Here is a 72,089-nt window from a genome sequence, read left to right on the forward strand (position 1 = left end):
CATAAATAACATATAATTATAAATGTAACTAATCCTTCTCTAAGAAAGGCATGTTATTGACATTATTGCCTCTTTTCCGCGATGATTGGTTATTGGTCGTCAATAGTAATTTGCTGAGCGACTTGCTTCATTCGTGTCGTTTGACAGTTTGACAGTTTGACTGTTAAACCGTAATTTTTTTATATTTATTTTTCCTGAATGTTCGCAGTTTGATTTTTTAAGAATTTCTATTCGAGATGATGTCTTTGGTTGTGCTTCATGAATACAAGATATTTCATTAAAACGACGGTATATTTGTGATAATACCATTTATTACCATTACGCAATAATTTCTTTATTTTTCCTAATGCATTTTCGAACGGAAATGATATAATGAAATGGAAATGATATAACGGAAATGATATAATCTGATAGGGAACACTGCATAAATGATACATCATCAGCAATGTGTAGCAAATTATCAATGTTGCCGATTAAAAATTCATTTCCATAAAAGTTTGATACGAGCTGTACAAATTTTTTTAATAAATTTCGTGCATACGTACAGTATTTTAACGCTGTATCTTTTCCTGACAAAATTTGAATAGCTGTATGAAGAAGAATAAAATGTTTGTAAATCTTCCGGCAAAACTTTTTTAAAATAATTGGTCCAATATACAAAAGTGATATTCAGTAGCTTTAAATTTCTTAAATTCAGAAAGAGATCGTATTGTTCTTTAGAATTCTTCAGGGATGTTCTGCTGAATTTTGATCAGCAAAGCTGATAATTGTGCTTTTGAATTATATGATAATTTTTTAATATATTGTTTGTCCTCCGTACCTTCGAGCCAACACTCTAACAACTTCTTCATTACTCCTAAATATAGGAGATGCATTGCATCAAGTGGAAAATTATTAATCATATCAATTAGTGGATTAATATGAATTAAAGGAGATATTCCTCTATGATGTTCGTGATTTGTTTGCTCTCTGAAGGAACGATCCATTTTTAATTCATAATTACCATCTCGGTAAATGGTTCGATTTTTATAGCGTTCACCACGTATTAAACAATGCTCACATGCCCAAAATCCATTATGATTTTTTATACATTTTACCAAAGGACGAGCTGGCCTATCACAAATAAAAGCTTTAACAGAAACTTGAAAAAATTTATTATTTACATTTAATCCCTCAGTTTGTAGCAGCTTGATTTCCTCAATAAATTTTTCAAAATATTTCTCAACATTTCCTGATTTTTAAATCCACAATATATTGCAACTGGAAATGGTTTATAAATATCAGGTTGATGAAAAATTTTGCATAAAATTGGTCAAAAACTCGTTGAATTCAACTTGAATAGTGGTAAACCATTTATATTTATAATCAACTCTGTAGTATTTAAATGTAAATCGGGATTAAGATACTTTATAAGATATGAACTTAAACCAAAATATACAAATAGACCATTATCATGTTCATCAAGTTTTTCAATTTTATAATTTTCACATGTAGTTTGTAAAAATGTTTTTGAACTCTTTGGCAATTGAGATAAAATGGGTCGTGATATATTTAATAAACTATCTAAACGAGAATGAGGAAGTGGCGGAAATTGAAATGCCCATTCTCGAAGATCATTTATAATATTACTTGATATTTCTTCATGTCTTGTCCATTCATCTGACGAATGTAGTGAAATTGAGGAAGAACTTGCAAGTTCATCTTCTGACACATCCAAAGGATCATCTTCTCTACTATCATTATTTAATGTATCTGTTTCGTTTTCCAAGTGAAAATTGTTTTCTATATCGGTCGACTGTATGTCATTATTAAAATAATTTTGTTCTTGAAAATTATCAATTTCAGACAATTCCAATTCTTCAGGTGACGTATAATTCGATGACACTGTTATATTATTATTTTCTGGAGAATTTTTGTTCCGATTTCTTTTTCGAAATACGCGATATTTTTGCACTCTTAAACGTATTGATATACGTTTTGATATTTTTGCACTCTTAAACGTATTGATATACGTTTGATATTTTTGCACTCTTAAACGTATTGATATACGTTTTCTTGCCAATCTTCTATCAAATAGATCCATGTTGTAAATTTAACAATATTTAACAATTTGACAGTATTAACTATTAACTCAATATTATATAACATTTAAAACAATAACTATTTTAGTTGAAAAATAAGAAATACAAATTTGAAAATCTCAGAGATAAATAATTATAAATATTAATAGATACACCACCATAAATGTAACCTTAACTGTCAAAATTCTTTGAACAAATTAGCACGCTGTGTGAAGTTCAGCATTATGTAATAAAATACACATTAATAATAGACTAGATGAGAATGAGCTGGATGCTAAATCGAAACTCCTCTAAATCAAAAAATAATTGAGAAAAATTAAAACTAATGCAGATTGCTGAAAGCCAAAAAGCATTATTATCTAAAACACTATAATAAAGTATTTTTTCATCAAGCACTTTCCAAGTTATGAAATTTGAAATAATTTCTTGCATAACTTTACAAAAAAAACTTGTAAAATATTTATTTTTCAATGACTTTACTTCAATACTTTTATACATAAAATAATAAGAGATATCAATTGGTATAAAAAAACACTTAAATGTTTAAAAAATATATAATTTGCTGCTAGCAGCTACATATATTTTTTAACAATTATTTTCTTTACACCAATTTATTTCTTTTATTATTTTGTGCATAAAAATATTAAGATAAGGTCATCGAGAAATAAATATTTTACGAGATATTTCATATATATTCATGTAAAATTAAGAAATCATTTCAAGTCTCGGAAAGGACTTAATGAAAAAATATATATTCATTATAATGTTTTGAAAAGCTCTTTAAGTAAGCCGTAAAAATATCCAATAAAAAATATTATTCCATTAAAAAATTTTATTTATTAGGTTCTCGTTAAATTACCCATTCATAATCTTATACTTTTCTTATAAGGATCTAGTATATTTTTCTAAAAACTTGATTATACTCTATAGAAGCCTTATAAAGAAAAACAGTATTACATGCTTACTCGGGTTCCGATATCATAATAATATCAAATTCAGACAACCAAATGAAGCAAACGTTATATGGCCCTTATTTGGATCCTACTTTAATTTCAAATCGGGAAATGTTGCACATTTTTTATTTTCATACATTTTTATCCTCATCAAGGTCTAATTATATAACCTCATCAAATGTCTGATAAAATAAGACTACATGTCCTGATCAAGACCTGCTTATGTAACCCTATTAAATTCTGCGTTTGTAATTACTATTTTTCGATAAGGCATGTATACAGAATCCTTATCATGACTTGATCAAATTATTTGATTAAACTTTCCTTTTGACCGTGCTATGGTTATTCGATAATAATAAGGACCTAATCAGGTGATGCCTTAGTAAGGCATGCCTTAAGAATACCTGGCCAGGTCCTTATAACATCAGGTCAATTTCTAGTCGGATATATTTGTAAATAATAAAGTATAAGTGAAATAATATAGAAATTTCATGTCACAAAAATATTCGAACACTAAACAAATTACATTAATTTCATACGAAATATGTTTATTTAAAAAATATTATAGTGACTATTAATACTTTGTTGGCAAACCATTTTGTTTAATAATTTCGTGTAATCGCTTATTAGAAATAATTTTTTCTTTAATATTCCTGCGTAATACAGTTCCACTCTTCTATTAAATATTGTTTTAAAGAAAAAATTATTTCTAATATGCCAAAGCGATTACACGAAGTTATTAAACAAAATGGTTTTCCAACCGAGTATTAATATTCACTATAATATTTTTTAAATAAGCATATTTCATACGAAATTAATGTAATTTGTTTAGTATCCGAATATTTTTGCGACATGAAATTCGTATATTATTTCACTTATACTTTGATATTTATAAACATACACCAAGGAAAAAATTATCTTGAAATAAAAAAATGTTAGTTAACTCAAGAAAGTTATTTATTCGGTGGGTACTAATCACGTATTTATTTGTATTCAAAACGTCTATTTGCTTAAGTTAAGTATTTATTTACATATATTTAAAAAAATATATGTTTAAAAAAATATAATTTTTAATTAAATATTTTTATTTTAATTTTACAAAATATTTATTAAAATGCATTTTTTATTCCCAAAAATTTTAAATTTTTTTATTTAAAAAAATAATATATTTAATTTAATAAATTATATTATATATTTTACGAAAATAGTATTTAAATATAAAAAATATATAAATGAAAATAATGTACTTAATGTAACATGCATATTTAATTAAAATTAAATACTTTTGCTTAAATGAAATAAACAATTCCTTGCATTTAAAGCAAAAGTTTCAAGAAAACAAATTTATTTGATTTAAAAAATTTTTCCCTCAGTATATGTATATTAAATAAATAAAATTTGTTTTTCTCAACTACAATGTTCACTTTAATACATGATACCACAATTACCTCGTTAACATTATTGTAAGCAAATATAACAGCAATAATATCTCGTACATCATATTGTTCAAATATTAATGCGAGTCACTGTATATATATATATATATATATATATATATATATATATATATAATGAAATTTTATCTCGAAATCACTAGCAATGTTTAACCAATTATCTTCATTTCAACAACAGGAAAGTATTTTTTTTCATAGACAATTCCAAATAATTACAAGTTTCTTCGATAATATTACTTATAGTTATTAATCCAACAAAATATTGATATGAAATAGATGTCACCGAATCATTAGAAACTAGAAATCTAATTAGTATAAATTTGAGTTTGATATTTATGGAAAAAATTCAATTCTATAAATTAACCTTAATGTTAGACATAATTGTTTTGCTGCGAATATAGGCTCTCGAATCACTGTTTCATAATAAAATGGTGCTATAAATGATACTATAATGATACTTTAAATTTAATAATTCTTCAAATTGTGTAGGTATCATACGAAAATAATTTCTAAATCGTACTTCTTCCAAAATGACAGGAAAGATTGCGTGATAAAATCCATAATTGCACCGTTCTCTAAATATTGAATTTACCCAATAACGTTTCCTACGATAATTTCTTTTTTTCTGTTTTTGTAATTCATTAATTAGAAGTATTGCTAAAAGTTTTTTTATGTTGCTGATTACGTTCTGCTAATTTTTTTCACTTTTCTCTTAACCACGTGTAATATTTTTTAAAAATAATATAATTCATACATACGATATGAAATAGTACAATATTGATGTTAGAAACGATAATCTAAGGTATCTGAGCTATATCTCTGGCTTGAAACACCATATCTTTTAATATAAAAAATTTCTTACTAAGCACTCAAGTCGACCGACGCCGTCACTAATTCGCATTGAACTGATGGCTCACTGATTTCTGAAAAGTCCAGGCAGGGTCAGAGAAGATTTCAAGCTTTGTTGTATAGAAATATATACAATAGAAAAGACTGGAAGGGATCAAAAACCGTTGCCTAATGTGTGCGAGATCAGGTATATGAATATTACGGTCGAAGCGATTGACCAAAGTTGAATTTAAAAATAATGTACCAAATATTTTAAATTATTAAATTATAACTATATTTAAAGTTTTTATTTATTTATATGCGTATGTGCATGCGTGCGTGTGTGTGTGTGTGTGGGGGGAGAGAGAGAGAGAGAGAGAGAGAGAGAGAGAGAGAGAGAGAGAGATCACAAAACTCATTTATATTAAAAATTTATTTGACGTACATAAAACATCTTATTATAAAGCACTGATGTTAGCAACATTTTATGCACATAGCACGGAATAGAAGCAGAAAATATTGGGAGTGTTGCGATCGTTTATCTGTTTCTTGTCATTTAAATTTTCTATTCTTTGAATTTTATTTTGTAAGAAAAATATATTCAAGAAATCTACATATTATATGGACGAAAATAACTGGTATTTTTACAATGTAATATGATTAACGATAATAAGTCTTCCAGTTGCTGTAAATATACATAATATTTACAGCATATTTATAAATTTTTATAAATTTTTATTACTTATAGTATTTATAAATTTTTAAAACATATTTTACAAATTTTCAAACATATTTATTTTTTTATTAAACTTGTATATATTGATTGAATATCTAAAAATTTTTGTATCAGTATTTGTATCAGTTTGAATTATGTCTCTTGAAACAAATATCAATATAAAAATATTTTTAGATATTCAATCAACATATACAACTTTAATAGAAAAATGAATACGTTTGAAAATTTATAAAGTATGTTCTAAAAATTTTAAAATTTAAAAATTATATATATTTACAGTAATTGGAAAATTTATTACCGTTAACAGTCATATCACGTTGTAAAGCATCAGTTCTCGTCTATGTACTATTGGCGCTATCTTTTTTTTGTTAATATAAATATGATCAATATTGATATAATTTTTTATTCTAATCCTTTTACTAAATTATTTTTTTATAATATGATTACTATTGAATCAATAGATTTAGAGTCAATATGTTTCGCCAAAAATGATAATAAATAACTGCAGTTATAGCAGAAAGAAGCGCTTATAATAAGTGATTAATAAGTGCAATGCGACAGTTGGGAATATATGACAAAATTTAACTTTATATTTTGAATTGTCGGCGGTCATATATTTTATACATATTATACATATTACATTATACATATTATATATTATACATATTATACGAATACCATTATTCCACAGAAAATCATAAACTGTTCTGATGAACGTTGTCGTTCTTTTTTTGAAAATAAAATCAAGATCATTTCGTTTGTGTTCTCTCTTATATTATATTTTATATTGTATCTCTCTAAGCGAAAGAACATATTAAATTTAGGCTAAGTTCCGTAAAGCGCATATACGCGCACGTACTTATAGTATCCGTCACGTATACTGTAGCTAAATGCGCGCATATGCGCTTTATGGAATTTGACCAGTGTTACGCTGGGTTGTGTTCCTTTAAGGCATAAAAAGTGAGAAAGTAATAAAACTCTAACAACACATATGTTCAAAAGATGTCCAGGTCTTCGAGGCCGGCACTGCAAATTCTATAGTGCACGTTACGTATATTATATATTTTTTCAGTGCTGGCAGTAATAAAACTCTAACAACACGTGTTCAAAAGATGTCCAGATCTTCGAAGCCGGTACTGCAAATTCTATAGTGCACGTTACGTATATTATATATTTTTAGTGCTGGCAATAAACTGGCAGCAATTTCGGAACACGGGGCGAGAGAACATCCGTTCTCTTGATATTTTATGGATGGTCTTTTGGATGTGTGTTGTTAAGGAAGTTACTAATTGTAAGTTTAAGATATCCATTTTATCTACATTTGTTTAGAATGTTTATTTTAAGGGGAAAGATGGGACGAGGAAAAGAGAGAAAAAATAACTGTCAATCTATCTCAATGGTGGGATTTATTTGCAACTTTCGACCAGATTTCTTAGCTCATGCCTACTGCTCCCCTCTTACCGCTCATGCATTAACAACCGCACCGCCAGACGCTCGTAACTAAAGGCTATAGCACACACTTTCCATAAGACATGACAGTAAGGTTTCGACCAATCGCGTTGCTCAATTTGGCCGTCCGTAACCAAATTGAGCAACGTGATTGGTCGAAACCTTATTGTTATGTCTTATGGAAAGTGTGTGCTATAGCCTTAAGAGCGCGGCACTCAGGTACGTGCGCATGAAGGCTATAGGCAGCACACACTTTTGCATAAGCACATAACCATAAGCATAAGGAAATTGATTGGTCCCCAAGTATATGCATAAGAAAATGAACCAATCAATTTTCTTATGCTTATGATTATGCGCTTATGCAAAAGTGTGTGCTGCGGCCTTATAGCACACACTTTCCATAAGACATAACAGTAAGGTTTCGACCAATCACGTTGCTCAATTTGGTTACGGACGGCCAAATTGAGCAACGCGATTGGTCGAAATCTTACTGTTATGTCTTACGGAAAGTGTGTGCTATAGCCTTAAAAATATAATGTGGCAATATCGTAGCAAAAATTTTCTTTATTATTTATTAATAATAAAAATATTAATTTTAAAAAGGGAGCAATTGAGGAACATTCGTTTGTGCTCTTATTTATTAAAAAATATGAACTTCCAGCACTAACTTATTTTTGGTAATAATTAAAACATGTCGGAACGTTATGACATTACTAACTATCGATATATTTATTGCCTGCATGTGTAATTGTCAATTATAAAGGGCTGCGTAACGTGATCGACAATTCATTGTTAAAATTTTGCTCACAAAACCGGGAATCGATTGTAGAAAAGAGATGAAAAGAAATTGACGGGAATTTCTTGCGATTCCGCGGAATAATTGGCGGCAAGCATATACAGGGTGAGGAAAAAGTATGAAAACCCCTAAATTTTTCGAAAACTATGCATTTTAGAAATAAATGTTTCAGACAAAAGTTGTAAGGTTTCAAGTAATGCATTACGTAGCAATATCAGTATAACCTTGAATAGCACCGTCAAGGTCACATAAAAATCACTTTGAATTTTTTAAATGAAACGCCCTACTTTTTATTATATATTCTTGTAGCTTGTTTTAAGAGCTTGTTTTAAGAGCTTTCCACACTATAATAAAGTATTTTTTCAGTGAGTATTTTTCAAGTTATAAGGCTCGAAATAATTTCTTTAATTTTTTACATAAACCATAAACAATAAAATATTTTTTCTTCAAAACTATTTTTTCTTTACACCAATTGATTCTTCACATTATCTTATGCATAAAAGTATAAAGGTGAGATAATAAAGAAATGAATATTTTATTAAATATTTTATGGTTTATGTAAAATTGAGAAATGATTTCAAGCCTCATAACTCGAAAAGTACTCAATGAAAAAACACTTTAATATAGTGTTTTGGAAAGCTCTTGAAACAAGCTATAAGAATGTGTAATAAAAAATAGGGGGTTCCATTTAAAAAATTCGAACTGATTTTTATGTGACCTTGACGGTGCTGTTCAAGATCATACTGATATTGCTACATAACGCGTTATTTGAAACCCTACAACTTTTGTCTGAAACATTTGTTTCTAAAATGCATAATTTTAAAAAAATTTATAGGTTTCCATACTTTTTTCTCACCCTGTATATGTATTATATACGCATACGTGTATTATATACGCATATGTGTATTATACGAAAATATCAAATATGCGATCATGTATGAAATTAGCGAGTCAGACAGGACGTGAACACGCGCGCGAGAAGGAATGTCGGACATTTGAACGAACTGTCATTGTGATTTTAGACATCGCGTAATCTCGCAATTACGTCCGCGATCGTGAGGGACGGGAGGGGACACGCGTCTCAAGAGCTAGAGATATGTAAGGTTATTCGATTTTCTCGAACTAATCGCGTTCCTGAACAGACGGAATCCAGAGGGGGAAAAAAATGTCGTTGCCGCGTCGAAATGTTATTCGAAATCGGCGCGAGCTCTGAACCATCGGCAGCACGTCCTTTGACGATGCCGAGCGAAAGAAACGAAAAGTGAAGATGTCACCGTTTCGCAGGAAAAAGTCGGGAAGGTCCTTCCCCGTGAAGGTCTGCACCCTGGACGCGGAGCTCGAATTCAATCTGGAGGTAGCGATGTTTGTCACTTCGCAAATTTGTTCTCGCAAATCTGTTGACGCAATTTTTCTGTGCTGCAGTGGAGATCGACTGGCAGGGACCTGTTCGACCTGGTGTGCCGTACGATAGGATTGAGGGAAACGTGGTACTTCGGGCTCCAGTACGAAGACTCGAAGGGTTTTATCTCTTGGCTAAAATTAGATAAGAAAGGTGTTTGTAAACGATTGTTATTTTTGTTCGACACGCTCGGTTTTAGATGACGTCTTGAGGGTGTTTGTTATAATGACACTGAGCTGGTTACAGTACAGGATCAGGGCATTTCCCAGCAACCAACAACACCGTTCATGTTCCTGGCGAAATTTTATCCTGAGGACGTGGCCGAAGAACTCGTGCAAGAGGTCACTCAACATTTGTTCTTCTTACAAGTGAAGCAGGCTATACTATCTATGGACATTTATTGCCCACCCGAAGCTTCCGTGTTGCTTGCTTCCTATGCTGTCCAAGCAAAGGTATCTTATTATTATCTAAACGATCAACCGTCTAACAATTTGTAAGTAAAACTGTTCATCTGTAATTTATAAATTTCCAGTTTAGGACAGAAACGTTTGCGTTAATTTCTAAATATAATTTAACAGTGCACTTTTTTATATGCGTATCTCTACATATTAAATAAATTTAATTTTTTAAACAGTTAATCTTTAACAACAATGATGATTGTAATATTTGCTCCTTAAGCTCGCTTCTTTATTGTTTATTTATAAATATATTTTATAAATATATTTTATTTGAAATATAATAGGATATAAATGTATACTTTAAATCATAAACTTGTGTTCTAGAATTTTATATACAGGAGATATTCAAGATAAGATAAAGAACATGAATTATAATCTAATATTTGTATGTATGATATTTTTTTCAGTATACTTAAAATATACTGCAAAAATCTAAATCTATTTTGAGAGTATACTTGTTAGGTTGTATGCATTTTGGATCAAAATCAATTTCTTCGAGATTATCAGTTGCTTAGAGATGGATCAAATCCAAAACTTGTAGCGTACCTATATTAAGTAGGATTCTATTTATAAAACAGACATTACAGTTAAAGACCCACTTTATTGCTGGATTTTGTAAATATTGTGCATTAATTATGTTATTAGTAAAATTTGAATATATTAGAAAAATTAATTTTATAAAATGAATAATTAAAACAAATTGTCATAAGTTATGTGTGTGATAAAAAGATTTTGATGGCTAATTTTTATTTTAATTTTCAGTATGGAGATTACGATGAAGTTTTATATCGTCCTGGAATGCTTGCCAGCGAAGATTTGCTTCCGCAGAGAGTCATAGATCAATATCAAATGACACCAGAAATGTGGGAAGATAGGATAAAGATTTGGTATGCCGATCATCGTGGCATGTCTCGAGACGAAGCAGAAATGGAATATCTTAAGATTACTCAAGATCTCGATATGTATGGTGTAAACTATTTTCCTATTAGTGTAAGTGCCAAGACATCAGTTAATAAATTTTGCATAGATTATTTTTACCTCAGGTTCCAAATTTACATTACTTACATTATTATTAGAAAAGTTTGATCCATTTTCAACATAAGCCTTTTGCCTTGTAGAATAAGAAGGAAACGGATCTTTGGCTTGGAGTAACAGCACTGGGACTCAATATCTATGAAAAGGAAAATAAACTAGCTCCGAAGACTACGTTCCAATGGTCGGAAATCCGTCACATTAGCTTCGACGACAAGAAGTTTGTAATCAAAACCGTGGAGAAAACATCACCAAACTTCGTGTTCTTCTCGCAGAAAGTTCGCATGAATAAATTGGTAAAGAAACAGTCAGATGTTGCCAGCTGGGTGAAGAATTTGATAGCTTTAGGGTTGGATGAACATAATAGTGACAAAGCTGCTCACATATTATTTGTTAAGATCCTGGACCTGTGTATTGGCAACCACGATTTGTACATGAGGAGGCGCAAACCGGACTCCATGGAGGTTCAACAGATGAAGGCACAGGCCAAGGAAGAAAAATCCAGGCAAGTAAATATATGTTTTTTTATAAAAATAGTTTGTTTTGTTGTGAGAAATATTTTTCGTGTCTATTTCTGAAATGTTTGTTAATTTATAATCTCTATTATTCAAGTTTTTTAATTAATGTGAAATTTAACAAATGTCATCTGATTACATGCTTTATAAAATAATGATAAAACTCCTGTATTTTCCATAGGTGGATATTTTAATTGCTTAATAGAAAAATTAAATTATTTTTATCTTTAAAATTAGAATTATAAATAATAATAATCATAAATAATGGATATAAGAAAAGTAGAAAAATAAATCTAATTTATTTATTTATTTTTTGTTATCTAATTTATTTATTCATTTATAGTGATATGTGGTAGCAATTTCTTTGATAATTACCAAAACTTTGCTTTGAGTAAATGCTATGTGCAAATTTTAATATGCTGTGCAAATTAAAATAGTTTAATAAGTGTCTGAACGTATTATATAAATATAGATTGAATAATTATTATTCTCGTTTCTAGCTCGGGAAAAGAATTTATTAAAATGCAGCTTTTGTAATCTTGCTCATGCTCAGCTATTACTATATTTCTAACAAAATATGCACTTCTTTTTTTTTTGGTCACTTTTATAGGAAGCAATATTTAGGCATGTGTGTTTTCAACATGTATTTTTATATATGTATATATTAAGGTTAGTAAATAATTATTTATACAATACTCACACATACACATATACATATTTTAATATAACATAATCTAAAAATTTCACACAATAGAACTCTTTTGCTTTCTTTGCCGAATCTTTAGATATAAATAATATGTATTTTACACATGTACGTAAAGAGAGAGAGAGAGAGAGTATATAAATACATATATACATTTACTTAAAATTTCTTTATAAATGATTATGATATTATATAGGAGACAAATTGAGAGAAATAAATTAGCACGAGAAAAACAATTGAGAGAAGCAGCAGAGAGGGAAAAGGCTGCAATGGAGCATCGACTTTTACAGTACCAGGAGGAAATACGACTTGCAAATGAAGCTCTTGTAAGATATGATTTTAGATATATACATATACAGGGTGTCTCAAAAGTCCCGGACCGGTCGAATATTTCATAAACTATGCACTTTAGAAAGAAATGTTTCAAACAAAAGTTGTATAGCTTGAAGGGGGTCATCAAATAGTGGCAATGATTTGACATGGAAGAGTCATTTGAAAGTCACATGAAGATCACCGTCAATTTCTTAAATGGAATTCCTTATTTTTTATTACATATTCGTGTAGCTTATCTCGAGAGCTTTCCAAAACACTATAATAAAGTATTTCTTCATTGAGTACTTTTTGAGTTATGAGGCTTGAAATCATTTCTTAATTTTACATGAACCATAAAATATCTAGTAAATATTCATTTTTCGATTATCTTACTTTAATAATTTTATGTACAAAATAATGAGAGGAATCAATTAGTGTAAAGAAAACACATAGTTGTTTTAAAAAAAATATGTAATTGTTAATTGCAAATTACATATTTTTTTCTTAAAAACAACTATGTTTTTTCTTTACACCAATTGATTCCTCTCATTATTTATGAAATATTCGACCGGTCCGGGACTTTTGGGACACCCTGTATAAGACATAATAAAGACTAACAATTATAAACATTAAATAAAAATATAAACTATATCTTATAAATAAAGTTGATATTGTGTTTTTTTTGTAGAGAAGATCGGAAGAGACAGCAGATCTTTTAGCTGAGAAAAGTCGCGTAGCTGAAGAAGAAGCGATGCTTTTAAGTCAAAAAGCATTGGAAGCCGAACAAGAGATTACGCGCATACGGCTAAATAATATGAAGACTGAAGAAGAGAAGGTTCACTTAGAACGAAAGACTAGAGAAGCTGAATTATTAACGGAAAGATTAGTCCAGGAATCGGAACGCAGAGCTGCTGAGGCAGAAAGGTTAAAGGATGAGCTGTTACGCGCAAGAGTCGCCGAGAAAGAAGCTAAAGAAAAGCTGTTAGAGTTTCTCAGTAGAAATGCCTATATACCCACTACCATAACTGTAAGTATAGCTTCAATATTTATTTAAAAACAAAATGATATATAGAAAGAATATATTTGATCATTTATACACTTAGTTATATATGTTACATAAGTTTGATTTATGAATCATTTAACTTGTCGATAGCCTGTGCCAAATCTATTTCCCTCGACGCAAGTACTTCCATCAGATCTACAGGCGGATCTTCAAACTCTGCAATTGGATGCAGAACCTCTGCCACCTGATTTAACATCTTATGATCTTATTGGTGATGGAGATGTCGATCAACTTTCGTTAGAAATTGAAAAAGAAAGGACTGAATATTGGGAGAAAAGTAAAAACTTACAGGAACAGCTGCGAGACTTACGTACTGAAATTGAAGTTTTAAAGGTCGGTGAGAAGCAGTGTGAATTAGATCAATTGCACGAGGAGCAAGTTCGACTTGGTGAAAATAAGTACAGTACGCTAAAAAAGGTGAAATCCGGATCCACTAAAGCTAGAGTCGCTTTTTTTGAAGAATTATAGTTTTTAAAAAACAGATGTTGATAGACATCCATTGAATGTATGATGCTAGTAATTGAATTTTTTTTAAATGATCATATATAATATTCAAAAATATGCTATATCACAAAGTGTTTCATCATCATTGCATTGAATTATACTACCACATTTTTCAATGAATTTAAAATGTTTAACAAATATTTAGCGAAAATTTTTTATTAATACAAAAATTGTAAATATTGAACTTACATTATAAATAATTCACACAATACAAAACATTCCAATAAACATATGAATGAAAAAAAATATTGAACGCGAATAGAAATCCAAACCAGCTATTGTTTTTTCCCACCAAACCATTTGTGCATTAATTCTTGATTGTTCTAGTCATTTATATGTATCCATAATGACGTTGTATTTTGGTTTTGTTCATTTTAAGTGTTACAACAGTAAATTTTATTTAAAACTATTTCAGTTTAGTATAAAAATGGAACACTCTGTATATATAACATATGTACATTTTATATTATTATGATGACAAAATATTAGATAAAGCATCCCACACTTAATAGAAAATTGCTTTGCGTCGAATTGACTAAATTTTTTATATGTTCTAAGACATTCTGATCAAAACTCTCAATGAGCATAACTCTTGAAAATGAAAAATTTTGGCGTTATTGACCTTAGAACATATGCAAATTTACATATATTACATATATACATGTAAACATTTCATATACTTTGTAAGTGTAAGAAAACCTTTCCTGTATCATTATATGTATTGCATATGTATGAAAATAATGTCAATAATGTTGAAAAAGCCCATTGAGACTTTCTTGATAAGAATGTCTTAAACTAAAATATATCAAAAATTCAGCCAATTTGACGGAAAGCCATTTCCATTAAATTAGTGCAGGATTCTTTACATGTATATAAATATTCAGTTGATTTGCATATATGAATGTACTGCATGTTAACAAACGAATCAAAATAAATTTGCTATTTTCATATTTCATATTAAAAACAAATTCATATATACACATATATATTTTATTATGTATTATAGATTCCAATAGATGTGAATGTTTTGATATCTCTATGCTTACATATATTAGGCCTAGTTATTAACATTGATTACCAGATAATCATAAGTGTCTGACACACAAATTTCCATTTATGGTTTATCAGTCATGTATGACTGACAAGTTAGTTCATTTTTGGTGTCTCATTTCCTATATTATTAATAATCTCTCTATTTATATGAGCTTTTGCATTCAAATTGCTCTAGTTATATGACAAAATTAGATAAATATATATAGTTAAGTATCTTTTTGCAAGACTAAACATGTTAAATTTATAACTTACATTTGACAAGACACACAACTATATAAAATATCAAATATAGAGTAATAGAAATGACTATTTATTTTTTATGAAAGTATAGCTTTTATTTTCAAATTATTATAAGTTTATCTATAAGGATTAAGTCAATTAGAAAAGCTCGACAAAAACTGTCATAATTATATGTTTACATATTTAACTTGTAAAAGCAATATAACCATAATTAGATACATTTATTTTATCTTTAAATGAGTATAATTACGAGTAATAATATACAGACTGTACATGAAATGAACAATTTTTTTTTTATAATATTCTAATTATAAATAAAAAATTAAAAATATATGTGTATATATATATATATATATATATATATATATATATATATACACACACACTTGTATGTGCATATATAAGAAATTCTTTTATAGAATATTTTCTTTGTCTTATTACATCCAAGTCAAACCCATATATATGAATCACATTTTATTTGTGATTCATATATATTATTATATATATTAGTGTTATGTTAACTTAAACATTGATATACTCTACTTCCAAAACATTTGCAAAAAATGTCATGTATAATTAAAATTTAAACAAATGTACACTTTAACTGCCCGAGTTAATCAAGTTGTGCCTTGAATCTATCGAGTCATGTATGCAAATCAATAGTTTGAGTATTGTACTATTATTGCATATACACATATTGGATGCAATCAAAAACAATGTGGACCAGTGAAAGAGAATCCAGCTGGATTGTGCATGACATAAGAGAATAAATCGCGCGATATATATATATATATAAAATGTGACATACATTGTTACATCAATTATTGATACCAGTGTATCTATCAGATGGTGGATATTCCTACTATATTTTCGGATATAATATTTATATTAATATTTAAATAAATTTTAAATTGAAACTTATAAAGATATGAGGAGATATTGTCATTTCACTGCACATAAAAACAAAATTATTCAAAGCTACTAGAAGCTATTATGTATTTTTAAGAAAAAAATGTGCCTTACTATGTATTATCTTAGATATTTCAATTTTTTAGATAATGTGATTTGTATAGTCATTCTAAGCATTCTTAATCTTATATTAAATGCTCGATTTTAAAAAGACGCACATTTAAATTATGTATAAATTTTTTGGAATGTTATTCATTATTCTTTGATCCATCATGTTTTATTGTGTCGTTATTTTATTGTAACTGTGCAATAATGATCTAATTTTTTGAAAATGTAAACTATATTACTTTATCGATAATTAAGCTTGTAAAAATTATAGGTACATATATATATATATATATATATATATATATATATATATATATATTTATATGTATATATAATCGAGAGAAATACCTTGCCATTTAATATGTTGCAGTGTCATAGAAAAATAAAATCTATTTTGAGAAAAAAATTAACTCTTCCTTCTATTAATATATGATATAAATATATGATAATTTAATATCACACAAATAATTTTCTAAAATGTTATATTAATTATACATTAGTTATATAATTATAGCCAATTCGTATTTATTTTTCATCTTTATATAATATATTATAATTTTATATATTACAAATAATATAAATTATATATTTTATATATACATACATACATACATACATACATACATACATACATACATACATATATATATATATATATATATATATTATATATATATATATATATATATTATATCTATATATATATATATAATTTATATTTATATATTTTATTCTATATACAGACGTATTAAATCATCTTCTTTGGCAGGATAATGCGTCACCGGACATCTCTTGTTTTTCCGTATTTCCGATAAAATACATTGATAGCAAAAAACATAACTAAAAAATTAAATCAACCTAATTTTTTTTGTTTAAATAAGATAATAAAGATGCATTAGATATTATCCACTTACCCAGATACCATAAGCACTGTATGTATACGATGAGGTTTACGACAAAGCGGGCAAATTCCTTTGTATTGCTGTGCAACATTTGGCACCTATTAGAACAATATATTATTTACGGTAACTTTACAGAAATTATTTATTTGATTTTATATAATGTGATTAATTAACTGATTTATTTATTCCATTTATTTTTACTTTTGGAGGTGGCGGAGCTGGAAGACTCATAATATCCATATTATAATTTTCCTGGGTCCACCATGAGAGGAATTGTAGGAAAAAAGCTCCCAATTCGAGGGATCCAGTGACAATTCTTTGAACTATGTTCCATCCATCACCAATAGTAAATGAATTGTATTTTATCTTTCTTAACAATTCTGTGATAGTAAGAGCAGTGTGTGGATCGGCGTATGTCAATGTAACAGACAGTAATCTTAGCAAAGGTGATGGATATACTGATTTTTCCGATATGTAAAGTATATAATTATATAGTACGAGCGATTCGTATGTTATAAAAAGAATCGAATGTCCTTTAATAATGTATTTACGGAAGAATGTCCGTCCTCTCTATCAAAATATAATATTTAATATTATCAACAAGTATAATATTTAATATTATCACACATATTATTGCATATTTAAAGAGATGATTTTAAAATTTGTGCTTTGTATATTTTAAACTTGCCTCTCTTGATACTTGACCATCTACTTCTTCAAGTTTATATCTCGAACTGATTTGTGCAAGTTTACTTTTTAGATATGGAAATATTACAATTAATATCAATGATAGTGTTTGTTGCTTATGTGATAAATTTCCTTTAAGTTTAGAATCGACTACTGCAACGCGCTTCAAACCATAAAATGTTTCAGAAAATGTTGCAGCTGAAAACAATTATGTAATGAAAAAAAATTTTGTTTTTATAAAAGAGATTATATAAATTGAAGCATAATATTACTAACACTTATTAATATTATTAAATTATTAAATTATTAATAATTGTGTTAATGATAATATATTATTATAAAAATACTTACAATATCTCTTTAGATAATATCGTTGAAGAAATGCATTGAAAATTAAATAGGCCTCATCTGCCCACTCAAGAACATGTCCATATCTCTCAGGATTAAAAGAAACGAGAAACTATAAAATAAAAATTTTATAAAAAATTTATACATACTTCAAGTAGAGCATGAATATAATTCACATGAACAAGATTAAACGATATTTTAACAAGGAATATAAATAACATTATGGCTAATCATCAATAAAAAGCTACATGTGGAATATATATTCGCAGAATATATATATGCTCTATTATATTTCTGAATATTTTTTTAAGGAGATATATATTTGCTATGTATAAAAAATAGATAATTCTGTAACAGATGATAGGTTTATTCTTTTTAACTTAGAACTTTTTGCATTTCTTGTTTTTCCTTTCCAACTTTTATATCTATCTCATTCTACTCCATTCTAGTTCAACTAAGAACAAACCTACTGACTAAAAGAAGCAATTGCGTAAACACAATATACCGAAAGGATCTTTTTAAAGGATGGTTCGAGGATAGACGCGAGCGATTCCTGCGCGACAATTTCAAAGATAGAAGGCCTGATGTATGCGGTTCCAGTCAAATGAGCACCCTTTTCTGCCATCTCTCAAGTTTACATGGGCATGCACGCCGAGACCTGTTCTTAGAATCAACTAGTATTAATCTCGCGCCGTCTAAAATATATTATCTATTGACGATTTCACCATATTTTTCGGAATAAATTATTCTTGAGGTTAATGCGATATTTCCATTCAACATATTCGTCATGCTTTCGTAAAGGTTACAAAGTCCACACATCCGTTCTCTTTACAGCAGATATTTAAAATAAATAAGAATAAGTGTAATGGTAATGCCGTGGCTCTCGACAAAAATCTGTCAATGCACGTTCTTTTCGTTGTGTAATAAGAAAAATTGAATACTTGGTATCGTAAAGAGAACAATATATTGTTAAAAACGGCATTTTTAAGGTTAGGAAGCTATCTCGTATCAATGGGTCTGTTTTTTATTCCTGCACTGCTGCACTAGTGCAATAAGTTAGAAAGAGACAAACATACTTTCTTTCACTCTAACTAATTGCACTAGTGCAGCAGTGCAGGAATAAAAAACAAACCTATCGGGTCTGTTCTTTTCAGCTACACTGCTACACTAGTGCAATAAGTTAGAAAGAGACAAACATACTTTTTTTCACTCTAACTAATTGCACTAGTGCAAGAGTGCAGCTGAAAAGAACAGACCCAATGGGTCTGTTCTTTTCAGCTGCACTGCTGCACTAGTGCAATAAGTTAGAAAGAGACAAACATACTTTCTTTCACTCTAAAGGTGCAATTTCATTGACGCTAAAAAGTAGCATCAACCATTGGTTAAACAATGAAACAACTACTTACATCTTTGTTCAACCAATGGTTGACGCTACTTTTTAGCGTCAATGAAAAGGCTGCTTAATTGCACTAGTGCAGCAGTGCAGCTGAAAAGAACAGACCTATTAAGGTACCTTTTCATGTGTCGCTCATCGCTCGTTTTGAGCGATAAAAAAGTCACGTGACTAGATTGTCGCTAGCGACTAACTATTGAGCATGAAAAGAGCTCCAGCACCGATTTAGACCGGTATTCATAGTCCGATCTTATATTTAAGATTGTCTTAAGTCTGGTCCGAGGTTGACTTAAGATCTCATTCAACCAATCAAACAGCTGCGTAGCATTTCAAGCTCGAACTTAAGACGATCTCAAATATAAGATCGGACTATGAATACCGGCCTTAGAAAGAAAAGTTGCATTAAGACACGCATAGGCCGGTATTCATAGTCCGATCTTATATTTGAGATCGTCTTCAGTTCGAGCTTGAAATGCTACGCAGCTATTTGATTGGTTGATTGAGGTCTCAAGTCAACCTCGGACCAGACTTAAGACGATCTTAAATATAAGATCGGACTATGAATACTGGCCATAGTATAAAATAAATATAAACAATGTTACAAGCAAGAAAATATTATAATTAGATGATTGAGTGCACAAAAATTATAAATGAAAATAATATAAAGCAGAACAATATAAAGAAAAGATTAGCAGTAGCGGCAGTTCTTTATTATTTAGAAGAAAAAAAGAAACAACGATACAAAAAAAAAGTTTTTGGGTTAATCCATTGTTTCAAATAAGAGATAAAAGTGGATTTTATAATGCATTTTTTTTTATATAAAATTTATAAATACAAATATTCTATCTAATACAGGATAAAAATATTTACATTATTATTAAATTATACATTATTATTTAACTATAAAATATTATTATTATAAATATTTAATATTTATTACAAAATTATATACTTACTCTTTGATTCATGATTGATCGATTTGAGTCTTAAAATTTCAAAATTATTGCTCGTGAATGTCGTTTGTAATTGGAAAAATCCAACTACAGAATCCCGTCGCTGGCGACTATGTAACGTCATCATGTCGCTAAAATCTAGCGATAGAGCGATGTATGAAATGGCACCTTTAAGCTAACGCCAGACTATGCGTGATTCATAATTCGCGATTCGTAATTCATGGTTCATAGAGATTCGCTGGACATTCAGGGAGATTCGTTATTCGTCAGTGTAAACTTTCCACACTATTCGTGATTCGCTGTATATCATTCGTAATTCGTAATTCGTCGTTTCTTAGAATCCGTTCTTTTTAGCTGCACTACTGCACTAGTGCAATAAGTTGGAAAGAGACAAACATACTTCCTTTCACTCTAACTAATACTACTAGTACACCCTTAGTTCGCGTTATTTCGATCAGTTCTTTTTATAATATTTATCTTTTGGATTTCATAAACATCTATGTCTCTTATGTCTTCTACAAGTTCAAGCACGCGATTATTTGTCCACCTCTCCATTGTCTCCCTCTTCATTATAATTGATGCAAAACCTATCAAAGAAAAACACGAACTAATTACGCGTAGTGTAGCGCAACACGAATGGATTGATTCGTAACGATTTGTCTCCTTTAAATTTCGTCAAAAAACCGCTTGGTTAGCGAATCAGTACAAATGATGAATCGCGCATGACGAATCGACAAATTTTCCCTCCACATTATTTGCGAAATATACGAATTACTCCTTCTTCTTCTTCTTCTTCTTCCGTTATTGGCACTGGGCAACTCAAGCTTCGCCCATGCTGCTAGATTACTTCATTGAGTTCAGAAGTTCAATAAATAAAGAATATAGTTTAGCTAGCCAATTATTGCATAGACAAATTATATGAGCACTTCAGTCTTTCGAAGGAAGGTCAAGATAGGATTAATCATTTCCCTAACAGCACATGTAGATTCTGAGAATGTTTGAAGAATATCGCAAAAGTAAAATGCATATATTCTCAGAACATTCGAGATACATACTATGATATATTAAGTATATACTAAGAATGCTCTAATGTTCGCTTATTTTAGTTAATAGTAAATACTGAGAATATCTTGTAGTATAATTCATATATGTAATATAAATACTTTTGATAAATGCCGCAATGCACACACTATTTCTCATTTTAATTTCAAATAATCTTTTTAATATTCTGAATCCCAACCAGGAATCCAGAACAACTAAACTACTAAACAAATTTTAAATTAAGTCAGTTTATTATAAATTAAACTGACTAAAAAGAAAAAAAAGGAAACTTTGGAATTCATGTTAGTACCAGTCCTTTATGTTCATTTCACCAAAAATTAAGTACGAGTTTGATAGCACGTATAGCGGCAAAATGAGGAAACACATGCAATATTATAGAATATCCTGAAAATATATGAAAAAGAATATACTAATACTGTGACGACGTCTTTGCGTCGCCACTATAATTATATTCATTTATATTGTTTATATCATTTATATCATTTATCTTGTTTATATTGTTGTATTATATTGTTCATTTATTACAATCCAGTATTGATTTCATAAAATAAAGACTTTAAACGTAACGGTTCCCTGCGTGTAAATTCCTGATCCCGCAACTCGACGCCTCTGGTACCCACCGGCGATTCCGCCTATGAGCTCCCCCACCTAGTCTCACTCCCTCCTCGACGCACGCGAGCGTGGGGACTCTCGAGCCGTATATAAGCCGGCTCGCGCGACAGACCGCTACCTATTCCTCTCCAGTTTCCGACCTGTTCTGAGCCTCTGGGAGTAACCGAGGTACTCTGAATCCTGACCGTTCTCGCCGACGGAGACGGGTGTAATCTCTCCGCCGCCTGGGTTTGCCCGGCATTCGGCTTCCTGACCGTTCTCGCCGACGGAGACGGGTGTGACCTCTCCACCGTCCGGGTTTGCCCGGCATTCGGCTTCCTGACCGTTCTCGCCGACGGAGACGGGTGTAATCTCTCCGCCGCCTGGGTTTGCCCGGCATTCGGCTTCCTGACCGTTCTCGCTGACGGAGACGGGTGTGACCTCTCCGCCGCCTGGGTTTGCCCGGCATTCGGCTTCCTGACCGTTCTCGCCGACGGAGACGGGTGTAATCTCTCCGCCGCCTGGGTTTGCCCGGCATTCGGCTTCCTGACCGTTCTCGCCGACGGAGACGGGTGTGACCTCTCCGCGGCTTGGGTTTGCCCGGCATTCGGCTTCCTGACCGTTCTCGACGACGGAGACGGGTGTGACCTCTCCACCGTCCGGGTTTGCCCGGCATTCGATTTCCGCGCACTACCGCACGGTGAAATCCGCGATCGCGACGCGCTCGCCGTCTGAACCCGCGACCGACCGTCTAGGTGTAATCTTTCGTAGGCTAAGTTAGTTGTACTCTCTCGTAGGATAAGCCGTTTGTAGGATAAGCTATCTGTACACTCCCGTAGACTAAGCTAGTTGTAATGTCTCGTAGGATAAGCCGTTTGTAATCTTTCATAGGCTAAGTTCGTTGTGCTCTCGCGTAGGATAAGATTTAGGATAAACGATTTACAAATAAAAGCTTGTTTGAAATAAAAGAGGACTCGCGAACTTGACTCTCCTACCTACTCCCGAATCTTGGGAATCAGCGAGCCAGTCCGTGGCGATCGGTATAGGCCGTACCGTTACATGGCGCCCGAACCGGGACCGTTTAAGGAAAGTCCAGCTAGCGAAAACTCTCATAACCGCGTGGATTAATACCCTTTCTAAAGAGCAGCTCGAATATCTCCATCGGTACGAAGTGGACACCACGGGCCAGGTGAACCTGCTGAGACGCCGACTGCGCCTATACTTCGCCGCACACCCGACCGACAACCGAGGGACAGCAGCGGTGATATATCAGGGGAGACCGCGACCATGCCGACCTTGAATCCGACGGAACGCATCGAGATCATCAACCAGATCCGGAAATGGGGCCTCCGCTTCGAGGAGGTGGATCCACTTTCATTCCTGGAAAAAGTTGAGAAGCTACGAATCAGTTATGGCCTCGAAGAAGACCACCTACTCTTGGGCCTACCGGAACTGCTAAAGGGGGATACCCTCTTATGGTATCGAAACCATCGCGATACCTGGGAAACTTGGGCCAGTTTCTGCGAGCATTTCCGCAACTACTACCTACCGCCGGGATATCTGAGGCGACTAAAGCGAGAGATCAGCGGGCGCTCCCAAAAACCAGAAGAATCGTTCCGCGAATACTCCAATGCGCTCCTCACCATGATGCGCCGAGCTGGATACTCCGAACGGGAACAACTGGAACAAGTCTATGAGAACATGGATCCAGAACACCAGCTCTATGTCCCGCTCACCAATCAGCTCACCATGAGCGAACTGCTGACCCGGATATTCAAGATTGAGGAAATTAACCATCGCCGACGGGATCGAATTCCAACGGCCGCCAAACCAACAATCGCCACCGTTACCTACAACCGGGAGGAATGCTGCTGGAGATGTAAGCAGCAAGGCCACACGCGGATGGGTTGTAAGCGACCACCAAGAAAATTTTGCTCGCGATGCGGCAAGGACGGTGTCCTGACTCGCGACTGCCACCCGCCGGCGGGAAACGCCCAACGGGCCGGGGACATAGCGGCCGCCTCCCAGCCCAGCCTCGAATAGAATACAGTCCGCGCCCGCACCTCCAAGTACATATCCGGCGCCATCAGTTCGCCGCTCTTATGGATCCCGGGTCCGAAGTCTCGTGCATACAGGAAGAGACAGCACGACTATTCCCCGGAATACCACTAGCTCGAAATCGAGGGGACTACGTCCTCCTAGCTGATAGCACACGGGTAGAGATCATTGGGGTATTGCGCTTGCCCCTCCGATGGCATGGGAGGACCTACTGGCACGATTTCTGCATACTCCCGGGTCTAGCCAGCGCTGTGCTAATTGGTACCGACCTGTGGGCTAAGATGGGATTCGCCTTGCCGCCACCACCGCTGAACCAAACAGGGGCGGTTTCCTGAACCAACACGATCACCGCCCCAGCAATGAAACAGATAAAAAATCGCAGCTCCGGACATTTTTAGCAACCGAATTACCGCTCTTTGAAGCGATTACGGGACGAACCGACCGGGCCGAACATCGCATACGACTCAAACCTGGGCCGCCCATCAAGCAGCGATACCGACCTCCGAAACCCAGCCATGCAAACCGTCATCAACGAAGAGGTAGACCGGATGCTCGCCGAAGGCGTCATTGAACAGCGCCTGGAGTTCACCGGTAGTCATCGTGCGAAAAAAAATGGACAGTATAGATTCTGCATAGACTTTCGCAGACTGAATGCGGTATCAGATAAAGACGCCTATCCCTTGCCATACATCACAGCCACTCTAGACAAGTTACGAGGGGCGCCTGACAACGTTAGATTTGAAGAGTGGCTACTGGCAGATACCGCTGGCCCGAGAGAGTCGACCGGCAACCACCTTCACCGTGCCGGGAAAGAGCCTGTACCAATTCACGGTCATGCCCTTCGGGTTGCACTCGGCCCCGGCAACTTTCAGCGGCTACTAGACGCGGTGATCGGCCCCGACCTCGAGCCTAACGTCCTCGTATACTTGGACGATATCATTATCGCCAGCAGGACGTTCAACGAACACCTGCAACACTTAAGAGAGGTCTTCCGGCGCTTACGTAAGACAAAGCTACGCTTAAACCCGGATAAGTGCCACTTCTGCCGTCCGAGCCGTTACCTAGGACACGTAATCGACCGACAAGGGATATACACGGATCCAGACAAAGATAGCGCCGTCACTAACTGGCCAGAACCCACCACCGTGCGCAAGGTCCGACAGTTCCTGGGGATGGCCTCGTGGTACCGTAGGTTCATCCCAAACTTTTCAACACTGGCTGCGCCGCTCACTGCACTGACCAGGAAACGAATTGGCTGGACATGGGGGGTCCCTGAAGACACTGCTTTCCGACAGCTAAAGGAAGCGTTAATCTCTACATCGATTCTGGCCTGTCCAAACTTCCACAAGCCGTTCCTGCTACAAACCCTACGCCAGTTCACATGGGCTAGGGGCCGTATTAATCCAGCACCAGGCAGAAGGAGAGCGAGTATCGCATACGCCAACCGAACACTCAACGGTGCCGAGCGGAACTATAGCGCAACCGAGTTGGAATGTTTCGCCGTGGTCTGGGGGATCCGGCGAATGCGGGATTACTTAGAAGGGTATCGATTCACCGTAATAACTGACCACCAGTCCCTCAAGTGGTTGCAGCACCTGGAGAATCCGTCCGGTCGTCTGGAGCGTTGGCTCTTCGAACTGCAACAGTTCGATTTTACCATACATTATAGAAGGGGAGGCCAAAATCAAGTGGCTGATGCCCTCTCCCGGGAGCCCTAACTCAACGCAATGCAACACAAGATAGCATACCCATGGTATCAACGCCTCCTCGCGGAGGTAAAGAGCCGACCGGCCAAGTACCCCGTTTACGAGGTACGTAACGACCAGCTATTTCGACATGTTCTGCACGACTTGGACTTTAGCTAAGTATCATCGGCCGAACAATGGAAGCGATGCGTCCCCCGGGGACAGCGACTCGTCATCCTACGCCGGCTACACGACCCAACCGCAGGGCACCTGGGAGTGGCTAAAACGATAGCCCGACTCGCCTGGCTGTACTACTGGCCAGGAATGTTCCGGGAGACAGTCCGGTACGTTCGGAGTTGCCCAAACTGCCTAGTCCATAAAGTACCGCAGCAACGACCCGCAGGAAACTTACACGTTACACCAATGACCGCCCCTTGGCAGCAGGTCTCAGTAGACCTGGTCGGACTTCTGCCACGCTCGGTTCGAGGACATGTCTAGCTCCTGACCGCCCAGGACCGTTTTAGCAAGTGGATAGAGATGGTTTCCCTACGACGCGCCACCGCCACGATACTAGCGAAGGAAATAACCCGCGTCATCTACCGTCATGGATATCCGAACCAACTCATCTCGGACAACGGGACCCAGTTCACCTCTCGCCAGTTCCGCACTTTATTGGCGTCATTCGGGATCCAACATCGCATGTCACCTGTTTACGCGTCGCACTGCAATCCGGTGGAAAGAGCGAACCGTTAAGACCATGATCAGTACATAGGCGACCGGCACCGGGATTGGGACGAGTGCATCGACGTCCTTCAGTTCGCATTGAACACCGCCCGGTACGAGGCAACCGGATACTCCCCGGCTTTTCTGGTCCACGGCCACGAATTGGCACCGCCGCACCTTACCGAGCGACCATCAACCCAAGACCAGGCTCCCCCGGAGTCTTACCGACAGCGTCTGGAGAATGCATACGAAGTAGCCAGGATTCACTTGGCACGAGCATTCCAGAAACAGGAACGCCACTACAATCTGCGGCGACGTGACTGGCGCCCCCGGCTGGGCGACAAGGTATGGAAACGGGAACGGTCTCTGTCGAACCGCGAAGACGCATTTAACGCCAAACTCACCCCTCGATTTTCAGGTCCCATGGAAATACGCCGGATAATATCCCCAGTCATCGTGGACCTACGCGACGAACGCGGAAAATGGCACCGACATATCCACGTCCAGGACCTGAAACCACAACCGAACACACCGAAAAACCCCCGGGCGAACGAAGAACAGAACGCCATTTAATCCGGCAGAAAGTTACCGACCACGCCAAAGTGGCGCCATCTCTGACCAACCAAACGAACTCTGTTCCGAAGAAGCTTCCCTTAGAACTGTGGGACACTCCCGAATCACCGGAAATTCTTCGAATGAACCTCCTCCACTAGCAATACGGCAGGTATATAAGGCCATACAACCCCGTGCGTCGACATAGACAGACGCGAGCTGTACGACCTCTTTGGAGAGCTCAGCTCGAGCTCGGAGTCCGAGCACAGCGGACCAGCGCCGACACCACAGCCCACGGCACCACCGGTGCCACATCCCGCCGCGTCGCCTGCGAACCCGAGCCTTCCCCGACGACCGCCGCGTCCAGGAACGTCGGTCCAACTGTCCGACAGGACTAATCGTCGGAAGGCGATTCTCCTGGCTACCGTCACCGGAGAGAAAGCCGCGCCGTCGTGGAAGGGTCGCCGCCCCCGACCTGCGGCTATCCATTCACCGGCCGCCAAGCCAAACATCGCCAAACCACCAGCAACCCGGCCGCTGATCACCGAGCCGCCTATTACCCGGCCAACAAACATTCGGCCACCGACCGCCAGACCGCCTACTACTCGGCCGACGACTGCTCGGCCAGCGACCACCAAGCTGCCTATTACCCGGCTGACAAACGCTCGGCCACCGACCGCCAGGCCATTCGCCGGACCGTCGACGATCCAACCGCCGACCACCAGGCCACCGACCACCGGAGCCGCAAAGAAAGGGCAACTCATCGCCGGGTTCATTCCGATTTGCCTGGGCGATGGCACCATTGTCGCGGTCCCCGCCGGGTCAGCCATCGTCGAGCGGAGGTACTGAGTACACATCGCATCGGGCTGATGGGTGATACGATTTCATCCCGAGCGATCCAGCGCCTCGGCGAGCCCCCATGAGCGCGGGGTGGTGTGACGACGTCTTTGCATCGCTACTATAATTATATTCATTTATATTGTTTATATGGTTTATATCATTTATCTTGTTTATATTGTTGTATTATATTGTTCATTTATTATAGTCCAGTATTGATTTCATAAAATAAAAACTTTAAACGTAACAGTTCCCTGCGTGTAAATTCCTGACTCCGCAACTCGACGCCTCTGGCATCCACCGGCGATTCCGCCTATGGACTCCCTCACTTAGTCTCATTCCCTCCTCGACGCACGCGAGCGTGGGGATCCTCGAGCCGTATATAAGCCGGCTCGCGCGACAGACCGCTACCTATTCCTCTCCAGCTTCCGACCTGTTCTGAACCGAGATACTCTGAATCCTGACCGTTCTCGCCGAGTGACCTCTCCGCCGTCTGGGTTTGCCCGGCATTCGGCTTCCTGACCGTTCTCGATGACGGAGACGGGTGTGACCTCTCCACCGTCCGGGTTTGCCCGGCATTCGATTTCCGCGCACCGCACAGTGAAATCCGCGATCGCGAGCTCGCCGTCTGAACTTGCGACCGACCGTCTAGGTGTAATCTTTCGTAGACTAAGTTGTACTCTCTCGTAGGATAAACCGTTTGTAGGATAAGCTACCTGTACACTCCCGTAGGCTAAGCTAGTTGTAATCTCTCATAGGATAAGCCGTTTATAATCTTTCGTAGGTTAAGTTCGTTGTGCTTTCGCGTAGGATAAACGATTTACAAATAAAAGCTTGTTTGAAATAAAAGAGGACTCGCGAGCTTGACTCTCCTACCTACTCCCGAATCTTGGGAATCGGCGAGCCAGTCCGTGGCGATCGGGATAGGCCGTACCGTTACAATACGAGATATTCAAAGTATATTCTAAAAATATATGAAAAATAATATACAATAAGGCCGGTATTCATAGCCCGGTCTTATATTTAAGATCATCTTAAGAACTCATTCAACCAATCAAATAGCTACAATGCAGCTATTGACTGGTGGAATGAGTTTTTAAGATGATCTTAAATGTAAGACCGGACTATGAATACCGGCCTAAGAGATATTATGAGATTATTCTCAGTATATTACATCTGTAACGTATATTTACAGTATGAGTATAGAATATTCGAATGATATCATGTGCTGTTAGGGTTTTACGGAAGGTATTGAGAATTGAGCCGAAGCGGAGATTACACGACTCGCAATTATATTTTGGCGCGTTGGTGACGTATAGAGAGCCAATGCCGTCGGCAAATCGCGAGCTCTATACTTGCCGTCATCTCGCGCCTATCGCACCACACCGCTATGCCACTGACGTCCAATAAAGAGCAGCCACCGCGAATTGCCTTAATAAAGAGCCCGCGATAACAATTTTGTCCTCTGAGAATGATCAAAACTGCAAATCATGACAATAAAAACTATAGTCAAAATTCCGTTACTCTCGTGAAAAATCCAGATCTCGAAGGACAAAATCTATGTAAACGTGGTCTCGAAAAGCAAACGTTCTCTTAAAAAAAGTTCTTCGGTTAAAGAAACATGTGCTTTCGTTGCTCGCGATTTTTCGAATTTTTTGTTCCGTTGCTCGTGGAGCGAGCAATTAACCAACTACAGTTGAATGTGAGAAGAATAATTAATTATGATGGTTAGTTTCTTACGACTCCGTCAGTTAAAGCAAGATTATGGACCAAGGGTAAGGAGGAGATGAACCAGGACTTTCCCGAGCAAGTGTGTTAGTTACGTCCGGTGTCTCTCAAGCAATGGACAGGATTATAAAATATGATTGATGTCTTGTTAAGGTGAACTACAAAGACAGGCAGGTCGTCGGATGAGGCCACACCTATGAAGGCTGTAATTCAAATTGTAATGATTAGACCTGATTCTATGTATGGTTGCGATTTCTAATCGACTAAAATTAAGTAAGTAAGTTTATCAAACCATGGTCTTCTCACAAAGGGCGGTAGAGATTAAAATATTGCGCGCCTCTGATTTCAGATTGGGCAAGCAAATACTTCTCGATCACAGTAAGGTATTTTTCCCTTACTATCGAGTAAAAGTCAGTATGGGGAGGAAGATAGTCGATCGTTTCTCTTGAACAGCATCCCTTGCCAGGAAGTCCGCCGTTTCATTATCCAAAATACCTACATGAGAAGGACCCAAACAATGATAATGTCTAAATTCTGCAAAAAGGCTGATCTCAACTTGTTTTTCAATACTAAAATAAGGTATGAAAGATCTTTGTCCAACAAACCGTTGGACAGAGTCTTCACAACACTGCGGGAATCAGTAAATATCGAGGCTTTTTTTATGCCTCTTTCTAAGATGCAATCCATAGTACAAATAATGGCGATACATTCCGCTGAAAAAATTGAAAAGCAGCCATCTAGCTTATATTTCTTCTGTATCGAGATATCAGGAGAGTAATAAATTGCGCTTAAATGCGAGCGAATCAGACTTTGATGCATCTGTGTAGAAGGAGCATCTATCGATAAGATGAAAAATGAGAAAAAAAACAAGCTAAGGGACGGAGCAGCAGTAATATCCACTACATATGGGGGAGGATAGTCAACCTTCGGAACGAAAGTAGAAGTTTAAGAAAATTAATACAACGGAATCCTGGTGAAGGTCGTGATTCTAGATCTATTGGGTTGTCCGGAAAGTTCGTGCGGATTTCTCAATAGATGTCGTTCAAAGGCGAATTTTACAAGTTTATGTCGATGTGATATGTCAAATGCTTTCGTGTTTTGATTAGTGACATTTCAACGCATACTTAGTGATATTAATTATCCCAATAAATTAAAAACTTTTTACTTGACATTAGTTTAGAGATGGAAGGAAATAACGTGTTTTTTCGATGCATAATGCTTTTTTATTTCCGTAAAGGAAAGAACGCGACACAAACTCGAAAAAAAATATGTGCCGTATACGGGGAAGATGCCGTAAGTGATCGCATGTGTCAGAAGTGGTTTGCTAAATTTCGTTCAGGAGAAATGAATATTGAAGATGCTCCTCGCTCTGGTCGGCCAGTCACCACTGATGTCGACCAAATAACAGCTTTAATCGATTCCGAGCGGCAGATCACAGTTCGGGAAATCGCAGCGAGGTTAAACATTGGCAAATCAACTGTTTCCGAACATTTAAACAAGCTCCAGATGGTAAAAAAGCTTGATGTTTGGGTGCCGCACGACTTAACTGAGAAAAATCGTATTGACCGCATTTCCATCAGCGATTTGCTATACAAACGCAACGAATACGATTCATTTTTAAAACGCATCATAACAGGCGACGAAAAGTGGATAATTTATAATAATGTCGAGCGTAAAAGGTCGTGGAGCAAGCGAGGTGAACCGCCATTAACCACTTCGAAGGCAGGCTTACATCCGAAAAAGGTAATGCTCTGCATTTGGTGGAATTGGAAGGGGATAGTATATTATGAGCTACTACCGGACAACGAAACCATCGATTCGGACAAGTACTATTCACAGTTGGATAAATTGAAGATAGAAATCGCCAAAAAGTGTCCGGAATTGATCAATAGGAAAGGCGTCGTTTTTCATCATGATAACGCCAGACCTCATGCAAGTTTGCAGACTCGCCAAAAATTATTGGCGTTTGGCTGGGATGTTTTGCCTCATCCACCGTATTCCCCCGACATTGCACCCTCGGATTTTCATTTATTTCGGTCGCTACAAAACTCAATTAATGGTTTGAACTTTGCTTCTTTGCAACTCCTCAAAAACTACTTGGACAGCTTCTTCGCCGAAAAAACCCAAGACTTCTATGAGAGAGGAATTATGAAATTACCCGAAAGATGGAAAAGTATTGTGCAAAATAATGGTGCATATATCACAGAATGAAATAACTTTTAACAACAAAATTTTTTCATTCGAATTTTGCTTAAAAATCCGCACGGACTTTCCGGACAACCCAATATAATCCCTTGGGAAACGGAAGTCCCGATAAAGGGGAAATCTATTAAAAAGATTAAAACCAGACTCAAAGTGAAAAAAATGCAAACTCTGAAGATTATCAATCAGAATGCTAGGTCTAATAGCATAAGACTTGATTAAGAATTTTTGTGCTAAATAATCCGATCTAAATCGGGCGGGACCAATATCTGATTCCGCGTACACAATATTACATGATATAGATCCTCTGAAGCCAATACAATACTTTAGAGCTCTACGCGACACCCTCTCAAATCGTTCCGTAAAGGCCATCGTAGATGAATTTCCGTAACCATAAGCATAAGACGTAACGTAAGGCTTAGCCAATGAATGAGAATATAGAACAATTCAACCAATCATAGAACATCCATAGATCCATAAGATATTGTCCGTAAACAGTAAACATAAAATATAGGCTGCGGTCGGGAAGACGCTCTGGATGCTTTGAAACATCATTCTATCTTTATTCTGATGGAATGTAGAACAAAGATAGAGCCTGAGCACAAAGATGTCGTAACTGTTTCTGACAAAGTCGTATGCGTAAGTCGGAGTCATTAGGGTCATAGCACATAGCATGGCGTAATGGTCTTAAAAGTCTTAAGACGTAGACGTAAGTCAACGAACAAGTTTTGGCGTATGTCGTAATGTCGTACAACAAATAGACAATACGTGAATTGAAAAAGCATTGAAAGTAAGTAAAAGATTTAATCATTTTTAAGTTTTTATTAATAAAGAATAATATCATAATTATATATAATCATCCTGAAATTAAATAATGCAATTTTTATTCGTTCTTCAAGTATGATAATAGTGAAATGAAAATATCTATTTTGATTACATGATATATAATATTCTAGGTTAGTTGCAATTTGATTACAATTTTGATTACAAGATATATATTTTAGGTTAGCTATAATTTTTCTTTCTTTTTTTTCATATAAAATTGTTTTGTTCTCTTTTTATGTTAATTTACAAATCAGTTTTTTTTAGGTTCTTATTAAGAAAAAATTATCGGACAAAAATGTCAGACCATAAGAGTTACTGTGATTATGTAGATGAATTAAATATTGGTGCTGAAGATGTATTGGAAGATTATAATAGTGAAAGTGTTATTGTTGAAGAAAGAAATGGTGATGATTTCCTTATAGAATTATATAGAGAAAGGCCTTTTCTTTGACAAAAAAAATTCAAATTTTAAGAACATATTAATGAAAGAAAATGCTTGGAAGGAAGTATCAAAAATAATGATTGCAACTAATTGCGGTAATTATTGTATATGGTTGTTTATTGAATTATTTTTAATTATATATGTCTTTATTTGTTCTTGAATTGTTATTACAAGTGATCTTTACACACCACAATATTGTCAAAAACGATGTTGCTCACTACGAGAGCAATACAATCGTGAGAAAAAAAAATAGAAAGTCAATCTAAAAGTGGAAGTGCAGCTCATCCTAATTCTTCTAAATGGTCATTTTATTCTCAATTGTCATTCTTAGATCAAGTCATCAAAAGAAGAAGGTAGTTTATTTGTAGTAAATAAATTAACATAATTTAAAATATTTAACATTATATTAATAATGACTTGTTTTTAGCATTAAGAGCTTAACGCTTTTAATATCTATTATTGTTTGTTTTAGAACTTATATTAATTCAAGATCTCAAGCAAGTGAAAATGAAGCAAATGTTTTTGTTGAAAAAAATTTAGCCAAAGAAACTTGTGATTCCGACAATATTTCTGCTTATTCTTCAAATAATAAGGAAAATACAAATGCAAATGATAAACAAAATATTAATATTGATAAATCTCCAGATGTTCTAAAATGTTCTCCAAAACTTAAAAAAAGAAAAATGAATGAAACCAAAGAGTTGGAACAAACGTTTTTCAGTTTAAGTAATAAAATTAGTAATTATATGGAGACTTCACAGCAATCTTGTTCACAACAATCTACACCAGATGATATTTATAGAATTTATTAAAGCATTTATTACAGCTTAACAATATTCCAGAACATGAAAAAAATTTAAGAAGGAAAATGATCATGGATGCTATATCTACATCATTACCAAAAATGTAATTTTTAGGGCTCTAGTACAATGAAAAATATAAGGAATAAGAACAGGGAATAACCTAAGAAAGAAAGCGAAAAAGAAATATCTTTTTCTCTCTTTCTTTTCTACATTATTCCCTGTTCCTATTCCTTATATTTTTCATTGTGCTTAATCCCTTACAAATTTTATTATTTGTTAAATATTCTAATACATATTCATAATTATTATTTCATTTATTGAGTAATTACGTAATTTTATTTTCTGTTTAGTGATAAATAATAGTTATGTTAAAAAGATGTGTTTCATATATTTTTATGTAACTTAGAAAAAAGAATTTATAATATTTTTCGTTAAGCTCGTTATGCTAAAATACTAAAGACTGAAAAATAAATTTTTTTTGTTTTTATTATCTAATGTAATATCAAATAAGAAATTACAATTATTATTTGTTCGCGAGCGATTCCGGCGGTAAAGTGTGGAAAGTGAAAGGCCGTCAGTGAAAAGAACGGTTGACTCTGAATGACAAAGACAGACTTTATTAAAGTCAAAATTAAAAGGTTACAAGTGTCCAGTGCGGTGATGACGCCACAATGTGAAGAGACGAGCAGTGCAATGAAGCGAAGCGGTCGCCGTGCGCGGATTCGCGAGAATACGTGCGGGAAATCAAAGTCCGAAAGAGATAGCGGTCGTCGTGTGCGGTATGATCTGCGGATTTGCCGAGAGAATAGAGAAATGTCCAAAAGAATAGCGGTCGTTTGAATATAGCGGTGTAACAAGCGGTCGAATAATGAGTACGGAGCGTAAAGTGCGAGACTTTTTGTGCCCTCTCGCTGGGCTCATTATATACCAGGCGGATTTTGGGCCCCGTTGCGACGTGGCCCAATTAACTTCAAAATTTGGCGGTGACCTCATGGCGCCGCGCATAATTGGCCGCCGATGAGGTCAGGAAATAGCGTTGCGGCGTTTGCCATGCGCACGACCTTTTTCGATCAGCTGATTGGCCATCAGCTGATCGTGACGTATGGGCGCGCATGCCCGACCGTTGCGCGGATTTTGGCGGCGGTTGACAATGTTATTGTCAATTGTTTTTACCGAGCGTTTCTTTGGTACCGAAAAAAATGAGAGATAACTCGAACGGTCGGGTTTTTTGCCGAAAATAGAATTTCGAGAAGTTTCTCGATTCCCGTTGAATTCGGATTTTATAATAGAAAAATGCGGATGTTGTTTCTTCGAATTTTTAGACCGCGACAATAATTACGGATTTCGAACATCCCGCCCGCCTCGTCATTACATGACGAAATTTGGGAGTGTGTGCGGATGCGGACAGGTGTCGCGTACTGTGCCATTGACGAGCTATCGATCGTGATGTATGAATGAAATGTGTGACGTAATGAGAAGACACGTGTCGAACAGTTTCGATTAATCTTTCGCGAGAATAAGTAATGCGGTATGGAGTGAAATTTTTACAGTGATGAAAGGAATGAAAAATCGTACATTGTGAAGTGCAATGATCGACGAAGGCTCCCGCAACGATAGTGAGTGAGTGATAGTGAGTGAGTGATAGTGAGTGAGTGATAATGAAAGTACACGGTGAAATCGCGGAGCGTGCGACAGACAGCTGACATAGAAAATATACATTATATACAAGCGCCGGGAAGCTCCTTATATTACATATGTACAAAGAAGCGCGAAAACGCTACGCAGGGAGAATAACGCTTGAGACTGCTACTCGTCCGCGGGCGTGTGGGCCTCCTTGACTCCCGGCAGGAGGACGAGCTTTACAATCGGCCGGACGAGTTCCGAAGTGGACGTTCGGACGGTCACCACGCGGACAGTGCCGTCGCTTCCTGGGTGCAACCGGATGATACGCGCGAGAGGCCATCGGGCAGGTGGAGTTGACTCCGAGCGGATGAGGCACAAAGCTCCGACCTCCGGAGCGAGCTCGGCCTTGAGCCATTTTGGACGGGGTGCCAAGGCGTGGATGTACTCCTGGGACCATCGCTGCCAGAAGTGGTCGCGCATTCGCTGGAGGAGTTGCCACCGCGACAACATACTTGGTGAACGTTCGGCCGATGAAGGCTCTGGAATCGCCAGCAGAGGGGCGCCTATAAGAAGATGTCCTGGAGTCAGTGCGGACAGGTCGTCCGGATCGTCAGATAAGGCCTGCAACGGACGAGAGTTCAGACAAGCTTCGATTTGAGCCAGAAGAGTACTCATCTCCTCGAAGGTAAGCGTAGCTTCTCCTATCACCCGTCGCAGGTGATGTTTCGTCGACTTCACCGCCGCCTCCCAGAGTCCTCCAAAGTGCGGGGCGCTAGGCGGGTTGAAGCGCCAGGATATACCCTCTTTGGTGACTGCCTGAGAGATTCGACGGCCGTCGGGAGAAGATGCTCGGAAAAGTTCTCGGAGTTGTCTGTCTGCTCCGATAAAGTTCGTCCCGCAGTCTGAGTACATTTCCTCGCACAGTCCACGGCGGGAAACGAACCTGCGGAAGGCGGCGAGAAAAGCGTCTGAGGAGTAGTCAGACGCTACTTCAAGGTGGATCGCTCTGGAACAAAGGCAAACGAATACAGCTATGAACGCCTTATGCGCTCGATGTCCACGTCCTTTGGATGTACGGATGAATATCGGGCCAGCGTAATCGACTCCCGTTCTCAGGAAGGGACGAGCAGGAGTAACTCGCTCTCGAGGGAGGTCGCCCATGAGAGGCTGCGGAGTGATGGCTCGCCAGCGGGTGCAAGTCACGCATCGGTGCAGGATCCGCTTGACCACGGCTCGACCCTGCGGAACCCAGAAGCGGAGGCGGAGGAGCCCCAGAGTGAGCTGCGTGCCTCCGTGCAGCGTCCGGCGGTGGCAGGATTCCACCATGAGCTTAGTGAGCCATGAAGTGGGCGGTGCTATCATGGGGTGTCGTTCATCGAAGGTCAGTATGGCGTGTTTCAGGCGACCACCGACACGCAGGACTCCCTTGTCGTCGATGAAGGGGTGCAGCCTGGCCAGGTGACTGCCGTGAGGCATTGAGCGAGACTCACGCACGGCGGCGAGCTCGGCAGGGTAGTGGACTCCCTGGACGACCCTGAGCCAACGGAGTAGAGCGGAGTCGAGTTCGTCCGGGAGCAGTGCAGTGCTGGGGGAACGGCGAGGAGTTCGGCGCCAACGAAGGCACCAGGCAGAGACACGTAAGAGTCTATGCAGCGTTGAGAACTGGAGGAGGATTTCCGGCTCCGGTCTGTCCTTGCTGGTGGCGACTAATACCGTCATTCTCTTTTCAGGAACGTTTTCCATCGATGTCTGGTCGTGGCTGTCCGGCCATAGCGACTGACCCTTGAGCAGCCAGGCCGGGCCATTCCACCAGAGGGAGTGGTTCAACAGGTCCCTCGGTGCGATCCCTCTGGACGCACAATCGGCGGGATTCTCTTGGCCAGGCACGTGCCTCCATTGAGCTTCGGGGAGCCGCTGCTGGATCAGTGACACTCGGTTGGCCACGTAGGTTTTCCACCGAGACGCGTGGCCCTTGATCCAGTGAAGGACGACTCGGGAGTCGGACCAGAGATATACGGGCGCCGATGGTAGGTCGAGTGAAGACCGGAGGTGCCGTACAAGACCCGTCAGCAAGGATGCAGCGCAAAGTTCTAGCCGTGGGAGCGTCACGGGCTTTATTGGCGCGACCTTGCTTTTAGCCGCCAGCAAGTGAATGGACGTCTCGTCGGCACTCTTCACGCGAAGGTAGACGACCGCCGCGAAACCACGCTCGGACGCGTCGGCGAATCCGTGGATTTCGATCTGCGTGCCCTGGTGGACAGTGCCCAGCCAGCGCCTTATTCGGAGGCGCTCAAGTAAATGGAGTTCGGAGAGGAGGCGCCGCCAGGACTGCGCGTCCTCAATTGGGAGCGGAGTGTCCCAATCCAGCCCTTTCAACCACGCTGATTGGATCAGTATCTTGGCACGGATAATAACAGGGGCGAGCCACCCCAAGGGATCGAATAACCGCGCCGTTTCCGCTAGGACTTGCCTCTTCGTGTACCCCCCAGAGACTCGAGGCCGGATCGCGAAAGAGAATTCGTCACTGGCGGGATGCCAGCGCAGGCCTAAGGTGGAGTGCACCTCGTTCTCCCAGGAGTGGTGCGCCTGCTGGAGTCGATGATCCGGAGGAACTCCCTCCAGGATTGTCTCGCTATTGGCAGCCCATTTCCGCAGCGGAAACCCGCCCGCCGTGCAAAGCTCTCGGAGTTCCGTCTGCAAGGCGACCGCATCGCGCAAGGTGTCTGATCCCGTAATTACATCATCCATGTAACAGTCACGGCGCAGAGCGGCTGCCCCCTTCGGGCCCCGCGCTTCTTCGTCGGCTGCTAATTGGCGAAGTGTGCGGACGGCGAGGAACGGAGCGCAGGCGAGCCCGTAGGTCACGGTGTTCAGCTCGAATTCTTGGACCTTGTCGGAAGCCCCTGAGTGCCAAAGTATCCGCTGGAAGCGGCGATCTTCCGGATGGACGAGTATTTGCCGGAACATCTTTTCGATATCGGTGACGAATACGAAGCGGTGCCGGCGCCAGCGGAGAAGGACGTCAGCTAAGGCTGGCAGTAAGTTGGCGCCGATAAACAGATGCTGGTTGAGGGAGTCTCCGGAGCTGGTGCGTTGTGACCCGTTGAAGACAACGCGGAGCTTAGTACTGGAGCTGGACTGGCGGAGGATTCCATGGTGAGGCAAGTAACATTCAGCGTTGCCGACCGTATTCACAGGACTCATATGTTTCAGGTCCTCATATTCCTGCATGAATTCTCGATACCGAACTCCGAATTCAGGATCTTTCTTGCACCGACGATCCATAGCGTTCAAGAGGCTTCCGGCTGGTTTTCGCGTCTCATCCAGTGACGTTGGCAAGGAAGAAAATGGGAGACGTACGACGTATCTTCCTGAGGCTGTCCGCTGGTGAGTAAGAGTGAAGAAGGTTTCACACTCCTCTTCCTCTGGCGTGGGTGCAACCGGGGGAGACGATTCTCTCTCCTGTTCCCAAAAGTTGTGCACAAGCTGATTTAATTCTTGATCCACAGTGCACTGCAGGGAGCTGCGGAGACCTTGGAAGGACGCCGAGCGGGACCCTCCTGACAGAATCCATCCCAAGGCAGTTTTTTGGGCGAGGGGTTCTTGGGGACCACCCTTGCGAAGGCCGACTTCCAGGATGATCGAGTAAACTTCGGCGCCCAACAATAACTCGACCGGATCGCGCTCCTGATACCTGGGGTCGGCGAGTTCAAGACCACGGGCATGAGGCCAGGAGGCGAGGTTGGTTACCGCCGGACCCTGATACGCCGACAGGCGGGGTAGCACGAAGGCGACGGCCTTAAGCTTGGCTCCAGTGATCGGCGAGGAGAGATCGAGCGACACCCTGCCGCGGGTTGACCCGGATCGAGCTCCGCCGATGCCGATGATTGACACTGAGGAGCTGGAGCGGGGAAGCCTCAGGCGCTGGACCAGCGCCTCGGAGATGATTGACACCTCGGAGCCTTGATCGAGCATCGCTCGAACTGGATGAAGATCCCCGGAGCGATCAGTGATGTGCACACGGGCGGTCGCGAGGAGGATCGCCTTGCGGTCAGATGCGGAGTGCATCGCGGATAGAGCGGTTGCTTCGTTGGACGAGGACGAAACATACGCGTCGTGCAGCGTAGTGTGGTGCTTGTTCTTGCACGTCAGACAGGTCCTTACAGACTGACATTTGGAAATTAAGTGATTCCCGAGGCAGTTATAGCACAGTCTGCCCTGTTCCACAAAGGACCTTCGGTCAATCGCAGGCTTGGCCTTGAATACGTTACAGTGCATGAGCGCGTGCTTTCCCTGACACAGTGCGCACTTCAAGTGGTCGGATCCGGTCTTCGCGTGGTGGGCCTTTGCGGTTCGCGACGGACTTTCGGAGCTCTTCAGCGGCGATCTCGGCTTGGCGGCATTTAGCGTAAGAATGCGCTTGGCGATGAAGTCGACAAGAGTGTCGTGATCCGGCGGATCAGCGGAGTCGCAGGTAGAGGACTCCCATTCCATCCGTGTACGCGAGTCAAAAAGCTCGATAGCGAGGAAATTAAGGAGATCCATGCCATGGGAGTTGATGGGCCTCCCTATACTCTCCTGTGCGTTTACCGCGGTCGTAACGGCGTTATGGATGCGACCGAGTTCCTCCGCGGATTCGCATTTCATTTTGGGAACCGAGGTGAACGCAGCGAAATTAGAACGGATGAGCTCTCTTTTATTCTCGAAGTGTTTGCACAGAACCGACCAAGCGCGATGATAATTGTCACCGGTCACTGTTAATGACTTGATTAATTTTTCAGCGGCCCCTTTGACGCAAGACCGGAGGTAGTGAAAGCGCTCGATGTCGGAGACTGACGCATTCCCCCCGATAACCGATAGGAAGAGATCGCGGAAGGACGGCCACTCCTCGTACGATCCCGAAAACGTCGGAAGCTTGATGCGCGGCAGCGAGGTTTTAGGAGCCTGTTCCTGATTCGGCTCGCCTTTAGCCTCAACGGACGCCTCGCCCTTGAGCTTTTCCGCGTAGCCGGTCAACGTGCTACGTTGCGTCACGTAAGTATTCTCCGCGACTTCGATAAAATTGGATACAGCGTACTCACTGTCCTGATACCGGTCTTTCAGCGCTGCTCGAACGAGCTCATGCTGGGCCTCCATTTTCTGCCAGAGGTTGTCCAGGATACTGATGCGGGCTTGGATGGCGTCGCGGGTGATGTTGCTCACGCCCATCTTCCGAAGATTGTCCACGGCGCGGGAGATCCGACCGTGGATGTCGTGCTGCGCCTCCAGCAATACCTTAACGTCTGTACTCATGCTCAATGTTCTTCTTGTGTTTTCAGAGTTCACTGCACGCCACAAACTGCACGACACTGAGAGGATCACTCACGAAACAGCGGACGCGGATGATGATAATACTCCGGCTCGAAGGACCAGAAATGTTCGCGAGCGATTCCGGCGGTAAAGTGTGGAAAGTGAAAGGCCGTCAGTGAAAAGAACGGTTGACTCTGAATGACAAAGACAGACTTTATTAAAGTCAAAATTAAAAGGTTACAAGTGTCCAGTGCGGTGATGACGCCACAATGTGAAGAGACGAGCAGTGCAATGAAGCGAAGCGGTCGCCGTGCGCGGATTCGCGAGAATACGTGCGGGAAATCAAAGTCCGAAAGAGATAGCGGTCGTCGTGTGCGGTATGATCTGCGGATTTGCCGAGAGAATAGAGAAATGTCCAAAAGAATAGCGATCGTTTGAATATAGCGGTGTAACAAGCGGTCGAATAATGAGTACGGAGCGTAAAGTGCGAGACTTTTTGTGCCCTCTCGCTGGGCTCATTATATACCAGGCGGATTTTGGGCCCCGTTGCGACGTGGCCCAATTAACTTCAAAATTTGGCGGTGACCTCATGGCGCCGCGCATAATTGGCCGCCGATGAGGTCAGGAAATAGCGTTGCGGCGTTTGCCATGCGCACGACCTTTTTCGATCAGCTGATTGGCCATCAGCTGATCGTGACGTATGGGCGCGCATGCCCGACCGTTGCGCGGATTTTGGCGGCGGTTGACAATGTTATTGTCAATTGTTTTTACCGAGCGTTTCTTTGGTACCGAAAAAAATGAGAGATAACTCGAACGGTCGGGTTTTTTGCCGAAAATAGAATTTCGAGAAGTTTCTCGATTCCCGTTGAATTCGGATTTTATAATAGAAAAATGCGGATGTTGTTTCTTCGAATTTTTAGACCGCGACAATAATTACGGATTTCGAACATTATTATACTAAAAATAGTGAATGTAGACGGATAAATAGCTGTGTCATAAAAAAGCGTTTTATTTATTTGTTGCAATAAATATGTATGTGTTATGTAGAATTAAAAGAAAGAATTTATTTTTTGTTACGACATTACACAATATATTTGTGTGTATTTTGTTATATAACATGTATAACTGTATTTTGATGACAAATGTATATTATATCAATATTTTGATTAACAAAACGGTTTGATTAAAAAACAGAAAAACTATTTATAATTGCGTTTATTTTATTCATTCTGATATAGACCTCTATGAATATAGTCATATTGCCATTCCAGTCTTCCAGCTGAAGAAACAAAATATTCACATAGTTTATCCCTTTGAGCTTGACCATCCCTTACGTTACCACTACATTCTTCAACACTTGATGACAGCCACATTGTATTCTACAATAGATATTAATGAATGTTATTTAAATAATAATAAATAAAATATGCATATAATAATTATAGAGTTACTTCATCATAAGTATTTATATATTATTTACATCATTTTCTGGAATTATCTCTTGACTGTAATATTTATATCCGGTGTGTTACTCTTCTTTTAACACATAATTATGTAAACAAACTGAAGCTGTAAGAATTATATTTACAGTTTCTGGCAGCATACAAATAGATGTATGAAATATTCTTCATTTGTTAGCAAAAATATCAAAAGCGCTTTCGACAGTTCTGCGTGCTCTTGAAAATCTATAATTACAGATTTGCTGTATATCGGTTAAGTTTTTACCAGAATAGGGTTTCATTATTCTATTCGACAGTCTGAAAGCATCATCACCAATAAAATATAGGAATGTTTTTATATTGCTATCAGGAAGATTAACAATTTCTTTTGGCAGATTTAATTGTTCGTTGTTCCAATTAATTCCTATTTGAAAATCATTAAAAATTCCTCCATCGCTGTCTCCAGTATTGAATTAAATATAAACATATACATAAATTACTTTATTTCCACTACATTTAATATAAGTGTGAATAATTTTATATTTTAAGTTTACCTCCGTAGGCTCCTACATTAACTAGTGTAAATCTGTATATAGAATCTGCTACTGCCATTAATACTATGCTGTAATATTTTTTATAATTGTAAACTAAAGTTCCGGAATTTGGAGGACATCGTAATCTTATGTGCTTCCCATCTATCGATCCAACACAATTAGGAAGATTCCAACGTTTCCAGAAACCATCAGCACATTTTTTCCAATCTTCATCATTAGGACAAACAAGATATAGAGGTTGTAAAACTTTAATTAACACTAAACAAACTTCCTTTATTATTTTCCTGACTGTAGATTCGCCAACTCTAAAAGCTACAGCTATGGATAACGGTAAATCGCCTGTAGCAAGATATCTGCAAAAAGTAACATATATTACACAACATTAATTAGTGTTTAGCGTTCTTATGAAGACAAAAATTATAATAATTACAATACATATCAAACATCTTAAAATCTTGTATAATGTCAGAATTTCTTATCTTAAAGCTATTATAAGTCTATGTTCCGGAATAAGAGCACGTTCATTTATTTTTTTTAAATACGGTGTCGTTAATTCTGTAAGCTTGTTCAAATGTTCAGTTGTCATTCTTGTGTAGCGGTAAAACATTTTTTCATCATTCTTAAGTTCTTGGAATAAACAATTATAATCTTCAAATTGATCTCTTTTTTGGTTAATTGGGCTAACATACCATCATCTGTGCAACCATCTGATTTGTTTTTTTTTTCGTATAAGTAAAATATACGTGCACATCCAATGTAGCACACATATTAAAAAATTGATATTTTTCTTCTTGCTTTTTGTGTACATATTATACTCTTTTAAAATGTTATGTTTATTGGATAAGCACCTGCATGAGCAACAAAAATATTATTGTTTATAATAAATAATAAATTTTATTAAGAAATCTATTTTATTTTCTTTCATAATAACTGCACAATTTTAAATAAATAAAAAAAATTGCAACTAACCTAGAATATTATATATCATGTAATCAAAATAGATATTTTCATTTCACTATTATCATACTTGAAGAACGAATAAAAATTGCATTATTTAATTTCAGGATGATTATATATAATTATATTATTCTTTATTAATAAAAACTTAAAAATGATTAGATCATTTACTTACTTTCAATGCTTTTTCAATTCACGTATTGTCTATTTGTTGCACGACATTACGACATACGCCAAAGCTTGTGCGTTGACTTACGTCTACGTCTTAAGACTTTTAAGACCATTACGCCATGCTATGTGCTATGGCCCTTAGTCAACGCACAAGGATTTTACGTAAACGTAGGACATAATCATCGCATTGTATGTTCCATTAATTCGGCGTTTGTGATTACATGAGACTGATTAATGTGATTGATTACTTTTTAAATATTTAGACTTTTTATTGAAGAAAATGAGTGATCATTATTATTCTCTTAATCCATGTACGGATGATTCAATTATCTATCACGAAGATATAGAATCTGCAAGTGATGTTATTATTGAAGAAAAAGAAGGTGATGATTACCTTATATAATTATATAGAGAATGGAAACATTTATATGATAAAAATGATAATAATTTTAAAGATAAACAAATGAAAGAAAATGCTTGGATGGAAATTTCTACTATTATGCAACAAAGAAATTTAGATTAGTAAACTTGCATAACAATATACTTTGCAACCGATATAAGTTATTTATAGGCTATCTAAATTATAAATCAGTAAATAATTATTTGTTAAAATTTTGCAGGTAAACATTACACGCCTAAGTATTGTCAAGCAAGATGTACTTCTTTAAGAGATCAATACAGTCGTGAAAAAAAAATATTGAAAATGAATATAAAAGTGGCAATGTTTCTTCAAAACATAAACCATTTGCATTCTTTTCCCAACAATCTTTTCTCGATAATTTTATTAAAAAAAGGAAGTAAGTTATTTTAATATTATAAAATTAATAATTAACAATTAAAATTTAATTTAATAAGACTTTAAATATACTTTATTAATTTATTGGTAATTAATGTATTATTAATTTATTATTGTAAAATTGTTTTATTATTTTTCAGTACTTTTACTAACATTAGATCTAACAAAAATGCTGCTCAATCTGTGCAAAATTCAAAAATTTTAAGTCATTGCAAGTTAAAAAATAGTGACCAGTCTACTAGTGAATCAGAGAATGAAAAATATAATATGCCACAAAAAGAAAATATGAGTAAATTATCATTTCAAAATCAGGACAATTTAATTCAAGACAATAATAAACATTCTCAGGAAATAAATACTTCAAAATATAAAAAACGTAAAATTGATGAAAAAAAAAGCATTGATGATACTTTTACAGATATTAGTAATACAATTTTGAATTTTCTCGAAAATTCAAAAGAAAATACCACACATAATTTGAAAACGCCTGATCAGTCATTCGCTGAATATGTTCGTTCACATTTAGAACATATGTCAGAATCTGAAAAAGTAGCAAGAAAGAAATTAATAATTGATGCACTCACTACACCATTACATAACATGTAACACAAAATATTATTTTTTATTTCATTTTTATTTTTTATTTCTTATAAACTCTGTTAAAAAAGTTAAATAAGTTTACTCTGTTAAATATATATTTCATTTTTATTTTTTATTTCTTATAAACTCTGTTAAAAAAGTTAAATAAGTTAACTCTGTTAAATAAGTTTTTGTTTTTTGTTATTTAAAAAGTTTAAAAACAATTGTGTTTTCTATTAATTCAAGTTTTAATAATTGTTATTAAATTATTAAAATTATTTTAATTGAAAATTTATTTTATTTTATACATAGCTAATTATGCTTAAGCAACAATAAAACAAATTACTTTATTAAAAATAATAATTTTGCACATGTATTTTATTTTATCTTTCAGAGAATTGTATTGAATTATATATTAAATTTTGTATAAATAGTGACATATTATATACATTGTAATATAATATTAAACATTAATATATTAATATATTACAATATAATTAATATAAAAATTAATATTATCTTTTAATTTTTTTATACAGATCTGCCTTTTCAAAACATCATAATATATATATATATATATATATATATATATATATATATATATATATAAAATTCTCTTTGAAAACTTATTATTTCATCACATACTATGCTTGAATAACTATATTTAAAAATGAAAGATATCAGGTGAGTAAAAAGATATTTAATAAGTTAAAATTATTTTAAATAATAACAAATAAAGAAATTATTTATATATAATTTATATGAAAACATAATATAATTAATATTTTTAGATTGAAAAATGAATGATTAATTTATATGGATAAAATATGGCTTCTACATGATGTATTACATAAATCTGAATGTATCTTTCAAAGAAATTTCAAAGTACATAAAATTCTTAATAACATTTTGAAATATGTATATAACAATTGTAATAAATATTATATTAAAATATTTTTATTTCTGTAAGAATGGGATTAAATAAATAATATGGAATATAACATGGAAATAAAAAATTGTTTTATTTATTATTTAAAAAGTTTACATTATATATATTCTCCATGTAAATCTCTCTTTATGTATTCATATTGCTATTCCACTTCACCTGCAGGAGTAACAAAATAATCACATAATGTTATAATCTTTTTGTATCAAGCCTGCACGAGCATTTGGTATTAATGACTGTCCTTCAATTGGAAACCATTGTACATATCCATTAGTACTTTGTGAACATTGGCTATACATTTTTTCTCTATTATTTTCTTCTTCTATCATAATAAAATTATGCAGACAAACAACAGCTGCTATTATTATGTCTGCTGTTTCAAGTAGCATACGCAAAGCTTGATGAAATATATTCCACCTGTTACTATATATTCCAAAAGTACTTTCTATTGTTTGTTGAGTTCTTGAAATTCTGTAATTGAATATTTGTTTCTTGTTTGATAGATACTTGCCAGAATATGGTTTCATTATTTCTGGTTGAAAGTTGAAAGATATCATCTGCCACGAAAAACCCAGAAGTTTGAATGTCACATCCTAGTAAATTAGCTTTACCTTCTAGTACCCTTACCTTTCAAGTTAAGATTATTATTTCTCAAATTTTCTCTTATCTCTGAATTTGAGAAAATTCCTCCATCGCTATTTCCACCATAAGCTCCTATGTCTACTAAACTAAATATATATCTATAATCGGCAATTGCCATTAATACTATACTATATTGTTTCTTATAATTATAATAAGAACTTCCAGAGTTAGGTGGACATCTCAACATGATGTGCTTGCCGTCGATTGCTCCTAAATAATTTGATATATGCCATCTTTTCCAATAATTATTAACAATATGAGTCCATTGTTGTTTCGTCGATGGAGAAAAATATAGTGGCTGTAAAACTTTCATAATAACAGAATATATTTCTTTATTTAACATCCTAACTATAGATTCTCCTACTCGGAAATCAAAAGCAATGGATAATGTTAAGTCTTCAGTCGCAAGAAATCTGTAACAGTAGAAAGATAATAACATAGCTTCTTTCTGGAATAATTCTATGTAAATTAAATTAAAAATAGCATTTTCAAGCATGAAGCTTCTGCTTTAACGCGCATTTGATAATTTAAAAAAATTTTTTCATCTTTTTAGTCCTATGCCCTAAGAAAGAAACACTGTTTTTTCCTTAAAATTACACATTTTCGACATTCTGCAGTTGTTATAAAAAATTTTTTCTTAAAAAATTTAAATCAATCTCCGTATAAAAACAACTATTTTTCTACAAACTTCTTTTTTTTAAAACTTATTTATGATTTTTTTCGGCCGAGTTACATGTCTTTAAAAACAACCTCAAATTTTATTAAAAAATGACGTTTATCGCCGGCATTAGCGTTACCTAATGTGCACCACGTGGAGGTTGCCGGTCGGATTTTGCACATCGTGTGTGTGTGTTTGTGTGTGTGTGTGTGCGTGTGTCACAGCAGAAATAAGGACCCCGCAGTTCGTCACTTCTGCAGTATTTAACGACTCCAAACTCTCTCTGCTGTATGTGTGTGTGTGTGTGTGTGTGTGTGTGTGTGTAGTATTGTATATTGCCTCCTCTCTACTCAAACTCTCTCTACTCAATTACAGCTTGTAATCGCTCTCGCATGTTTATGCATCTCCGAATTAATTCCTGTGAAATTTCGTTCCAAATTTGTTTCAAAATTTCCGCATTGAAATTTTGCGACTGTTCTCGATGTCTTAATCGTCGTTCCATCTCGTCTCATATATGCTCGATTGGATTTAAGTCCGGGCTATTTGCGGGATGGTCCAGCAACGTAATGTTGTGTTCTTGAAAAAAACGGCGAGTTATGTTCGCCATTTTTTTCGAAATGATAGACCGTACTTATATGAGAATATATATTTATACATTATTAACTTTATTAAACAGTTATTGGAGATAAAACAATAAATGTTCATTTTTACAACTGCGTACTTTTTTAATCATTAATATAATTTGAATATATAATAAGTTGTTAAATAAAAAAATATAATATATTTATATTCTTATCTCGAATAATGTAAAATATTTATATATTTATATATTGATATATTATATAACTGTTATAAATTCAAAAATAATTATATTATTATATTTATATATTCACAATTAATTATAGTGGATATTATTCGCGTTTCCTCTTTCACTCATAAGTTTTACAATGAGTTTGTAATTATCGGTCATATATAATGTCGAAAATTAATTATATTACTATGTTCAAAAAAATATTGTTTATACATATACATATTGTATATATAATCACAATCATTAAATTTCGCTTCGATTACTTAAAAATAAGATATATCATCATATTATTTGAATTTGTACAATCATGAAAACGGACGTGATATTTTTTAATAATAATCAAAATTGTATGGAAAATAATATTACAAAATTTAAGTTTCATTGATACATGTAACATTAAGATTAAACCTAAAAATAATCAGATCAGAATCAATTTAAAAATATCCTAGAAATATTTTTTCTGTATTAAGATTTATTGAGTTGTTGTGATATTTTTAATAATAATCAAAATTTTATGGAAGGTAAGATTACAAAATTTCTTTTACTTTTATTGATACATATAATATTAAGATCAAACCTAAAAATAAGAATCAATTTAGAAATATTCTAGAAATATTTTTTCTACATTAAGATTTTATTTATTGAATCGTTTGGAAAATAAAATAAACATTAATTTAATTATATCGGCTAAATAGTATCGACTGGACTCAATAAGGCATCTTCCGTGTTCTTTCTAAATGCTATAATATTTTTCAGACAAAGATTAAAATTTGGTCTGGCATCCGCTGTATTCCAGCAACGCAGCATCAACTGGTACAACGTTGACGGACAGTTAAGAGTCATCGGCAACCTGCCTCCAGCACGTACATAATTTATCACTTCTTCATTAACCTTGGCACTATAAGGTTGTTCACCCAACGATGTAATTTCCCACATTAATATTCCAAATGACCAAACATCGCTTTGAGAAGTAAATATTCCCATGATTAAAGATTCGGGTGCCATCCAGCGAATAGGAAGCAAAACTTCTCCTTTCTAAAACATGATTTAAACAAAAATTTAATTTTCTGATTTAAGTTGTTCATTTTTAGAATGTGTGCAAAATCAAAAACGTTCATTTATCTCTTGCTATATATAAATAAAAATTACTTATATTCTATATTACTTAAAAAAACAATGCACAATACTATTATGATAAAAAAATAGAAAGTATGTTTAGAAAAATTCATTTTTTAATTATTAACTTTTTTCCACAATTGTATTTACCACGCGATAATAATCATTCTTGTAGATATCTCTGGACAATCCAAAATCTCCAATTTTAATTATACGATTCTCGCGATTTCTCGAAGATACTAAACAATTGCGACACGCTATATCTCTATGTACAAAACGCAACTCTTCCAAGTAGCAACAACCTCGCGCAACATCTTCGCACATAGCGAGCAAATCTTGCAAACCCAGAGCAAGCGAATCTGACGCTTGCAAATTTCGACATTCTCTCAAATATTTTAACAGATCTCCAGTTTCCATCAATTCCAACACTAGTAACGGAGAATCTCCATCTAAACAAACGCCCAACAATCTTAATATATGTTTGTGTTGAAAATGATTCATAAGCTTGGCTTCCTTTAAGAATTTCTCTTTCTCACGGGAAGAAGCATCTTTTTGAAGCGTTTTTATTGCAACGGACATCTCTGTGCCCGATTTTTCTAAATCCTTCACCTTTCCTTGATACACCTGTGAAATATTTCACACAAATTTACATGCGTACTTTATTAGAAAATGTATAGTTTAATGTCAAGTAGTATTATATTTTACTTTATATTAAATAATTCAATGAAAAATATATAATAAAGTGCATGCTTGTTGTCTCATGTAAATTTTATATTACTTATAATCTATTAAAAAAATTTATGTAATTTATATCTTTATTAGAAAATACGTATCTGTTTTGTTAATCCAAAAATTAATTTGAAATATTGCTTGAAAAAATTAATTTTTACCATTCCGAATGCGCCGCTACCAAGATGTTTTGTAAGTGTAATTTGATTTCGTGCGATTTTAGTTATCGCACATTCATCCGGGTTATAATGTAACATAGGACTGTAAATCATATTGAATCGAGTGTTTCGGCAAGGTATTTCATGTAGAATCGCCAATTCTACATCGGCCGTTGTTGAAGACAAAAATTGTTCATTATTACTTCTGCGTTGATGATATACTGTTGTAAAATTTCGAGTTAATTATGTAATAATATATATTATAAAATCCACTATTTTTTAGTAAATTTATTTGTTTAGTTTTATATAAGTAAATTACTATTTTTAGTAAAGTTTTAGATATTAGATCAGATATATATATGTATAATATCCAATTCAAGTCGACACCTACATCAAATATATTTTACATCAAATATACTTACAACGATAAAAGTAGCAGACGCAGATTATAATAATTATAACGATAAAACATAACATTAATAATAAATAATATTCTTTCACTATTATTCCAGGAGTGCTCGGAATATCTATATTAAGCAAAAATATAATTTTAATATCTTTATGTATGTTTTTACAAATTTATTTTTACTCATAACTTTATTACAAAATTTAATTTTTTTAAATTCTAGGCTTAATCATATCTAAAAAAATTAGCATATAATGTTATAATATCTATGCAACACAGAATGTTACAACTACTTTGCAATAATATTGCAATATTACAAATTGCAATGCAACAATACAGAAACATTGTAGAAATATAATTTAAAAAAGTATGAATTAGACATTAGCAATATGATATTTATATTTTGAAAACATTTTAAAATTATAACATCCTTTAATTTATCTATAAAAATAATGTAATAATATATTTTTTCATATTTGTATATATGCAATGAATTTTACTTTTTTGCAGAAGTCGAATGAAATAATGATACAGAAATAATATCAATCAAGTAAATATATTATAATTCTAAGCTAAAGATAAGCACTGCTCTCTTTTTAATAAAATATATATAACATTTTATATCAATGTTACAATGTTACGATATTAATCTTGAAAGATAATATATTTTTTTATTATATTAAGTATATAGATACTATTATAATTAACATTATATTTTTCTGTGCATTTTTATGAACCTTTCACATGCAAATAAATATAATTATAACGGATTTTTTAAATTTTTAAATAAAAATATAAATAAAAATGTATAATTAATTCTATAACATATATGTATATGTGTATAAAATATCCATTATAAGAGGATACAGAACATTTAAAATAAAATAAGTGATTCTATTTTAGATATTGCAAACTTCTATTTATATCGAGTTTTTTAATTAAATTAAATGTTCCCAAGATATTCATCAATCGAAAACAAAAATATGTTAGCAATAACATTGCATTCTTTTCAATATATAATATTACACTGTAATATTACTACAATGCTTCATTGCAAAAAACGAACAGCTTAACTTCATCACAATCTTATAACAATAACTCAGAAGAGTTTCACATTTGATTTACAATATTGCAATGAAATTATTCTTCAATATATCCGTAACCTTATTGTGCTGTATGGATATTTGCTTACCACGTTTGCTACCACGTGTTGAAAAAATAAATCTTTCATCAGCCGGCCATATAAAATTTTCCTTATATTCGAGGTATTTCAATATCAAGCGAAACTTGTATAAAGTGCCCGATTGTAAATTTTCGACACGGTACATTACTTCATTGTTATAATTTATTTTAAAATAATGTATTGTTTGCCACTTTTCTGCTGCAATCTCTTTGTATTTCAGTATACAAAAGATCGTCAGATTAATATTAGAGATCCATGAAATGATCATGCTATTTATGTTGACCTCGATCAAAGTAATATTGTTTGGTTCTGAGTATATTCTGTGAACGATCTTGCTCTCGTTGTAGAAATCATTGAAATTAATTGGATATACACGCACGTATATCGAATAATCTTGTATTGGTAGCGACAAGTTAATCTTTGTGAAAAATCTGCCATCTGCCATACGTTTCGGCATATTGATAAATTGTTTGCCCTTTTGTTGCGTGCCATTCACTAATGTAGCTGACTTCCAATGCACTTCGTAGCTCAGGCCCGCGCAGTTTAATTTCTTGGGTGGCATCCAATGAACTACTGCTATAGTAGGCGTCAAAGATAAAACACTTATGTTTTCTGGTGCATTAAGCTTGCCCGAATTAGTTTTTATTGGTATCACATTCGAATCGAATGGATTTATTGATAATTGATCAAAGTAAAAATTGCTTAAAGTAAATTTCAACTTGTACTCTGTAAATGGTGCTAAGTTCTGAATCTCGTAATATCGCTCGTACGTCACATATCGCAGCACATTGAATTTCTCAAACTTGTTATCTAAACAGCTTACAGAGATAGTATATATAGTAGTTGGTAAATTATATTTTTTGCATCCACTCTTTACAACCGGCTCCGGAAAAATTACAATGATGCTGTTTGCCGTTGCATTCATATCCTCAAAATTGTAAACTTTTTCGTAAGGTGTCAGACATCTCATTGGAGGATATGGTTGTAAAGATTTATCAAAAGCGTGAATTTCATAATAATTTGAACTTACTATCTTTTCAACATGTTCGGCTGCATTTACACTCTTGAGACTTGCATATTTCTTTTTCAAAGAGTATATAGCGTATGGAGGATGGGAATAATGGGACCAAATTGCTACTGAAATGTAAATGTTTGTTTTATCAATCGTCATAGAGAGGAATTGGAGGTCATCTCTTATGTTTCCCTTGTGTAAAATCGTATTGCACATAGAAATGTCAATGTCTGTCACAAATATGTAATCAAGACTTAACCAGTAAATTAACGGCTCCTCATTATTCATGTCATCAATTTGTATATCATCAAAAATATTTATATAATAAAATAGACAAAAGGATGTATTTATCTTAACAGATTGCTCGATTTTTCCATCGAGATGATATTTCACCATAGTATATTCTATTATTCCCAAATGAAAGTTTGCTATTGTGTTGTATAACATTCTAAAAAATATGTAATTATTTTACTCATAAAACATTATTTTAACACAGAATTACTTAACATTATTTTAAAACAGAAATTTATATGTAGTAAAAATTCGAAATTCTTATAGTTATATAACAACATATTATATTTTTTACTTATGATTTTAATTATAAAACCACGTAAACTATAGAAAATTACAAATTTGCATAAATCTTTAATGAAAAATTATTTTCTCAGGTGAATGGTAGTAAACGTACCCCTTAGACGGTGATACACTTAAACGGAAAAAAAAATTTTGCGATTTGATAATCTCATCAAATTTAATTATGCCATTTTTCCACTTTGTTAAGTCGAACTTTACAATATAATACTCGTCTAACGTGATATATAAATTTCTTGCTACCCAGTCAATGCAGAGATTAAATGGATATTGTTCGAAGCTAGCTATTTTTGTGATATCATTTTCATTCATCTTCAATGTCATTAGATCTTTTCCGTCACACCAAAAAATTCTATGTTCTTGTATCAAATAAGTGACACAGCTTATTGAAAGATTGCATCTATATTCAATTGATCTGAAAAAAAAGGAATTATAATTGTATGGTAAAAAAATTATAGTCGAGATTTCTAATTTTATAGTTATGACTACTATAATATTGATAATAATAAACTTGTGCATAATAATAATAACTTTAACTTTATAGTTAGTGTTAAAAATTTATGATAATTATAAATATTTTTTTATGAGTATACGTACTTTGACGCTACATTATTAACGGTTAAATCCACATCCAATATTTCTATTTGATTCTTTGAAAAGACTAATAATTTAGGTATTGGATTTTCATGTGTAGTTGACATATTAATTAAATCCGTGTACGGACCAGCAACAATTTTAGTATGCGCACGTACTCGAAAATAATATGTCGTGTTAGATGTCAGGTTGTACACCGTGTGCTCCAACTTTGTAGCTGTGATATTTTTATCGTCGCAGGTTTCTTTAAAGTCCTCGAAGAAAGAACACTGCACTTGATACACTTGTATTATTTCATTGGCAAATTCTGGTTGGTTCCATCTGTAAAAACATAAAATTTTAGCAAAACAAAATAAAAAGGAAGGCTAAAAGAACGTGGGACAAGATGTTAGAGCGTAAAAAAGTCGAAATAATAATAAAGACTCTAAGTAAGAGACATAATATATTAATAATCAGTCAGATATAAAAATATAAAAAATATGTCTGAAAAAATTGATTCGAGTGAACAGAAAATAATACATTTCGACCTTTTCAAGATCCTTTTCAATGTTCGAGATGTCATTAGAAAATAAATTAAATTAAATTAAAATTTAATTAAAATAAATTAAAATAATAAATTGAAATAAAATTTGAGCCATTTTATATTTTAACAAAATTATCATTTTGATATATTTATGTCATTGAACTTAAGAAAAAGAAAGAAAAATGAAAGAATACAAACTGAGAATTTAGATTTCTTACCTCAATGTCACAAAAATGTCGTTTATTTTTTCTGTAAATTGATTGTCGAATTGTACAAATGCTCTGAGAGATGTTGGCTTGCTCAAACTGCTTTCTAAAGATTTTAAAATCGTGCACATTAACAGTTATATATAAGATTAAGTGGATTATCTCAGTAAATCAGAAAGAACAATTTAATGTGAAAATAAAGGAAAGAGAAAAAATAAATGTAAACTACAAAATATGGAAATTAGCACAGTATTGATCTTTAAAAAGATAATATAAGAATTTTTTGCGTCATTTAAAATTTAGAAAAGTAATCGTTAATTCATTGACGAAACGAATAAATAACTTTTACTAAAATGACAAGTACTTTTCGAAAAATTCCTATAGCTTAAGAAGTCAGAAGTATAATATTTGCGACTGCTTTAATACAGAGTAACATATTAATAAAATTGAGTTTACCTTAAATTATAACAATTTTTATATATAATGTTATGTTTATATTATGCTTTTCTGTTTCTTTTTAGGACAGAATTAGAATTTATATTCTTTTCAATACTGGAAGATATTTTTAGATTTGATTGCTCTCCCTCTTGAATTTAAATTATATTTACACTTTTTTATCATAGATTTTGTTATTAATGTTTTATTTTTTTGCAACTTACCGATAGATTCTGTGGTAGGAATATTTGCATGTATAACTTCATCGACTTTTTGCTCATTTCTCACAGTACTATCAGAATGACTCCGGTCAGATTTGAAATTTAGTATATGATGATCACTTTTCTCGGACATTGAAATATCCTTCATAAAGTGTAACATACGAAAAGAATTAAGTGAATATCATTGAGGCGATTGTTTCTGGCTTTTAATGATAAATTATATAATATATAAAATTAAACAAAAAATTCGTTTTTGGTTTGCTTAATAATATCGGTTTGATATAGACCATTCCTAAATGATATAAATTGAATGTGATGTAGTTTTATTCATATCATAAGATCTATCTTTTATTTATTTTTTTAAGGCATCTTCTATATCAAACATAACTCATATCAAAAAGAAAATCAATCAATAGGTTAACGAGAGTCAATGAGGATTCATAACAGCTTTTGTCAAGTACAAGCGAAAGTGTAGCTCTTTGCAATTATTAAAACAATTTTGTCTAACGATTTGATTCTTCGTTTTCTTTCTCACGATGAGTTAGTTAACTCTATTCAATTATATCGTAACTCATATTTCTTTTTAAAAATTTGCCGATATTACTAAAGTTTTATTAATGTTTGTACTTCAAGAATAAAAAGATTAAAAATATTGTTTTTTTACAGTTATTAAATATTAGTCATAGAATTATATAAATTCTTTTATTTATTACCTTGTCAAGTTTTTTCGCGAATTGTTTCGAATGTTCGTTATATTTTTAATACAAACAAATTCAGCAAATAATAAATATAAACCGATAGTATAAACCGATAATGTCTCGATAAGAATATGTGTATATAATTGTATATAAATGAATATATGTACAATGAAAATTAATATAAATTCTTGCGATAGTTGTTGAATATATTGTCGATCGAAATATTAGCATTAATTGATACAACTTGAAGAATATTTGATGAATGATTTTTTTATCAGACAGATTTTCTATCTCAATATTTAGTAGCTCTATCCCGTTATGTAATTATTCTAAACACAAAGAAATGATGTAATCTTTATAAATTAATTTTATAAAATAAAATCTACATTAATATAAAGCTTACTTTAAATCAATAAATATTATATATATATATATATATATATATATATATGTATATATACGAGTATATCTAGGAAAATAAAGAAATTTTAAAAATTGAAGAAAAATAACATAAAAAATCTGTTGAAGTGCCATCGTATGTATACTATATTAATGTAGCAGATAATAGACACAAAACTTCATTAATTTTAATAATTGTTATTTTTAGAAATAATTATTTTATATATATATATATATGTATATATATATGTATATATATATATATATATATATATATATATATATGTATATACTTTATCCATCTTTTTTTACAACATCGTATATACTTTTTTTTTATATTGAATTATTTTATTTTATCTTATCTTATTATATATAGAATATATAATTTATTTTCATTCATGTTTAGTTACACTACTAACTGCAATAACATTCAATTGCTTCTTAATCAAACGAAAATATTTTTTACCTGCGTGAAATTTAATTCCGGACGCGTGGAAACATTTTCTTCCTGGAGGATGTTTGAAATGGTATAATCCTTCGGCGTGGTAGTTGCCTTTGTTAATACTAAACCTTTCAATAAAACACAGAAAATTGTTCCAAACATGATTTGCATTTTTCGTAAACGTTTCACTCAATCAGTTTCCGTTAAATTCTCAGTTAATTGTTTTTCTCACTGTACTAATTCTGATGTATTAATCGAATTGACATTAATTCATATATATAAATTTATTTTCGATAAATTCCTTAAAACTCAGTTTTAACGAATCGTAAGTTATTATCTTCTAATATTATGTTTTTAGATTTCTCTTTATGGTCGCGATCACAATATATATCTTAAGATTAAATTAGGGAATTTTTAGTAAATAAATAATTTTTTTTAAGAGAACAAATGGCAATGCAAAATGATACAAAATGATTTGATTGTATAGCAAACAAAGGAATATAATTATTATCAGCTTTTTTTTATTAATATTATAGTAGAAAAACGTCGATAAAAAAACAACCACAATCAAATTACAAACGATCAGAGAAGTTATAAAATTATAGATCGTGTAACATTTTCAGCCATATTCAAGCACACGCAGCGTGAATTCTTGAATATTTATTATATCTTTTTATTCTTTATATCTTATTATATTCTTATTATATTCTTTATATCTTATTATATTTATTATATCTTTGGTTTTATTAAATATGTAATTATGACAATTCGTTTGTACGATTATGTTACTATATACAATTGTATTACTACGTATGCTTTTAAAATCCACTATTCGTACACATATTTTCTGTGATATTCATATGATGCAGTTTGAATCAAACGATAAGTAACGCGGTAGTGTGTTTGGCTAGCAATCACAATACTAACTGACTTCGAATGATCAATCTGATCATGTGTTGCCATGACGTCTTATTAACTGCATTCCGTTTGTAATTTATTTTTTTCCACGGAGATACTCGCCTTATTTCAAAGAGAATTAAAATCTTTAAAAATTATTTGACAAAAAAGATATATATGTATAAAACAAAAATAGTTCAATGTATAAATAAAAATAATTATATGCATATATAATTGTTTAATGAATTTTATTATAAACTTTTTATATAAATTTAATTCTGAGTTTTCTTCTCTTTGGCATAAGAGGCATGTTTACTATATAAAAAGATATTCTGATTATAAGAAAAGTAATAATGGATTTAAAAAAGGCGATATATATGTTTTCTACGACATTCATATAACGCAGTTTGATTCAATACGTAGCGTTTTTAATATAAATCTTGTAGTATGAATAAATACAAATTTCCAATAGCACAGAAATAACTAAAATAAATAAAATAATTGTACGAGTTATTATTTGCATCGAATAACCTTATAATAACGTATATAATATAATTTTACTTAATATTAACTTAATATACTTAATACAATATAAAATATAATATAAAAAATTAATAATATTAATTACTTTATTATTTTAATTATATTATTGTAATTTATATACGACAATTTTTATATGCACCAGTGTGCATTAGTGCATCCAATCAAATTCTCTCTTTCACGGTTATAAATCAATTACTTTTTCAAAAAAGTGATTTTCTAATGCTCCGGTCTCCTTTTGTGACTTATTCATTCCATTCATATATTAAATGATATACAACATTTTTATTTTCCAAACTATTTTTATATTTTTAAAGAAACATTCTGCTAAGAATAATTAAGAATAAGTCTGTATGTCAAGAATAACTAAGAATAATTAAACAAGTATTTATATAATATAGTCTCTTTTCTAATTCATGCATAATAATAGACGTATTTTCAAATATTTTATAAATTTATAAAAATTTATTCTCTCCCTAACAATGATATATGTATGTACAAAAATTTATATGTACAATTTGAAATAGGAAAAAACTCCAAAGTATAATATAAAAAAGCTTGAAAAGAAAACTACAATTGTGTATTAACATTTACGAATTTACAAAATGGTTAATATTAAAAAGTGTGCAGATCTTATATAATATATAAAATACAAAAGTACATATGTTGAAAATCTAATAAGTATCGTAAAGAAAACAAACATTCAAGTATTAATACATGCATATTCATGTACAATTTTTTCTTCATTAATTAACAATAAGTTATTTCTATCAGTTAGATAATACATATAACAATAATATTTATTGGATTCAATATATCATCTCTTTTAAGTCACTTCTTAGAACTATAATATTTTCGATGCAAAATTTGAAGTGATTTAATTTCCGCTGCATTGTAACCATATAGCATTGATATCAAATGGACAGTTAACCTTTAATTACGTCAACAGATGACAAAACACAATGTTTTATGACACGTGGCTGTCGTCAATAAATAACTTTAAGATATGTAGAAATATATATGATGCCCGAGGTAGCATATATTGGTTTTATATACGTTTCTTAAACGTATCCGATATTTTTTATTCGTAAAACATTAATAAGAAACGTTTCTATAAAAACGTTTTTCAAATCATATTTAAGGAAACATATTTTTCACGTTTCTAATGTAGACAAAATAACAACTAATTTTTATTAATTTCAAATTATACACTACTCAAAGAAAATAGGGAACACTTTTTGTATACCGAAAAATGGACTATTTTCAAACGATTGTAACTCAGCGAAAAATGAGCGTACAAAAATTTTAAAAAAGGCCTTTTGAAGCTCAAAGTTTCAACTTTAACGTACAATCGATAGTTTTTAAAGATCTTTTTATGTTTTCACTACTATGCCTTAAAAAGGGACACATCGTTTTTTTCCTTAAAATTACGCATTTTTAACGCTCTATAGCTAGATAAGAAAAATTCTCTCGATAAATCCAACTCAATTTCCAAAAAGCATGACATTTTTTCTACAAAATGTTTTTCTTAAAACTTTCCTACGATTTTTTTTGGCTGAGTTACATGACTTAGAAGCTAAACCTGTATTTTTCAGAGCAATTGTCGTTACTCGGCGAAAAATCATCGTACGACATTTTTAAGAATAGCATTTTCAAGCATGAAGCTTCAGCTTTAACGCGCTATCGATAGTTTTAAAAAATTTCTTCATCTTTTTAGTTTTATGCCGTAAGAAAGAAACACTGTTTTTCCTTAAAATTACACATTTTCGACATTCTGCAGTTGCTATAAAAAATTTTTTCTTAAAAAATTTAGATCAATCTCTGTAAAAACAACTTTTTTTTTACAAAATTCCTTTTTTAAAAATTTATTTACGTTTTTTTTTGGCCGAGTTACATGTCTTTAAAAACAACCTTAAATTTTATTAAAAAATGACCGCCGACATTAGCGTTACCCAATGTGCACCACGTGGAGGTTGCCGGTCGGGTTTTGCACATCATGTGTGTGTGTGTGTGTGTGCGTGTGCGTGTGCGTGTGCGTGCGTGCGTGCGCGCGCGCGCGCGCGCGCGTGTGTGTGTGTGTGTGTGTGTGTGTGTGTGTGTGTGTGTGTGTGTGTGTTACACATCAGAGATAAGGACCCCGCAGTTCGTCACTTCTGCAGTATTTAATGACTCCAAACCCCCTCTGGTGTATGTGTGTGTGTGTGTGTGTGTGTGTGTGTGTGTGTGTGTGTGTATGTTTAGTATTGTGTATTGCCTCCTCTCTGCTCAATTACAGCTTGTAATCGCTCTCGCATGTTTATGCATCTCCGAATTAATTCCTGCGAAATTTCGTTCCAAATTTGTTTCAAAATTTCCACTAAGTCATTGAAATTTTGCGGAAATTTTGTTGTTCTCGACGTCTTAATCGTCGTTCCATCTCACCCCATATATGCTCGATTGAATTTAAGTTCGGGCTATTTGCGGGATGGTCCAGCAACGTAATGTTGTGTTCTTGAATAAAACGGCTAGTTATGTTCGCCATTTTCTGGTTCAGTTGATGGAAAACATTGCATTATTCGAGCTCCTTTACGATCTGGTAGTCTTTATTACAACTATAAAAAAACATTTAGTGTAGTATTAATGGCTGCTTGCGATCACAATTACAAATTTACCTTAGTTGATGTTGGGTTGTATGGCAGTCAAAATGATGCAACCATATTTTCTAAATCAGAATTTGGAAAATCTTTTAAAAAAGGAAAATTGAATGTGCCAAAAGGGAAATTTAGACTACCAGGAAGTGATGAATTAACTAAATATTTTTTTATTAGAGACGAAGCGTTTCTATTATCAACAAATTTTATGAGACCTTTTCCGGGAAGAAATTTAGACGAAAAAAAAAAGAATTTTTAATTATAGATTGTCATGTGCGCGTAGAACTATAGAAAACGCATTTGGAAATCTGGTGTCTCGTTGGAGAGTATTACAAAAACCAATATGTATGCAACCTAATACTATTGATAAAATAATTTTAAGTACAATGTGTTTACATAATTTTTAAAAAAATTTTGAAGAACAACAATTCGTAACAAATAGAGTTTATTGTCCTCAAAATTTTGTTGATAATGAAATTGATGGAATCATAACATACGGTGCCTGGAGAGCTGATAATATACAAATTCAAAACATTCCGCCATGTAATGCTCGTCGAGCTACAATTGAAGCATATCAAGTACGAGAGAAACTTGCAGATTATTTTCTAACTCCAGAAGGAGAAGTTCCTTGACAATATAATTATGTAAGAAAAGGACAAAATAGCGACTTATTTTAAGAGAACAAGTTTTTAATATTAATATAAAATTAATGTTTAAAAACTTTATTCTCTCTCTTATTTCTTTTTATTAGAGATAAAAGAGATTTTTTTTATTAAATAAATTAATTGATATTTTTAAAATAATTATAATTTTTTGTTTTAACTTTATTTTTATATAACATAATTATTACAAGATAATTATAATTTTTTGTTTTAACTTTTTTTTATATAACAATTATTACATCTCATTATATCATATTGAATAATAAAAACAAACTTATTTAATCATAAAATAAATAATCACATTTCATTATCATATTATCACATTAGAAAATAAACTTAATTTGTATTCATAAATTATCACATTTCATTGTTATTATATCACATTACAAAATAAACTTAATTTGTACTTATAAAAAAATAATCATATTTGTATTAATGTTGTTTTGTAATGTCTACCCATATAGTATGCATATCCAAAAAACTGCTGGGTACATAAGACCAGGTTTTTTTAAATTAAAATTATAATTAAAAAGAAAATAAATCATCTGTAAAAGAAATACACTTTGTTATATTTAAAAATATAATGCGTAATTTATAACATAAGTAAAGTTTTACTTAAATACCTTTTTAATTCCACAAAATATTAATTATTTCCTTCTTCTTTTTTTTACGCTCGTCTTCCGGAAGTTGTTTTATTTCTGCAGCTATTGGATCTAAAAATTTATCTTCTGAATTCTTTGTTTCATCTTTATTTATATCTGATTTAATATTTTTATCAAAATTTTGTATTTTATCTGCAATTATATTGGATAGTGACAAAAGTGACTTTTCTACATCGTCTGATTCTGATTTACGTTTCTTAGATGTTACGTGATTTTATCTGTAATGGTGTGTAACATTTTTTCTGCTTGCTTGGTGATGTAGGATCCATTAAATGTTGTAATGTAGAAGATTGAGGTAGATTACTTGATATGGGACTCATTAAATGTCGTAATGTAAAACATTGGGGTAGATTGCTTGATAATGTGGAACTCAAATGTAATGTAGAAGATTGAGACGAATTTTCTTCGAAATTCATTTCCAAATTAAGCGAAGTTGACGATTTTGAAGGAACATTTTTCTTATTTTCTCTTTTATTTCGTAAAATATTTGTAATAGTCCTGTAATAGTAGAAAAATCAATAATAGATTACAAGTAATAAAAGTTAAAAAAAAACATTTTTTTTTTAAATCAAAATTATAACTTATAATAATTTAAGTTTTTTTATAATACATACTTTCTTCGTTGATAATTATTCAAAAATTTCATATTTTCATACAGTGAAAAACTTTTCCGATGGGATACTTTCACTTTTATTTTCAGCTTCAATTTCTCTTCTTTCTTTTGAGAATCTTTCTCTTAATCTAACCCATCGAGTTTGGCATTCAGTAGCTAAAAATATTATTAATCAATAAAATAATAAATATTATTAGTCAAAACTTCGATATGATTACTTGAAAAATTTAAAACTAAATATTAAAATAATTAAATTAATTTTATTTAAAAAGTTCTACTTACGTGGACATATCATTACTTTTCCAATTTTATTCCATGAATTTTCTTTCATTATTGAATCTTTGAAATTTGATAATGATGAATTTATCATATAGATGAGGATAACTTCGCACTAAATCAATTAATAAAGAATCTCCTGAATTTAATATGATATCAATATCCTCGTTATTTTCATTTTGTAATGTAATGTTAGTTTCATTATTATTTGAAAATGTTTTTGCATATTGATGTTCCATTTCTATTTGTAGATACTGACAAGTAACTATAACAATATAGATTGTGATATAATATATAACATATATTTTATAATGCATATGTACATATATATATTGCGACGTTTCTTTAATTCAATTTATTAATTTTTGCAACACTTCTGGAGGTGTTAGAGAGGAGAGTGCGAAGGGAAGCGAAAACGCCGTCAAAAACACAGGCCGAATATAGTGTACTCGCGCTCGGAGGAACAGGGATGGAGGGTGTTCGCGCGCGAGCCGCAGCGAAGCAAAGGCCGTCTCAATATCTCGAAGTTGGGCGCCAGATGCGGTCTTCCATGCATCAATTTTCGCTAAACGCCAAAGAACTCGAAAAACGTTAGCCTGTTTCGGGGTCGTTGTTAGCAGGGTCTTGGAAAAAGTCAATTGATTATGCGAGCTAATTCGACATTCAACAGACGAAACGGAAATCGACAATCACGAGAGGCTAACACTCAAACAAATTACGCGGACTTAATAAAGAAATATAACAAATTTATTAATAAGAAAATAATATAAAAATAAAACAAATAATAAATCAGAGTAAGAGCGGATATTCACAGTAAGTTCAAAAATATGAGATAACGAAATATATAACAGATGAAATCGATAGCGGTAGTAATAATGATAGTTCAATCGAATCGAATGTTCGCTCGAAATCGACAACCTAAGAGAGCGCTAAGGCATTTCTATTATTTACCCGAGCCCGTTTTATGGCTAGAATTCACCAGGCCGAACAATATTTCCCAAAATATAACGGAATTTCGGCACTTAAATCGACGTCCTACCGATCTTTTTCTTCATAATTTCTTAGCTCGCTATTCCAATCGACAGTAAAAGGTTCGACAGCTTAACTAATAATTGAGTGAGAATAATTACGGATTTTGCGAAGACGAGTGATCTCGTTTGCGACAGGCACTGTTACAATGATTGATTATCGATCGTTGTCGGACGCAGATTACGCAGCTCGCGCTGTACTTCTCTTTACTCACGCTATTCTTAGTGCAACCGGTTCAAATTTCAATAACAGCTGAATTTTTCGACTTGATTATCGATTGATTATCTGGCACCGCGACACATTCAACACACGATAATTATTACGAAATAAGCGCTACTTATAGACGTAATGAGCGCGACCGCGACGTAAAGACACTCGCAAAGATACCACTAGGCACTCACACACACATAATAATAATCGATTATACAAACGTTGCTAAATACGAAAATCGCTCGTAGATCGTTTGCGGGGATGTTTTACGCGGCAACGACAGCAATACGACAACACGGACGGCGTACGCGTTTCCTGCGATTTACAACGCACGCGATCAATATGCGGCAGCTGGTCGCTACGCGTTTTTAACACCCCGAAACCCGGAGAGAGACGAACGATACCTTATCTTTTACTGCCTCCATTACGACTGTCCGCGATACCTCGCTTGTCTCCGCTTGAAATCCACGAAAAATCGACAGCTCGCACAAGGCCTGAGTGACAGCAAAACACGAAAATGGCGACGGCGACAGAACGGCCGGTCGTCGGACCGAATCGCGTATGTGGCTCACAAGTAAAGATAGGCAACCTCACCGATACGTATCCTCGCAGCTGGAGATGATCCTCGACCCCGTCTTCTCCTCGAGCTCGACAGCGATACCAAAAACGACAACGACAACTTTTGACGATACGACTAACTGCGTCGAGCGTCTGCATCAGAGTAATTCCCTGGATCTTCCGATCAGGGATGCAAGATTATCTTCGCAAGCAACATGCCACGCGTAGTGGAGAAAGTAACGGAGATGTGTGCGTAAGCGTACGTGTGAGCTCGGCGCTTCGGCGAGCTTCGGCTAAAAGAAGAGGACAGAATACAGTTTTCTGTCTCCTTCTTACCAAGCAAGCAACGAAAACGACGGGCGACGCGCGACGCGGAACGCTGCTGAGCGAGCCTCGCTCTTCGATATTTCAATGTTTCTCTTTCACATCTTTTCTTTATGTTTTTTATTTTTCAACATGATAATTAAGTAAAGAGCACTAAGAGCCTACAAAACGCGGATGGCAATGCGTAAATTATTTCGAACATTAATTGTTCGCGAAAAAATTTTTAAGACATATACACATATGCCAAGTTATAGATTCTCTTGGTTTGAGACTTCTATAACACCCCCTTTTAAGAGCAGTCGCCCGGCAAGCGAAAGACTCGGATTCGATTCCCGATTCAGCGACTTTGCCCCGATATTTTTCCTGTCTACATCTCTAAAAGGGGGTGTTATAGAAGTCTCAAACCAAGAGAATCTATAACTTGGCATATGTGTATATGTCTTAAAAATTTTTTCGCGAACAATTAATGTTCGAAATAATTTACGCATTGCCATCCGCGTTTTGTAGGCTCTTAGTGCTCTTTACTTAATTATCATGTTGTTAAATACATAGAGCCGTATTATTTACCAATTTATTTAGAACTACACGTCGAGCTGAAATGATCGTGTTCTCATTATTTCCACAGATTAATAAAAACGGACAGGAGAAGTGTCAGTGTGAGGCTGAATAGCTCAGTGGTAAGAGCAGTCGCCCGGCAAGCGAAAGACTCGGGTTCGATTCCCGATTCAGCGACTTCGCCCTGATATTTTTCATGTCTACATCTCTCCAGGGGGGTAAAAGGGGGTGTTATAGAAGTCTCAAACCAAGAGAATCTATAACTTATATGTGTATATGTCTTAAAAATTTTTTCGCGAACAATTAATGTTCGAAATAATTTACGCATTGCCATCCGCGTTTTGTAGGCTCTTAGTGCTCTTTACTTAATTATCATGTTGTTAAATACATAGAGCCGTATTATTTACCAATTTATTTTTTATTTTTGTTACAAATATATATAAATATGTATATACATAAACGTATAAATATATTTATAATATATTTATAATATATATATATATATATATATATATATATATATATGTTACATATATATACACACACGTTTTATAATATATTAAATATAATTAATTTTTTCATACATTTAAAATATGAAATTAAGAAAAATAGTGCGATTTTCCACACCACCCATGAGGTATCACTAATGGCGCGTTAGGTTTTTTATGTGGACTTTCGCCTGGAGCCCTATTATACTACATTCCATTATTTCATTATATTTTACAAAAAAGGAAGGAAGAAAGTAGAAAGAAGGGAAAGTAAAATATTCTGAATTATTGTATTGTTTTTTATTTTTTTTTATTAATAATTTTTTTTTAATTATAATAATTTTTTTTAATAATAATAATTATTTATAATTATTGGCCTTCCTCGGCCTCGGTCGCCTCCTCGTCCTCGGCCGCCTCCTCGTCCTCGGCCAGCTTCTCGGCCTCCTCTATTTTGGGTGCTGGCGACGCCCCATCCGTCCCTAGTGCCCATTATTTCGCCGGGCATACCAGCGTCTACGGGACTGTCCGCCTCCTCTTTTTCTTATGTTATCTGAAAATTAAAACATAAATAATAAATAAATTATAAAAATGCATATATATATATATATATATATATATATATAATTAGATAAATAAAATTTAATATAAAAAAATAATTTACCATTTTGCGCCTGTTGTTCCTTCTCTTCTTGCTGCTGCTCCTGCTGCTGTTGCTGTTGTTGCTGTTGCTGCTGCTGCTGTATATACAATTGCAGCTGCTGGTGGAACAATTGTTGTTGATGCAACATTTGTTGCATTAACTGTCGCATATCTGGCTCTTGGAGAGCGAGCGCGCCCATTTCTGCATTAATTTCCTCTAAAATTTAGAAAAATTAAAAAGATGAGTTTCTTAGTATTTTTTTATACAGTGAAACATTTTGTGTTAAATTTAACATATTTCACATGTTCCAATTTATTCACTCTAATTTTAATGTTAATTTAACAGAAGGCAAATATGTAAATAAATAACAAGTAATATGTAAAAAATTAACATTAAAATGTAACATTTGAACGTTATTGTGTTGTTTTTAACTCTTAAAAACGGTAAATATTAACTCAATGTAGAAAAGTCAAAATAACACAACGACAATATGTTACATTAACATAAAAGTATGTTAAAAATTTAACACCAAAATTTCTACACAAGAAAAATCTACAGAAATACAAAATGTTTTTGTACAAATATATAATGATTTACTTACGAGTCATTATGTTGACGTTTAGTTCAAATTCGTTCATCGCCGTTCTTTCGTGTACTGAGAATGAGGCACACTCGGCATTTGTTTATATACGTGCCTTGTGAAACCTTGGTGTTCAAGAGACTATCACGATCCCGATTGTGAGTTATTATTTAAAATTGTTATATATCTTTATCCTTTTGACTTTATCTTCTTTTATTCACTCTTCTTTAATTCTTTGTTTCTGCTTATTTTTTATTTCATAATGTGCGATGAATTAAAAAAAAATCTAAGCGTGATCCAGTCAAGGCGAGATCCTGTTTTCCTGTTGTTTGATGATCAATGAACTGTAACAATTGTGAAAGTGCAATTGTCAATTCTTTTAATGAAACAAATATCAAGAGGCTTGTTTCCAATTTCTTACTTGGGCAACTTTCGGTATTTTGGCAAAGTCTCAGACAGACGCATATTATTATCCATTGACTTTTTTTGATAAGACAAATTTTTGATATTTTGGCGCATTTTTTCTTTATAATTATGTCTGTAATTATGTCTGTAATTATGTCTTATCCACCAAATGAAATTGTGGACATGATTCGCATTTTGGGTGAGGCCAGGAATAATTACTCGACAGCAGAAAGGCTTTCTATGCTGAAAGATTTCCAGACAGACGTCATCCTGATAGGAAAGTAATAAAAAGACTCTGCAACAGAGCTGAACAGGGTTTTGTTAGAAGAAACTGGCGAAAATCGAGCTCTGATGAAGTCACATTATTGACTGTTATAGGTGCCGTTGCTTTGAATCCTCAAATCTCTACGAGACAAATTGAGAGACAACACGGTAAATCAATAGCCAATCGTGTGCTCAAGCTCAACAAGTTTCACCCATATCACATTCATCTAACTCAGCAATTGGAAGAGAGAGACTACCAACGCCGTGTATGTTTTTATAACTGGGCTCGAGATCAAATCCAACAAAATCCCCGGTTCATTGCTGATACGCTTTTTTCTGATGAAGCCACGTTTTGTAATAGAGGAAGCGTTAATAGACATAACTGCCATTATTATTCAGATACTAATCCACATTGGCAGAGAAGCCAAGAGTTCCAACGGCAGTGGTCCATTAACATTTGGACAGACATCCTGGGAGATGTTATTGTTGGTCCATATTTTTTTTAAGAAAATCTCAATGCGGCAATCTATCTAAGATTTCTTCATGATGACCTGCCCAACCTCTTGAGACATGTCGACAATGATTTACTCAGACGAATGTGGTTTTAACAAGATGGAGCACCGGCTCATAGATCTCGAGCCATTACACAATATTTAAACAATATATTCCCGAATAGATTGGTATGGGCAGCCGAGTTCAAGAATGGCCCTCAAGATCACCCGACTTGACGCCCCTAGATTTTTATTTCTGGAGCTACATTAGAGATATAGTTTATTCGCAAAAGCCTAAAACCGTTGAAAATGTGAAAAACCGAATCAGACAGGCTTACAGAAATATTAATGTAGATGTTCTTGAAAAGATTAGGGACGACTTTCACCATAGACTAGAGCTATGCATACAAGTAAATGGCCAAGTTTTTGAACACTTAAAGTAATTCTAGATAAGAAGATCTTGCCTTGACTGACTGGATCATGTTCGGATCTTGCCTTGACTGGCTGGATCATGCTCGGATCTTGCCTTGACTGGCTGAATCATGCTCGGATCTTACCTTGACTGACTGGATCATGCTCGGATCTTGCCTTGACTGGCTGGATCATCCTCGGATCTTGCCTTGACTGGATCATGTAAGATAAGACTATCGAAAAGTGAATGTTTTACGAAAATTTTTGTATTTTTATCAAAATTTTGTAAATTTGGAGCTTTATAACTCGAAAAGTACTTCACGAAAAAACATTTGATTATAGTGTTTTGGAAAGCTCTCGAGGTCAGCTACAAGAATATGTAATAAAAAATAAGGGGTGCCATTTAAAAAAATTGAGATAACCTTCACGTGACTTTCAAATGACTCGTTAAATCAATGATACCATCTTATGGCCCCCTCGAAACCATACAAAACATGTCTGAACCATTTTTCTCTAAAATCAAAAATGAGAGAGATATTTGGGGTGGACACTTAAAATGGGACACCCTGTATATATCACATATAAATATACTTTAATATTATTAAATATTAAATCATACATAATCAGATATATGTATACACATCTCAATTCAATGAACATAAATGGAGTAGAATAGAGATGTGCCACAACTTTTTAGTAGCAATCACTCATGTATATATATCAATTCTCCGTACGTAAAAATTTCAACTGATTGAAATTCATGTTACGTCTTATGGTCCCATGATACGGAACGTATGCGCAATGCGGAATTGGCGGAACGTTCGTGATTGGTTTAACCTGTTTTACGTTCGTTCCGCCGATTTCTATCCGCAAGTTTCTATTTTATGCACATTTTGTGCGGAACTTCGAAATTATGTATATGGTGAAAAATGTCAAAACAGCAGATATCCGTAAGAATATTATTAAAAAATACAAATAACAAATTAAATTTTAAATTAATAATTTCATATTATTGTAATATTACATTAAACAACTTTTTTACAAAATATTAGTTTATTACTTATACGGAAGTTGGAGGTTATGATTGTTTATTATTTTTTTATAGAATAAAAAATGTGGGTATTGTGGATACATTCTCCCACAATATTTTAATTTTAATTTATTAGACCACTCTTGTTTTCAACCATTTAATAAAGACAATGATTGTATAAATGTGGATGAAAATTTAGTAGTCACTGTCAGTAAGTATTATTTTAGTAATTGAAACATATTTTTTGACAAAGTATGCCATTATTTATTGAGTTATTTATTGAAAAATTATACTGTCTGGCAATGATACTGACAAATTTCCGTTTGCCACTGTTATAATTGTTCCTCTTATTTTAGTATCTCGCATAGAAGAGTTCAATGAATCTAATTTACCAAATAAAGAATTAAATAATTCACAAGAAGAATTTAATAATTCACAAGAAGAATTAAATAATCTACAAGAAATTGACAAAGATGAATTATTAATATATCATGTATCGCAGAAGCGAGCTTATTCGATATTATTCGATCATCGGATACCAGCAAGTGAAAGAAGCACTTTAAAAAAAAATGCATTGTGGCAAGAAATATGCAACTCATTAGGAGGTTAGTATTTATATTTTCACCATGTATGATGATATTATTGAAGTTCAGACATTTTATTTAAATGTGTATTTATAGGCACATTGAGTGTAACCGAAATTAAAAAAAGGTGGCGATATCTACGTGATTGCTTTTTAAAAGCAAAAAAAGGAACATACTTATATCCCAAGTGAATCTGCTGCTGAAGCATTAAACAGTAAAAAAAATTCCTTCTGCTTTTATGAACAGATGAAGTTTTTAAACGACGTCATGGGAAAAGCTCCGTAAGTTTAATAATATATAATATTGAAAAAGGTTAATAATTTAAAATAGAGAAACATTTCAGACTTGACTTTGTTATTGAGTTTTTCGAATATATTCGAAAACGCTAAGTGTCGTTTTTCTTTCTAGAACAAATACTAGTCTATCATTAAGCATTCAGAATGATGACGATGATGAAAATATCTCAGCTATGTGAACCTGGCACCCGACTTTTAAAAAATTAATTTTTTAATATAAAAAACGATAGCATTTCGATTGTAATTGTTTGTAGTAACAATAATTTCGTTTGTAGTTTTATCTCTTAAAAAAATATAAAAATTCGAAAAAATGACTTCCGACATTTAGATATCTCAAATCCGTTTGCACAGTCTTCTTTAGAATTGTTTGTAGTTGTTTGTA

At 34.4% G+C, this 72,089-nt stretch overlaps 6 protein-coding genes and 1 long non-coding RNA gene across 11 annotated transcripts; 2 read left to right on the plus strand and 5 right to left on the minus strand.

Moving 5' to 3' along the window:
- Nucleotides 1-9,214: 9,214 nt before the first annotated feature.
- LOC105252436 (merlin) lies at nucleotides 9,215-14,428 on the plus strand. 4 transcript variants are annotated; one of them, XM_011259787.3, is made up of 9 exons: nucleotides 9,217-9,651; nucleotides 9,720-9,849; nucleotides 9,943-10,148; nucleotides 10,917-11,144; nucleotides 11,273-11,482; nucleotides 11,585-11,691; nucleotides 12,601-12,730; nucleotides 13,405-13,743; nucleotides 13,870-14,247. In XM_011259787.3, the coding sequence occupies exons 1-9, from the start codon at nucleotides 9,565-9,567 to the stop codon at nucleotides 14,245-14,247; spliced, it is 1,815 nt and encodes a 604-aa protein (XP_011258089.1). In that variant the 5' UTR covers nucleotides 9,217-9,564. The 4 variants fall into 4 exon arrangements, with proteins under 4 accessions (XP_011258088.1, XP_011258089.1, XP_011258090.1 ...); XM_011259786.3 differs by having other exon boundaries at nucleotides 9,215-9,651; nucleotides 11,273-11,691; nucleotides 13,870-14,428; XM_011259788.3 differs by lacking the exon at nucleotides 9,217-9,651 and having other exon boundaries at nucleotides 9,948-10,148; nucleotides 13,870-14,426.
- Nucleotides 14,429-17,321: 2,893 nt separating this feature from the next.
- LOC105252435 (peroxisome assembly protein 12) lies at nucleotides 17,322-19,575 on the minus strand. The gene is made up of 6 exons (XM_011259785.3): nucleotides 19,036-19,575; nucleotides 18,534-18,642; nucleotides 18,184-18,380; nucleotides 17,697-18,065; nucleotides 17,508-17,593; nucleotides 17,322-17,433 (listed from the first exon to the last, which is right to left on the minus strand). Exons 1-6 carry the CDS (start codon nucleotides 19,153-19,155, stop codon nucleotides 17,322-17,324), a joined length of 993 nt encoding a protein of 330 aa, XP_011258087.1. The 5' UTR covers nucleotides 19,156-19,575.
- An 11,881-nt stretch (nucleotides 19,576-31,456) lies between these two features.
- Nucleotides 31,457-32,323, plus strand: LOC112637799 (histone-lysine N-methyltransferase SETMAR-like). The gene has a single exon (XM_025408348.1). It carries the CDS (start codon nucleotides 31,457-31,459, stop codon nucleotides 32,321-32,323), a length of 867 nt encoding a protein of 288 aa, XP_025264133.1.
- A 3,867-nt stretch (nucleotides 32,324-36,190) lies between these two features.
- LOC112637800 lies at nucleotides 36,191-37,483 on the minus strand. The gene has a single exon (XM_025408349.1). The coding sequence runs from the start codon at nucleotides 37,481-37,483 to the stop codon at nucleotides 36,191-36,193; it is 1,293 nt and encodes a 430-aa protein (XP_025264134.1).
- An 862-nt stretch (nucleotides 37,484-38,345) lies between these two features.
- Nucleotides 38,346-43,875, minus strand: LOC112637801. The gene is made up of 4 exons (XM_025408350.1): nucleotides 43,832-43,875; nucleotides 43,290-43,642; nucleotides 38,478-41,331; nucleotides 38,346-38,388 (listed from the first exon to the last, which is right to left on the minus strand). Exons 1-4 carry the CDS (start codon nucleotides 43,873-43,875, stop codon nucleotides 38,346-38,348), a joined length of 3,294 nt encoding a protein of 1,097 aa, XP_025264135.1.
- A 5,639-nt stretch (nucleotides 43,876-49,514) lies between these two features.
- On the minus strand, nucleotides 49,515-57,815 carry LOC105252432 (proto-oncogene tyrosine-protein kinase ROS-like). Its single transcript, XM_025408351.1, has 10 exons — nucleotides 57,587-57,815; nucleotides 56,027-56,165; nucleotides 55,380-55,473; nucleotides 54,642-54,959; nucleotides 54,142-54,459; nucleotides 52,384-53,901; nucleotides 51,275-51,318; nucleotides 50,856-51,073; nucleotides 50,116-50,589; nucleotides 49,515-49,884 (listed from the first exon to the last, which is right to left on the minus strand). Exons 1-10 carry the CDS (start codon nucleotides 57,731-57,733, stop codon nucleotides 49,537-49,539), a joined length of 3,618 nt encoding a protein of 1,205 aa, XP_025264136.1. The 5' UTR covers nucleotides 57,734-57,815; the 3' UTR covers nucleotides 49,515-49,536.
- A 5,109-nt stretch (nucleotides 57,816-62,924) lies between these two features.
- On the minus strand, nucleotides 62,925-65,865 carry LOC105252287. 2 transcript variants are annotated; one of them, XR_003122754.1, is made up of 4 exons: nucleotides 65,676-65,865; nucleotides 63,849-64,107; nucleotides 63,568-63,722; nucleotides 62,925-63,451 (listed from the first exon to the last, which is right to left on the minus strand). It is a non-coding gene; the product is annotated as an uncharacterized LOC105252287 (long non-coding RNA). The 2 variants fall into 2 exon arrangements; XR_889281.3 differs by having other exon boundaries at nucleotides 65,486-65,865.
- Nucleotides 65,866-72,089: the final 6,224 nt, after the last annotated feature.

This window comes from Camponotus floridanus, unplaced genomic scaffold, assembly GCF_003227725.1.
Source record: "Camponotus floridanus strain SB8 unplaced genomic scaffold, Cflo_v7.5 scaffold200, whole genome shotgun sequence".
NCBI lineage: Eukaryota > Metazoa > Arthropoda > Insecta > Hymenoptera > Formicidae > Camponotus > Camponotus floridanus.

Excerpts from the sequence above, each read along its gene's own strand:
- LOC105252436 (XM_011259786.3), top strand. The coding sequence starts at position 9,565 with ATGTCACCGTTTCGCAGGAAAAAGTCGGGAAGGTCCTTCCCCGTGAAG. Across the intron at positions 10,149-10,916 it reads CCTATGCTGTCCAAGCAAAG|TATGGAGATTACGATGAAGT; the intron begins GTATCTTATTAT and ends TTTAATTTTCAG. Across the intron at positions 12,731-13,404 it reads GACTTGCAAATGAAGCTCTT|AGAAGATCGGAAGAGACAGC; the intron begins GTAAGATATGAT and ends TTTTTTTTGTAG.
- LOC105252435 (XM_011259785.3), bottom strand. The coding sequence starts at position 19,155 with ATGGCAGAAAAGGGTGCTCATTTGACTGGAACCGCATACATCAGGCCT. Across the intron at positions 18,643-19,035 it reads CCTTTAAAAAGATCCTTTCG|TTTCTCGTTTCTTTTAATCC; the intron begins GTATATTGTGTT and ends TTTATTTTATAG. Across the intron at positions 18,381-18,533 it reads ATATTATCTAAAGAGATATT|CTGCAACATTTTCTGAAACA; the intron begins GTAAGTATTTTT and ends AATTGTTTTCAG.
- LOC112637799 (XM_025408348.1), top strand. The coding sequence starts at position 31,457 with ATGAATATTGAAGATGCTCCTCGCTCTGGTCGGCCAGTCACCACTGAT.
- LOC112637800 (XM_025408349.1), bottom strand. The coding sequence starts at position 37,483 with ATGCCTCACGGCAGTCACCTGGCCAGGCTGCACCCCTTCATCGACGAC.
- LOC112637801 (XM_025408350.1), bottom strand. The coding sequence starts at position 43,875 with ATGACAACTGAACATTTGAACAAGCTTACAGAATTAACGACACC. Across the intron at positions 43,643-43,831 it reads CTTACAGAATTAACGACACC|ATATCTTGCTACAGGCGATT; the intron begins GTATTTAAAAAA and ends TACTTTTTGCAG. Across the intron at positions 38,389-38,477 it reads TCTGGGGGGTACACGAAGAG|CGTGGTTGAAAGGGCTGGAT; the intron begins GCAAGTCCTAGC and ends TGATCCAATCAG.
- LOC105252432 (XM_025408351.1), bottom strand. The coding sequence starts at position 57,733 with ATGCAAATCATGTTTGGAACAATTTTCTGTGTTTTATTGAAAGGTTTA. Across the intron at positions 54,960-55,379 it reads GACATTTTTGTGACATTGAG|ATGGAACCAACCAGAATTTG; the intron begins GTAAGAAATCTA and ends ATGTTTTTACAG. Across the intron at positions 54,460-54,641 it reads GTTAATAATGTAGCGTCAAA|ATCAATTGAATATAGATGCA; the intron begins GTACGTATACTC and ends CTTTTTTTTCAG.